General features: G+C 38.5%; 6 protein-coding genes and 1 non-coding gene across 11 annotated transcripts in view; 6 read left to right on the forward strand and 1 right to left on the reverse strand.

The window, feature by feature from the left end:
* The first annotated feature begins 4,744 nt into the window (after positions 1–4,744).
* LOC136244159 (integrator complex subunit 8-like) lies at positions 4,745–21,109 on the forward strand. 2 transcript variants are annotated; one of them, XR_010695060.1, is made up of 30 exons: positions 4,745–4,890; positions 6,726–6,790; positions 6,852–6,955; positions 7,614–7,704; positions 7,810–7,883; positions 8,607–8,660; positions 8,708–8,750; positions 9,221–9,406; positions 9,949–10,047; positions 10,097–10,249; positions 10,487–10,771; positions 10,948–11,015; positions 11,066–11,153; positions 11,335–11,553; positions 11,802–11,912; positions 11,963–12,138; positions 12,883–12,935; positions 13,582–13,688; positions 13,906–14,008; positions 14,314–14,389; positions 14,491–14,524; positions 15,465–15,524; positions 15,574–15,632; positions 15,697–15,818; positions 16,584–16,687; positions 18,040–18,090; positions 19,898–19,971; positions 20,316–20,344; positions 20,421–20,485; positions 20,710–20,753. XR_010695060.1 is itself a non-coding variant. In XM_066035674.1 (30 exons), exons 1-30 carry the CDS (start codon positions 4,755–4,757, stop codon positions 21,010–21,012), a joined length of 3,021 nt encoding a protein of 1,006 aa, XP_065891746.1. In that variant the 5' UTR covers positions 4,745–4,754; the 3' UTR covers positions 21,013–21,109. The 2 variants fall into 2 exon arrangements, 1 of the variants encoding a protein (XP_065891746.1); XM_066035674.1 differs by lacking the exon at positions 20,316–20,344 and adding an exon at positions 20,896–21,109.
* Positions 21,110–21,115: 6 nt separating this feature from the next.
* LOC136244169 (ADP-ribose pyrophosphatase, mitochondrial-like) lies at positions 21,116–24,792 on the forward strand. Its single transcript, XM_066035706.1, has 6 exons — positions 21,116–21,336; positions 22,727–22,831; positions 22,887–22,973; positions 23,965–24,070; positions 24,191–24,334; positions 24,463–24,792. Exons 1-6 carry the CDS (start codon positions 21,167–21,169, stop codon positions 24,691–24,693), a joined length of 843 nt encoding a protein of 280 aa, XP_065891778.1. The 5' UTR covers positions 21,116–21,166; the 3' UTR covers positions 24,694–24,792.
* On the forward strand, positions 24,788–37,682 carry LOC136244168 (ADP-ribose pyrophosphatase, mitochondrial-like). Its single transcript, XM_066035705.1, has 6 exons — positions 24,788–25,047; positions 25,529–25,633; positions 29,036–29,122; positions 29,997–30,102; positions 30,223–30,366; positions 37,420–37,682. The coding sequence occupies exons 1-6, from the start codon at positions 24,848–24,850 to the stop codon at positions 37,648–37,650; spliced, it is 873 nt and encodes a 290-aa protein (XP_065891777.1). The 5' UTR covers positions 24,788–24,847; the 3' UTR covers positions 37,651–37,682.
* Positions 37,683–37,936: 254 nt separating this feature from the next.
* Positions 37,937–39,179, forward strand: LOC136244337 (uncharacterized). Its single transcript, XM_066035915.1, has one exon. The coding sequence runs from the start codon at positions 38,083–38,085 to the stop codon at positions 39,004–39,006; it is 924 nt and encodes a 307-aa protein (XP_065891987.1). The 5' UTR covers positions 37,937–38,082; the 3' UTR covers positions 39,007–39,179.
* A 682-nt stretch (positions 39,180–39,861) lies between these two features.
* LOC136244177 (inversin-B-like) lies at positions 39,862–50,189 on the reverse strand. 2 transcript variants are annotated; one of them, XM_066035709.1, is made up of 17 exons: positions 49,826–50,189; positions 47,805–48,310; positions 44,896–45,160; positions 44,742–44,847; positions 44,123–44,223; positions 43,998–44,072; positions 43,555–43,753; positions 43,370–43,503; positions 43,157–43,317; positions 42,159–42,341; positions 41,349–42,101; positions 41,195–41,290; positions 41,068–41,145; positions 40,642–41,011; positions 40,495–40,578; positions 40,236–40,355; positions 39,862–40,177 (listed from the first exon to the last, which is right to left on the reverse strand). In XM_066035709.1, exons 1-17 carry the CDS (start codon positions 50,139–50,141, stop codon positions 39,930–39,932), a joined length of 3,795 nt encoding a protein of 1,264 aa, XP_065891781.1. In that variant the 5' UTR covers positions 50,142–50,189; the 3' UTR covers positions 39,862–39,929. The 2 variants fall into 2 exon arrangements, with proteins under 2 accessions (XP_065891781.1, XP_065891780.1); XM_066035708.1 differs by having other exon boundaries at positions 41,349–42,341.
* Trnag-ccc (transfer RNA glycine (anticodon CCC)) lies at positions 42,684–42,754 on the forward strand. The gene has a single exon. It is a non-coding gene; the product is annotated as a tRNA-Gly (tRNA).
* Positions 50,190–66,847: 16,658 nt separating the features above from the next.
* LOC136243884 (proline dehydrogenase 1, mitochondrial-like) overlaps positions 66,848–71,394 on the forward strand; it is an 11,249-nt gene continuing 6,702 nt past the window's right edge. Inside the window, exons 1-7 of one of the 3 annotated variants that reach the window (XM_066035440.1) lie at positions 67,137–67,275; positions 67,603–67,702; positions 68,388–68,581; positions 70,602–70,624; positions 70,688–70,750; positions 70,799–70,869; positions 71,178–71,279. In XM_066035440.1, the coding sequence (XP_065891512.1) occupies positions 68,400–68,581; positions 70,602–70,624; positions 70,688–70,750; positions 70,799–70,869; positions 71,178–71,279 (441 nt within the window). In that variant the 5' untranslated portion in view covers positions 67,137–67,275; positions 67,603–67,702; positions 68,388–68,399. Of the gene's footprint in view, positions 67,276–67,602; positions 67,703–68,387; positions 68,582–70,601; positions 70,625–70,687; positions 70,751–70,798; positions 70,870–71,177; positions 71,280–71,394 lie in introns of all 3 variants that reach the window. The other 2 variants (XR_010695007.1, XM_066035439.1) reach the window with 2 other exon arrangements.

The raw sequence follows: 71,394 nt of genomic DNA on the forward strand, positions 1-71,394 counted from the left end.
GAAACCCAGCAACTGACTCTACTTATGGTGGTAAGGTACTACACAAGGCAATGATGATGGAGTGCAGGAGTGAAAGTGGATGTAGTTACTTCAACAGTGATATTACTGATATTAGTTTTGTGACGCAGTTTGTTCTGGTCACCAAGAACAACTAGCTATGGTTTTCCTAACTTATGACATCTTGACTTACAAGGAAATCATCCTTGCTTAAAGCAATTACAAGGTTTACATACAATTTCTGTTCATTGTAAAAATCTTCAAGGTCTAAATATTCTACATAATCTTGGTTGATGTTAAACTAGCCATCGACTTGTGTGTATTAATACCTTGGGAAGAGGATGGGAAAGAAATTATTACCTCATTTGTAAGTTTAAAGGCATTACAATTGAAGATAAAGGTTGCTCTGATTGGAAGCGAAAATAGAGTAGACTATCAATACTGTCCAACTTTCCATCACTCGTTCACTGCTTTGTGGGCTATATTGATATTGAATTCTTTGTCAGTAGTTGTTCAAAGCTCAAACACATTAGGTCCTCTGGCTGTTTTTCAACAAGGCAGTGGTTATCCATCCAAAGTCAGAACTTGGAACAGTTGTGTATTATTTACTCACGTGAGCAGTGCTCATATCAAGATAAGCTTGTCCTAAGATTCATGCAGTCAGTATCAGCTCGTGGTGGACTGGTACATGTAGTTATGTATGGATGTATACTGCATGATGATGGTGTTATTGCTCTGGTAGGAAATTCTCCAAATCTCTTGGCATGCCACATTTCTGCAGGCTGCATCTTGAAAGCCCCAAGCTCTAACAGCTGTAAAACCGTTACATTGGAAGATATGACAATGATGGCAATGAGGAGATTTTCCGATAGGAAGCTATTTACGTGTTGAAGTTTTAACTTGTCCAACTTCTTCAATATTGCTATTGACAGTGTTTCTAAAATTTTGCCAGTTCTTCGCAGTTGAAGATTTCATCTCTCTGTTGTATAACTGACAACGTTTCAAAAATCCATGCAGAGTTCCATCAACCATGGAAATAATTATATGCATCAATAGCAGCATCTTAAGCTACTTGTTGTCCAACATCCCTGTTTCTACATCGATGCATAAACCTTTAAGTGTAGGGGAAATAAATGTATTTGCATGGCCAAGCATCCATTCTGGAGTTCCACTTGGTTCAAATAGGATTCTGGTGGTAACAAGAGTCAGAATTTTTCCTTTTGAATAGTGATGCGCAGAATAAAATGCACTTCTTCATGGCTTGGTCCCTCATCACAAGCACCATCTACATGAATACAATCAATAGATTTAGGAAGATTAATTGAAAGATTGAAGAACACAGGATGTAGGTGGATTCTAACAGTTCAAACTCAGCGGCATGTTGAGCTGGACATTTTTCATGGACCTTAGATGCTTTAACAAATTGTATGACATTGTCTGAAGAAGTGACAAATGTTTGTTAACAAAACCAGTTCTTGTAGTTAAAACATTTTTTCAGGCTGTTTGCAAGTTGTTAGCATGTCAAGTCTAAAGCCAGTGGCTTCATCTCAATTATTGTTTAAAATATCTCTTCCATCCTCATATTGTATTGTGTGCAGACCTTTATAAAAAGTAGCACTCCAAAATGCATCGGGATTGAATTTTAAAATATTCCTTCCTACAACGCCGGCTAGTAACTTTAGCTGCATTCTGGTACCTTTTAGCAGACATTCGCCTCTTATTTCTTGGAACACATAATTGCACAACAGTGCCACAAGAGAGATGACATCTTGAAGGTGAAGACAGATACCTTCATAGGTTGCTTTCTGTTTCAGCTTAATATTGCCATGGAATGTTGACACTCCAATTTGCCTCCGTTCATCAACTCTACCATTTCTATCTTGAGCATGTGCCTCTATGGTTTCCCTATATCAGGGAATTCTTTCAATATCACCCAGCTTCACTGGGTAATAAACAAATGTGATATAGTAATGGTCTTTTTTGAGCCACATATGATCAAGTCATCTGTATAGTAGCACAATAGATGCATATATCTTCATAAATTGCTGAATAATAAAGCTTTTCAATGGCATCTCCACACTGATCTTTTCTTTTACTACTACATTAGCCAGGTTGCATGAAAGATCAAGGTCTTCCAATGAAGCACCACAGGTATACACAACACCTTCCAATATAGACTCTAGTTGAGTATGCTCAGAAAGTGTTAATTTTTGTTTAGACCCCAAAATTGATTGTAAACATGATTGCAAACATGATATGTAGAGTTTACCATGCGATTCACCCCTACCCATCCAAGTCCAACACTTTTTGTCAAAAAAAGGCAACAAGAGCATAATGATTGAAAAGTTTATCTTTTTTTGTTTTCTCAGGAACCAATGAAGGGAGATTCTTCTTATCAATTTGTCTCTGTGATTCCATCACAATGGTAAACACATTCCTTAGAGTGGAGATAGTTGATGTCAATGCTGCTTCCAACTCTTCCCAAAGCCTAACTAATATTTTTATGTGCTGTCCAAATATCACACAAACCTCATCAACAAGAACGTTTTCACCCACAATACTTAGAGAATTCTTGCATGAACCAACAAAGACTTGTTCCAGTTCTGTTCATGGGCAATAAAAGTTTGAAAAAGTAGGCAAATTTTATGTGTCCACATGCCCTATTTTCACAGGCCCAGTCACATAGATTAGTGTGCTCATCATGCAACATTACTGACCTAATGCAGTCAGCTGCAGACATTTTTCAAAGGCGCTTATAATTTCTAATTGATGTAAACATTGTGTGAGGCACTGTGATTGGCCATATATATGATGAATGTTCTATTAGAGTATTTGACTATTTATCTCAATCTTGGTGGTCTCGGGTGGGTAATATGTACATTGCTTTAATGTGTGTGCATAGCTGCTACTATTGCCAAAAGCTTTACTTTAGTGTACATGTGTGTTTGTGTCTTTTAGTATGTGCAAAAGTGTGTTATTGTGTGTATGTACTTCAGTGTGTGCTGCAACAAATTCCTCTTGACGAATATATGTACATAATATGGCTTTTGTCAGCTCCATCAGTAAATAATGTGATGTTTGAATATGCAATTGTATACTGCACAGTATAGTGACACACGTGTATCTAACCTCCTTTGGTGTTAGTCTCACATGCCAGATGGTTTGTTTGGGAACTACAAGTAAATCACCTGGTCACTGTTCTCCACATTCCATGACCACAGCTGGAGTGTTGATGGGTTCAATCAGATCAGTTTGTGCTGTTTGGCAATGCTATAAGTGTTGCTATCATGTTAGAAACTATTATATAACTAAAATAAAAGTTTTAAATATGTCCTGTTCCATGATAGATTCCAGATTCTGAAAACCTGAAGTTTCAATCTCTTAATGTTTCAAGTAGTGTGTAATATCCAAAGGGGTTTCCTGAAACCCCCCCTCGGTATGCCCCTGGTCTGTAACTATAGTAACACTGTTAAAAGATGATTCACTGCACCAATGGTCAGTAATTCTCCACTAAAAATTTCTGTGGCCTAGTAAAAATGTTCCATAATTTTAACCGATTACAGTGGAACCTCTCTTATCCAGGTGGTCTGGTACATACTATGATCCGTATCCCATAACTAAGAATTGATAGATTTTGGTGACCTATGAAAATGGGCCACTGACTCAAGCAAGGGCTGTGTAAAGTTTTGGCACGTCAATGCTGCAAGTTGCATCATACATGGGAAATTGAACAAATCAAGGTTTCTTATGTGTCACTTCCTCAGTGTATTTTGTATACTAAAGAAAGAATTGTATTTTAATTGTTTTGTTTCAGAGCTACAAAAAGAAGTCATCAAAGATAACATTTAGCAATGGTCATCTATACACTGACAAGACTGAATGGATTAATATTGTGACATCATGCAATTTATTATAGTTTTGCATATTCAAATGGCTGTACAGAACAATAATGTGATTGTAACTGGAAAATTTTGAAATTTGCATAATACAAGATTGAATCTGAGAGCATCTTCAGTGGCATGTGTATAAGTATTGGCATACACAATGACTGTACAAGCTAGTAGATGAATCAGTTATTAATGTAGGCCTTTTAAATAGACCAATGCACTCCATTGTAAGTATAGACACATTTTTAAGTGCAGTATCTGCTGAATGTTCTATTAGAGTTAGGTGACTGCTCTATTAGAGTATCTCAATTTGTGAACCTCAATGTGCTGACCTGGGCCCTTGTTGGATAATCTTTACTACAAATCCAGTGATAATGCCTTGAAAAGCTAGATGGTTATAAGGTGGGTTCATACTGTGTGACAAAAGTTCATTCATTATCATGATAATCTTCAGCAACTGATTGATCAAATAAAGTCTAAAAGTGAAGGGGGCTTTAGCCCCTCCCCTAGATCCGCCCTTACATAAGAAGTTGTGAGTTCCAGGTGCTCTAACAATTTTAGTGTCTAATTACTGAAGTCAGGTGTCTGCTGCAGCCAAGCATTCCCAATGGTGCATAGCTAGCCCTAGCTACTTCACTGAGAGATGTTTGACTTGCTGCACAAAATATCTGTTATCACGGAGGGCACCTATTATATAGGTCAGACCATAGATAATAGACACCGTATGGGGTGTCTATTATCATGGTCAGACTGTCAACCATCTGCGAACTCGCGCTTCTAAATAAATTACACGGAAATGTTCTCCGGCGCGCGCCTGCATTATTGGATTTCGGGAAATCCAAGTATCAGTCCATGGTCAAATAACTAATTATGAATACTCTGTTGGAGCGAGGTATGGAGGATCCTCCATTGCCGAAGTACGAGCTAGCAGTGACTTGGTATGAATTAATTCTCAGTCCAGAGAAATTTAATTTACATCTTAAAAAGCTCAGCGAAGATGACAGGGGTGAGAAGTTATATGAATTCATTCTATTTAGTGCGCATGACAAGGTGTGCGTTTTCGCTAGTGTAAGAGCATAGGCTCTTTCATTTTCTACTTTTAGGGGGAATGGGTGAACTGCAGTTGGCATCTCTGCTTGTTGTTCAGAACTATAGCAGTGTGTTGTCCTGGATTATATGCTCCACCAGCTTCTCTTTACTCTGCATATTGAACGAGATATTGAATTTATGTGGTTAAAAATCAATGCATTTATGTAAGGGACACGTCCCCAAAAGTGCGTAAAATGGTGTAAAAACATGGTGATTTTCATGTATTTTCTAAGCGCCCACAGCATTAGGTAGTGGTACCCACAAAAACGGTCTACTAATTACTCACATACCTCTAAGGAATACTCCACCTTATTTTCATAGCTGTAGCTGCAGTGGATACATGGACCCAGCACAGTTTCTGAACCTGGTTCGTCATTTTTCCTAATGCGTAACGTATTGTGGGATTCACCCGTTACAAGACTATGGGAATTCACCTTGAACAAATTAGTTTAAACACAAAATACGGTCTGGGACATTTGTGTACATGAATTATACTTCAGTAATTCGAGAGAATTGTACGAAGAGTTGTTGCCGTAGAGTGGACCATTTAGTTGAAAGACAAAAGTTAAGGAGAGCCGCTTTGAGAATAGTGCCATGTGAGTAACTTGGTTTAGAATGGCTTTGTTCTAGTTTCTGTAGGCCTATATAAACAGACACCATGTTTCCCAAACCAACTTTTAGTGGGTTTCTTGTGTGTTTTTGACCTTACCATGTCTGTAGATATGCAGAATTCTGCTAAATTCAGTAAATTTTATTAGGTTCGCAATCTTAATGACTATTTTCAATATGGTGACCTGTTTACATGCAGCAAGGTTTTATCATGGCAGCTATATGCTGTCACCCCAGGAAAAAAGTAAAACAAAGTTCTTTCGAGGATCCCAGCTTTTTAGTGCTAGACTGTATGCTGATCACCATCTGATCTGGAGTGTAAGGCTTCTACACAGGCTTTCAGTAGTCTTCTCAGTGAGATAGTGATTAAATAATAAATGATAGAACATGATAATGGTGGTTCCAGGATGGGGCATTTGGGACCAATGCCCTTACCACTTTCCAGGGTCGTATCACCTTTCCAAAATCTTATGCATAGGTTTCATGGTTTAGTTTTAACTTAGCTAGATATTATATACTACGTAGTATGTACTTTATACCTCCAAATCAAAACTGTATTGAGAGGTGATTATTTGCTGCTACATGTATACAACAACTAGCAGAACTATGTGCTAGCTACCATTCATGCCTTAGAGTAGTCTCACATAGTCAGATCACTTTTTTTTCTTTTGTGTGAAACCTACCCCCACACAAAACAGAGAAAAAAGCAGTCTGGCTACTCAGCCAAACTAGTAGAGTGAACCCTCCCCCACCTTTTTTAATGGGGTGAATTTTCTCTGCCCCTATGTGTTTATAACTATTGTGTGACAATGTGACTTCACCATCAATGACCAGTATGGTAATTTAGGCAAAAAATCTGCTAACAACTGTTATTGTATCCTGAGACTAAACCACACCACTAAACTGGAAGCTAATTTATTGTAATTGTTAAACCTCTCTCCCTGGTGCCAGGTATTACAACACACTTTAACTTACTGAGGTTGCAAATCTTGTGTAGATTATGCCTGAGTTGAAATAGAGAGAGTTGGCCGGTTAGGTGGTATTTCTGGAGGTGACTGCTAATGCAGGCTCCACTGTACATGGCTTTACTATTAATTCTTGTTTATACTGTATGTAATTATATGTCGTTTTTCCTGCGTTTAGTGGAGCCTACAGTATACCAGCTAATGTCTACATTTTTAGAAAAGGCTGGAGTAGTAGAAGGACAGGTAAACAGTATGTGTAGTACGTGCGTATGCGTGCATGCGTGTGTGTGTGTGGTTTTCATAGGCCCCCAGTACTGATATCACTCCTAATAGAAGAACGATATGCATACAGTATGCACTAATTTTTGGATCCTTTTCTCAATGGAACTTGCAAGGAATACAGCAACGGTAAAAACTTTGTATATTACATGACTAGCAAAGTGTTGTATATACTATTGTATTGTGTTCTAACTTTCACACTTTGTACAGTAGTCACACAAACCATTTAAGGTATATGAATAAGTGATATGTATTTGCTTGGTTACCAGGGAAATGTGTATCATCATCATAGTAGGGACCATGAAGGTTTGCCCTTTCCTGTGAAGAATGCCAGCCACAAACTAGCCTCACAGTACCATCATGATGACTCGGGAGTATTTGATTAGAGCCCAAATGTGCCTTCATACTTCTGATAAGTTATCGTTTAGTTTTACGGAATTTTCTATTGACTGACTGACTGACTGACTTATAAATTAGTGACTGAATTTCAGGCCTACTACTAACCTTTAAAATCCCTAATTACGAAATCCCTAATTACTACTAACACTCGTGCACATTAATTGGCGTGTTTGGTTGCTTTTGTTTATAATTTTGCATCTTTCTTCTTTCCTACTATTCATAGAGAGCTAGGAAAGGCAGGCCCCTTCTTGTACAACTTTTAAATGGTAATGGATACCCCCACTAAGACAGTGAATGTGTATAGTGTGTGTATTCATTTGTGTGTCATACTATGCGTGTGTGTAGTGTGGTGTGTATCATATCATGTCCCTGCCACTGAACAATATAGGCTACTACCAGCCGTGCAGTACTCACTGTTAAGGGAACTAAAGGAATTATATCCACTGACAATCAAGGAGTCGACTAAACAGAATGAATTGGTGAGATAAAATGATGTGGTTGATTTATATTTAATAGATGCAGTTATACCATAATCAAAAAATGTTCACCAAATACGTTATTACTGGAGGTGATTTCTCTTATAGCCAAACATAGAATATGTTACACTAAGAAGTCAAGATGACAGTGCTATTGCCTCCAATATATTATACAGTTTGTGGTAAGTGTTCTGGTACCATGGATGATATGTACTGTAAAAGTTTGTATGGTGTCCGCCCATATGGCCATTTTCTAGTCTTAAACTCCTTGACCACATGTTAAAGTATTCCAGTAGGTCACTTTGCAGAGTATGCAATACCATACAATTTTGTAGCTCTTGTATTACTACTACAGTAGTATTGTGGCTACCTCTATCCCATCATTGCTTTGCTGGGGAAAAATGTTGGGCCAGTAGCTTTCCCGGTGTTATTAGGAATCTTAAACTCTACGTGTGTACATGTTATATGTTTTAGTTGGCTTTGTGGTGCTGTTTGTATACATTTCATGTGACATACTGTATGTATGTGATTAAATTTGTAAGACTAAAACTGACTTGCTGAGGGTTAGGGGAAATATTCAGGTTAACTCGAAGGGATAGGCTACTCCTGGTTGTCTACGAGGCCTGCACTGTTGCTTTTCAGTTGTTAAACACCTGCAATTCACAAAGTCTGAGAAGAGTCACCACGCCTGTTTTTCAGACCGCCAAAACGAAACCATGCACCGCTAAGCAAAGTGTTAACCATGCTTGCTTGCCAGAATTTGTAAAACATTTTTTTGTTGGTCTTACCAATGCCATGTATGATGCTGCTAGTGTGACCAAGTGTGACCAATCATGGTGGCATGGTTACAAGCATAGTATGCTTCATTGTGATGGTCAAACTGATAAATGTGATTGTGTTGTTAGGTTGTTGCAGTTTGTGACATGTTCACAGTCGAATCAAGGTGGAGGACTACCGAGGTATGTACAATTTTGTGATGTAACTGATGTTACCCTTTTGATGATAGTGATAATGCCAGCTTTGCTAGTGCTGAACAAATAATGGCCATCGTAAGTTACACTTGTGTAACTAGTTCTAGTACTAACAGTCTAGGATTGTCACTAGATATATTGAAGAGTATCTAGCTGGAGTAAAATTACTGTGTACATGACACCTCAGTTTACACCTCAGTTTGAGGTACCAAAAGGCTCCATTTCACTTGGCACCTAACAACAGTTGTTTATAACTTGTAAAGGTGTTATTTGATCAAACATCAACTTTGCACACTGATTTTGTACAGGCAGTTAGACACTCTTCCGTCAGGAATGGAATGAAATTGTATGTGCGTTGTAATTGATCCAACCTTTTAAAATATATTAATGATGTTGTAAACAGCTAGATTTTACAGACATTAAAGGAGTTTGTTTGTGATCAGTTACTGCCCAATCATTGTGTACCATGTTTTCCTCTGCCTTGTATACACTATGTCAATGTTGTGCTGAGCATGTGACAATATGGCTATATTTCACTTTGGTATTAGGCTAACTCTGCTGCTTGGGACTGTGTCAATTTTTTACGTGACTTCATCATGTTGGAGCAAGACATGTGTCTGTCACATGTTCCATTGCCCTCCCCTGTTGCTGGTATTTGTTGCAAGGAAGTCAGCGAGATTGATAAGTATATAGTGAAGGACTTGGTGATTCCTAAAGCACAGATACATTGTGAGGTACATTATAATTATGTGTATAGTGTGTGTTCTATGGTGTGGTGTAGTGTAGAGTGACATCACAGCCAAGTGGTAGAGCACCAGCTTGGTAATCACAAGGTTCCAGGTTTGATGCTCACTGTACATGTTGTCATTGTTGTTTCCTTGAGCAAGAACTTCACATTGCTCCAGTTTAGTTGTTTAATGGGACCTGATAATGTAATGTCAACTGGGGAACAACCCACCCAACTGTATCATCAATGGGTACCTGGCCATGTCTGCCATGACAGATGAAGGTCCAGGTGCTTCAGGTACCCACACCTTCATCTGTGAGACATGGTACAGCCTCCTGTGGGTTACTAGTCCTGCCCCAGGAGGATTTGCCTGTGCTGACTCACAGACTGAAGTAGGAATTAATTGTGCATTAGTATGTATGCTACAGGTGTGGGCAGCCTCCCTTATCTCAATTATGTACTTTTTCTTCTGTGAGCCTTTGAAATTTTTGCTTGTACTTATTACAATTGTGAAAGTGTTGACAGTCACTTGTTTCCCTCATCATCTAGGCATGGTACACTGTTGGAGTATATTATTTTCAACAAGAAGAATTTGCTGAAGCAGTATATGCTTTTGAGAAGGCCAAGGATTGCTATGAATTATCCAGTGTAAGACGCACAGTGTAGTAGTATATGATGGCCGACTGTGTAACTGTAGGATCCAAAGTGGTTTTCCAGTGACGAATTGAATGGATTTCTGTTGGCCTGCAATTCTTTGTTGACAGATTCATCTACTAACACCAAAGTAACTATGGCCCATGATAATGTACTATTTCAAATGGAACAGCTCAAGCATAGCAACCAATATCAAGTATGTGTAGACCTGATGTCTCCTGTATATCCTGTAATACCATGAAATCAAAAACTGTTGTTTTTTTGTAATGGATTTGGTATGGGTCTACCTGTGTTCACAACACATTGTGTGTTTAAAAATTCACATTTTAAAATCATCATATACGTAATCCTATACTAACAAATTTGTGAATCTATTACATTGCCTTCTGTGATTGTGTCATGCAATTTGTGAAACGTATCTTGTATATTCTAGGATATTCCTCCCATTTTACTTAAAGACAATGTCAGTAAAGAACTCCCCATCTCTTACCGGCAATCGGTTGAACATGAACTTGAAGAATTGCTAGAGAAACAAAAATGTGATGAGCCCAGTGCCAAGAAGCGGAAATTGGAAAGTGAAGCTAATTTGAACAGTGTTTACTGGCAAGTGTGTGCCTGTAATGCATTACGGACAACTATCAATGCAACTCCTTTACCTCAACACCACTGGAAAATACTACGTCAAGGAAGTAATAAAAACTACCAGTTCTTATGTGAGGTGTGTTTTAATCCTTGAAGAAATGTGTGGTACTGCGAAGGTGATGTGGTTGTTATACTGGCTGTACCAATTGTACTGTGTTCATAGCCATGCCATACCCTAAATATACTTGTAATATAAGTATAAATGCAGTATGTTTCCTTGGCTATAAATACTTAATTCACAACTGCATGTAGGGGTTAGCATACATCTTGAAGCACTCGAATAATGTTGTTGAATGCAAACTATTAAAGCAGTTCGTTCGGTAAGTGTGATGTACACAGTAACACATTTTGTGACAGACATCTTCCACAGGATCTTGTGTACATCAGTTGGTCCTTCCAGTAGTTTACTAAAGCTGCTCCGGAGTTCTACTAGTCCAATTTCTATTACAGGATTAAAGGTGAGCTGTAATTGAAGTGTTATCCCTTAGGAATACTAACACTTTCTTTAATAGATCTGTTAGATATTTAAGTACGTTGCGTACCTGTAGTCATTTTTGTTGTTGTGATATTGTTTGAACTGTATTGTTGTGATTTTAAAAAAGCCACTGGATTGTTTATCTCAAAATTGTTATTTTATAGAAACTACAACCAGATGATCACGTGTTCACTGTGAGCAAAGGTCTGTCATTACCAGATGATATGTTGTCCTATCACACTGCTGATGAGGCAAAGTTGATACAAGCTGCTGAACTGGAGAGGAAGATCAGCTCGGCTGTCACTTACAAAGCTGTCCTGCAAGCAGTGACATCTTATTATGAGTTTGTGCCCGAACAACAACATGATACCCTAGCAGCAAGGGTAAGTTGTATGTGTAACAATTGAAAGGAAGTGCTATTGAAATTTTAACTCTGAGACACAATTTAGTCTGAGTCAAGCATGTAGACTACATCTCTTCATTATAACTACTGTAGGAGTGGTAAACTTTGCCAAACCCAATATGCTACAAATGTGTAGTGATCTAGTGTTCTCCAGTGTTCCTCACATGTGTTCCCGATGTGTGTTTTGTATAGTTCTTGTGTTAGCATTCAATGTCTCCTTGATTGTAGTGGACTGGTGTTGGATTTGGGCTAGCCACAAGTGACCAGATCAACTCTCCAGCTGTACAGACTAAATGTAATGTACTAATACACCGAGCCCTACAGGCTAGAAATGCTGAGGTGAGTGAACTCACGTGTTAGCAGCAATGTTATTCTAACTTATTGCATAGGAATGTAACAAAGCTATGGAGTTCTACACAGCCACGTTGTGGGTGCTGGGACAAAAGTCTAATGCCATCTTGCCCAAGACAAAGGCCATGAAGGAGCCTTACCTTCATGAACAGATACTCACCATGGAGATCAAACATGCGATGCAGCAGTCAAGATCTAGTGCTAATGCAGAAAGGTATTTGTATTAGTGATGACAGATTGGAGTGCTGTAGTAGCTATCTCTTGAGTATTGAAACGTTTTGTAATTATCTGAACGTGACATGCATACCTTACTGAGGAGAGTATCCTACTCTCTTATACCATACCCTGTAGAAAGACGTATTGTGAAGTTATGACATGATGCTTCTGAGTTCACCCATATAATTAATGAGGTCATTAATTGAACGTAATATTGGTTGAATGCATGCCTAACAACATTGCTAGTAACTGAACTAACTCGAGCTCTTAGTATTTTAACCGAAATACAAGAGTTCTTTCGTGGGTATAGACAACTGCATAGGCAAGCCATTTAAATTTCCTGGGCGTCACAAGTGTAGGGCAGTGCTAACGATTCTTGAACTTTTACAGCTGCTTGTCGGTATGTCATAGCACTCTTGGTATCTGAGTAGGATACTCTTCTCAGTATTTATAATGAACTCTTGGTAATAAAATGTTGTTGACAGTAACCCTAATGCTCTAATACAGTGGTCATTATGTATTTGTTTAATTGATAGTTTCTTTTGTGTTTGGACAGTGCTGTAGTGATATTTCTTACTGTCATGTGATCTGTCAAACTGACACATAACACTAGGGATAGTGACTAATGACAGACTAAGTGAAGTTCTTTCTGCTTGTATATTATTAGTGGTTATACAATGCATGAGAACTGCATACACATATTATTGGTGTAAATTGGTATATCCAGTTTTGTTTGCTGTAGACATGCTCGTCTCATTGACAAGACCAAGGCCTATTACACTCAGAGCAAAACAGGTATAGCCTGTACATGTATATCGTAGTGCATGTACAGTGTAAGTAAATGTCCATCCCGTTTATCATGTTAGCAGAAAAAATGATTCACTTTGGATTTAGAACACGCCTTACTGGTCCTTCTAAGTATGGTTCACACCACACGTATCATGTCTAGTATTGTCTGAATGTCTATTATTGTGTGAAAGGCTGTTAGCTCAAGTAGCAATGCAGTGAAGGCTGTACTGAGCAGAGGAGAGCTTGTTTGGCTAATCAAGTTGGCTGTTTTACTTTGTTATGGCTGAGTTATTCACTCCTTAACTCTCTATGTGCAAAGTGGGTGGGAAGATAAATAAGTAACTGTATTGCAGGTTTTCCAAGGCGTAAGTTTTACGATTTTCAAAAAAAAAAAATTGTAGCTCAATCAAAATGGCATTGTTCAAGATTTATAAATGCATACGTAAATGATCCTGAAGTGAAAACTTCCCCCCTCAAAATTATGGATGGTATTAATCTGCAAAAAAAAATTAACCTCAAAAATAACCTGCTATATGGCATCATGTGAGTGGATTAGTGTACTGTGAATGTATCCCAACTTGATCATGAAGTGTATTTCTACTTTGGTTTAAACTTATAACAGTACTTCATGTTTAGTTTTGTTTGTTTGCAGATGAGAAGTTAAACTCATATACAATTCAACTGGCCACAGCATTTTTGCTGAACAACAATGAGTTTTCATTCTTAAAATCCTCTGAACCATCTAGTTCAGTGAGCAAGGTATGTATACCCTATATGGTAATATACCACACCACTGTATAACTGTATGTTGTCTGTGAAACCTGTCTTAGCAACCACCTGTATGGAGAGGCCACCTCTCCAAACCAGGCAACTTTTAAGTTTCCAAATTTATCTGTCTAAACCCTAAGGCTATAAATGACCAGGTTCCATTGTAGTCATACCTGTACAGCATATGTACACATGTGATCCTCCCTAGCCTATTGATATGCCACTGATTGCTTCAAGACTGGCGGATGCTGTGCTGCGCATTAAGGAGAGAGAAGACTTGCGGAAACCAGTTAGAGATTTGTTTGAGACTAGTATGTTGTACTGTATATCGATACTTAGTTGATATGTTCCAATAGTACATAGTGTAGTGTTGTTACTTGACTTGTAAATAACTTACGTAATGTAGATATTAAGTTAGTGAGGGGATTATCCTTACCATAAGTGTGATGGTTGGGATTTTAACGTAATACACAACCCACCTCCATCGGCTGTTTCCAATAACACTCACTGCTGATAATCCTGTGTATAGGAAAATATAACTGCTATCAATTCAGTATCTCTGGTATATTTTCTGATGTATACTTCTCCAATTAGCTTCTTGTTGTGTGTTATATAGTTAGTGGAGTGTTTATTCCATCACCTGGCAACACGGAGTCAAGAACAGATACGTTAGAGAAGCACATTAACCTGAGGTTAGTCTACACACCTACATCGTGGCTACATGTTAGAGCGTGACTATTCTTTATTGTTTATTAAAACTGGATAATATCCCAGCAATTGGTGTGCTTTACAGGTCACACTTTGCTGTGTTCGTGGATGCTCTGAAGGTAAGCAACTCACTCATGCAGTCCAATATGTCATCATACCAAACTTGACACATTTATTACCACAGCATGCAGATTTGTGGTTTATAACTTTTGAATACAAAATTTAAATATTAATATAATATGGTTACAATACAATGGCGGATCTAGGATGGGGCATTTGGGGCAAATGCCCCCCCTCCCCTTCCCTCTGTGGAAGAGCACTGCTTTTGATAGAAATACTATACACTTTGTAAGACCAAAATCAATTATAATTGAAGAAAGCTGCATATCACTTACAAACTCACCTAAAACCATAGTTAAAATAACTGTTGAAGTGTCACCCAGCACCTTCATACATAATAAGTGCCTCTAAAAACAATTATTGTTTTGTTGGTGTTAAGACTTTCATAGTGTTTTAAATACTTCACAACCATCTGCAAAGGCCATAATGAAAAAAAACTGCGTACTATGGAGTGATCATTGCTACTTAAAATTACAAGACAATCTGTTCTCCCCAACCACCTACAACTTTAGTCTGTTTGTGCCCCTCCCCTTGCCAACTCTTGGATCTACCCCTGCAAACATACCCATAGTAACGTGATTCCAATGGGAACTAACAGTTTTGTGCACTAGCAAAATGGCTAGACTAGCAACCATATACTTAACTCTACATTATTTCTCTATGAATTTATCTCATACTGTATTTTTTCCCTTTTTACCATTAAACCGTGACTTATACCACAATGATTAGAGATATACAAAAAGGTTATGTTTGTAGAAGTTGTCAACTGTTGTACTTGTAACCAAAAACAAGTCACACCCATAACAAGCATTGCCCATAGTAACGTCACCACTGCATATCCCCCCCCCCCCCAGCCCCAGTATGTAACTACATTATTTGTGGTAGCTAGTTAACACAAATCATTATCTTTTTAAGTAAAGTTGGTTTACTATTTGTCAGGAATCTACTTGTCTTTCTCTGTTACTGTCTGCCTTTGGAAGGTTATGGAAGTTGATGAGTGTAAGTAGTTGTTTCTATAGTAACATGTGGTTTAGTGTTATCCTAATAGAAGACGCAGGAAGACCTCACCAGTGAATTTCCTAATCATTGGCCGACAGCTATTAGCAGGTAAGTTAACTACAGTGGAAATACTTCTATGTTAGTGAGCTCATATCATATCTCTCTCCTCCAGCAACACACCAGAGAAATACACAGTGTTTGCTAAGAGCTATTTCCAGCGAATCATGCAGCAGTCACTACAGAAACACCCTGGTCAGGCACTGTGGCATGTGACGAGGGGAGATTATTTCTTTGGTAAAGTGATTGCTTCTGTACATGTGTAGAGTAACCGTTTCTTGGTGTATGCTGTTGTTTTCTTTGACAGCATACTTCTGTAATGTGTGAATACTTTGTAAGTCTCTTTGTTTTTTACAATTGCATATTGAAAACACCTAGTATACACAGTATGTACCTTGGGTTAAATGCTGTACCTCAAATAGTTGCTTCGTTTGAATAGTTTGTGGCCACACTGTGGTCCTTAAAGAAGAGCGTCCTTGAGTAAACGTCATGGTTATTATTTGAATCCATACTGTTCTATGGAGTTATCTGCTTATCCTTGGGTTAGGAAAATGGTAGACTATCCTACAGTATTATTCAGTGAGAAAGGAGCAATATAATAGTCACCATACCTGCTGTTTATAAACACTGTCCAGGAATAATAGCTACTCTTGAATGGTGGCTACACCAATTTTGACACTGGATTAATAGTAGTCGTGGTGTTTAGGTATCTTGATATAATTTCTCATGAAAATAACATTGTATGAGTAATCAATACAAATATAGATTGGAACGTCATTTTACAATCACTACCTAATTAAGAACAATTATTAAATTATAATATGTACATTATACTCTTACTGAATCTGTACATTACAGATAAATAAATAAATAGCTTACACAGAACATTTGCTGCTGATGTTTACTAAGTAAAACCTTGTGTCTTTATCATGTTATTGCATGTAATACCAAACATTTATGGGATTCTTGAGTTGACATTTGCTGTCATCTTATTCACCATAGCAACCAGTGACTATGCAACAGCATTGAAATGCTACATATTGGCGGGTGCTGTGGCTTCATTGTTTTTTGAAAAAGATGTTTCAGCCACTGTTTGGAGCCAACAGGTGAGGGGTCCATTTTATGTTTACAACAAACTGCATAGCTCACTGTGAATGTACTATCCAATTCATTTTATCCCCAAGAAAAATAATAAACAAACACCCTGCTTTTTATTTTAGCAGCGGAAAGTACTGCAGTATAGACCATCTCTCTGGGCTATGGTTTGGTTTGGTTCACTTATTAGAACAGTGTTGGTAATAACGCGTTACAAAAGTAACATGGTACATAATAATTATTACATTTTGTGATTTCAAGTAATGTAACGAGCTACTATTCATATTCTAGTAATATAACTTAAGTTACTTTCAAGGAACCGATTGTTCGTTATATTAGTAATGAAAGTAACGTATTACGTTACGTGTTACTATTACAGTTCGTTAGTGACGTGTAATGGTATTCATAACACATTACCAGGTCCATTACTAACCAATTAGTGTTACTCAACAGCTTAGTAGCTGCAATAATCTACTGTTCTGATCCCCTATAATAAAATTATCCATATTAGTTCACACCACAGACAACTGGTCACATGATTTGCTAGCAATGTTTAGGTATGGCTGAAGTGGTAAAAATAATGAACATCTCTACACAGGTGCAAAAAGCCAGTAGCTATATTTACAGGAGTGTTTACTATATGCTAGCTCAGTAACTAACATGCAAGGTGTAAAGGAAAGGCGTATGGTCAGATCAAAAGTAACTTAATGTAATATATTAAGTTACTTTTCATTTGGAGTAATATGTAACTGTAACTTATTACATTGCCCAAAAGTAAAGAGTAATATGTAATATATTACATTGACAATATAACTTTCCCAACACTGATTAGAATAGGCACCATGTACAGGGTCGTATGCAGGAATTTTGAAAAGGGGTTTCCATTGCAGTTAAGTGATTGTTATATTAGAATAGTTTATATTGTCTTTTTGCTTTATTACAGTATCTCGATCTTTCACCAAAATCATAATTCAGAACAATGCTAAAAGTGTTACTATCATGTTAGAAATTATTACAGCTGTATTTAACTAAGATAGTTTACAATTTGAATGTGTCCTGTTCCACAATAGATTTTCAGATTATGGAAACCTGAAGTTTCAATTTCTTAATGTTTCAAGTAGTGTGTAAAATCTGAGTGAAAACCCTAGAATCCCCCTCGGTACACCCCTGATATGCATCTAGGTACTTTAGGTACTTTGGTTGATGATGTTGAAAGTTTTCTCATGAGTTACAGTGACATCCAATACATATTTTTCTTGCATGAATTTCCTGTTAGACTACTAGTCATATACATGACCCCCTACATGTTGTTTACATGTTGTTTACACAAAACAGTGTATTTTATGTCAGTTGTGTTTATTAGACCTACCAGAGAATGATAGAGTGTTGTCAACAACTGTACTATAGGACCTACGTGAGTACATTAGTGATGTGTATGTGTATCCTTGTGTATGTATAGTCAAAGATTGGGTCTGGTGGTACAATTGTGGCCATACCAGTTTTAAGGATCTAGATCTTCACTGCCATTAGATGGAGAGCATTATATAGGGAAGAATATGTATTTTTCTTATAGTGAAATTATAAAAGCTGCTAAAAAGTGATACTGTATACAATGAGAACCAGTTTGATAACAATAGTGTTCATAATATAGGTGGATAAATGAATTTAGTTATATACAGAGGTCACTCTATACCAGTTGACCAAATACTCTAATAGAGCAGTCATGTTTAGCATTCAGATAATAAAATGTACATTTCTGAAGCATGCCATACTCGACCATTAGTTACCATTCGCTTAAGAGTATTTCATTGTTATAGAGTGCATTCTGTTTGGCTAAGTGTTTTTCATATTTGAATTATTATAGTGCTGTATGTAAATCAATTGATGAGTTTCATTTATCCAAACAAATTCACTTGTTTAAGCGCTACCATCTAACTTTAGGAACAAAAGATGTTAAAATTGTTGAGGAGGGTCCACTGTATACATAATCCTCTCAGATGGCCTGACCACTGTTTCTTTGTTAGATCTTAGATATAACCAAATGTTGAAATGTTAGAGAACCTCCTTAAAATATTTTTGTATTTTTTTCTACTTTACTTGTTATTAATTGAAAGCAAGTTGATGTTATGCTACTTCTAAAAACCAGGCGGCCATGCAATTAATACTTTCCCATTCTAACTAAATAGGCAATTAATCAACCATGTATATTTTATTCATGCTATTGCTATTATTGATTCAGCTAGATAATTGGATTTGTAAACACTGTAATTTAGCATATTTCGTAATTCATGAATTATTTTGTAATTCTGTAATTATGTTGCTATGTGCTGCTAATGAAGTGTAACTATAACAAACCACTTTAAACAGCAAATTATGCACAGAAGTATCTTCTCGTTTGTTTTATAGTGTGTCTATTGTGTTTTCTCACACAAATGGTTTAAAGAAAGCCTTGAGGCTGCCCTTCATTTTTGTTCACATAAGTACAGGTAATGCCCCCTTTCAACTCGAAGGATACGCTATCTCTGGTAGCCTAAGAGGCCTTCAACATTGTTTTGAAGTTGTTAAACGTCTATAAAACCAAAAAGGAAGACCATTCACGAAGAGTCGCTATGTCCGTATTCCAGGCCACCGAGAAGAACCACCGCAGAGCTAAGTTTATGTGTATGGAAGTTTAATACAAACTAAATAGCTTTACATCATGACTGCTTTTTAACAATTTTGCTTATGTGGATGCATATGAACTAACATGGATAGGTAGATAGACACATAGGTAGGTACACACACACACACGCACGCACACACACAAACACACACACTTTTACAAAAACAATTTCAGTAAACCAGGCGTGTACCCACATGTGGGCGCGCTACTAGTTTTAAAACTCACAAACCAGATAGGTATAAAATATTATATTAAAGTAGTTGCCACTTAGCTGCACACCTCTATGTGATTTATGCAAATTCCCAATAAAGTATGCATCATCTCGGGCTGGGATTCTTGACAATAACTAAACCTTTTCCGACATTTCCTGACAATCATTTCTACCCCTAGCTGTGAACACTCAGTAATCTGCTGATAGTACAATTGTGTCATTATTAAGTCACATCTGGTATTGTATGTTTGAGATGGAAGCTAGCATCAGTGAATTTGTTAGCTAAAATTGTACGCATGATTTATTATTATTATTATACTATGTCAAACCTTACTGTATTTTTCATAGGCTCTGATTTTAACTCAGTGCCTGCAGCCTGTTGATTATGAGTCAGCATTTAAGATCATGAAGAGCTCTAGCAGGTATTAATTGTTAGTGGGTGATTGAAGTGATTTTGTTTCAGATATTTTGAAGATTTGCCTTCTTATTTTGGCTTTTTCAGTGGTTACAATGGCTGAACTAAACAGTATCACTATTTCAAGCTGGTGGCTCAGTAGCCAGTGAACGGCTGACCTATACATTGTCAGGGTCAATCTATCTGGGAATTTACTCCTTTTAAGGTTCCCTTAACCTAGTGTTCTTTACTGCACTCTTCAAAATTAATAAGAACACCAGCTAAAACTATGTTTAAACATGCACCAACTATTTTGTTTTCCTTCAGTTGTAGTTACATTAAATACTAGTAAGCATTTATTTTCTTCCATAGATCTCCTGATTAGCGCATCACTGTCACAAGTTTGTATGTGTGTGTATTACATTAATGATTGCATTATTTCTATATTATAATGTTGCCATTTATTGCTCCCTCCAGTGATGATGCTACGGAGACTTGTTTCTGTTACATTTGGGACGTGACCATCTTGGAGTATCTCATTCGTATCCTGACCGACACCTTGTTGCTTTTGTTGTTGTTTGTTTTCTGATGTTGTGCTATCACACAAGTGGCCATACTGGTAGTACTGGTTGAAATACTAAGGCTGATGATGTATAGATTAAACCATGGGCTCTTATGAGTTCAGTGTTGGTGTGTTCAGTCACATTTACAATAGTGTTGGCCATGTAGGCTACACTGTTCAATTGATCCTTAACCATCTGAACAGATACATTACATAAGAATGGAGAGTTTCACAAGCGAGCTTTAGCGGTAAATTATTTTGTGTATAGCATTATATTATAGTGATTAGTGGAATCTGGATCTGTTGATCAGGACACTTGGTGATGGTACCCTTAGCATGCACACTGACCTGACCCGTCTACACTACATGTTTCTCTTTTCTCCGGTTTAGGTGAAAGTTGCTGGACAGCCAGATATCAATATTAACAATGACACTGAGTTATTGGAACATGCTATTAAAATACGAAAAAGAAATTTTTTCAGAGTGTTGTTTATGCAGTTCTTATAGTCATTGAATTAGAATTATCATTATCATTATCAATGAAGTGTATGTTGTAGTACATAAAAATGTAGTCATCACAGAAACAGTAATAACATAGATACCACTCTGATTTAGCACGGGGCGCGGTGGGCAAGGATCACGTGGTGCAGATAAACAGAAAATGGCAGCTACTCATACTAAGTGCAGAGGGAAGTATCCGGGTGACGTGGACAGGTTTGCAGTACCAGACGATAAAGTTAGCTGGTCTGTTGAGTGGCCGGAGTATAAGCCCGTAGATTACACTGCTCCCGTAGTTGAAAAAGGACCAGTATGGGCGGACGTGGATTTCAGGTACTTGAAAGCAATTTGAGCGAATACTGTAGCTGAAACACCGCATATATGCACCTTTCCCTGGCCGGGTAGGGCAGAGCTATGACCACAGACCTCTATGCTATGACAAAGCCCCCACGTACCCTTTATGCACTTGTCAATTTCACGCTTCCCCCCCCCCCCCCGGGGATACAGGGGATTTGACAAATCGTGGTGTCAAATTCCCCACTAGTGGGGCAAAATCGGCTGTCAAATCCCCACTATGTCCCCTCCCCCATAGTAGGGGATTTGACAATTACCTCAAGGATGACTAAGCGCATGCATATTTCATGCATGCAACTAGTAATAAACCTGCCCTGTAGCTAGTAAAATTATATCAAGTGTGATTTTATTGTTTAGAAATGCAACTACCGAAAATTGGTCAGTGAATTGGACAACTGTCAATTGCCCCAGGGGTGGGGACAAGAAGCAATGTTGAATCCCCACCTGGGGTGTGGGGACGCCCGGGGGTGGGGCATGAAATTGACAAGTGCATTAATAGTGCACCAATCAACCCCCTCCAGCAGCAAAATTCCTTGGTACTCACATTTCCTATGGATGCTATAGCGGCATAACTATACTACAGTATCTGTGATGGTGGCCAATGACCCACACCTGGGGACCATTTGTTGGTAAATAGATGATATGCACACTATTACTCAAACGAAAAATGATCAATTAAGCGAAGACGCGCAAAACTCGACGGTGACTTACAACTGGAAGTTCCATACAAAAATACAGGGAGCAAATGCGGCTCGAGCAATAACTCACCACTCAAGCTAAGGACAGGCCATCTCGCTTGCCATGCACTTCTTTCCGTGCAAAAGAAGTGTATGGCAAGTGAGATGGCCTGTCCTTAGCTCGAGTGGTGAGTTATTGCTCGAGCCGCATTTGCTTCTCATACTTTTGTATGGGACTTCCGATTGTAAGTCACCATCGAGTTTTGTGCCATCTACGCTTAATTGATCATTCTATTATGGTACGCATATGGTCTATTCCCCTGTTTAGGGTGTTGGACTCTCTCATATCCCTAAATCTGTACCGGCTTATCCAAAGTTGTCCCTGGGTTATTATTTTTAAAACACGGGCATCTTGTCACCATGCAAATACAAGCTTTAACATGTTTACATCGATATCACTGGATATGCCAATGATTATTGCACACACTACATCCCTATCCACACATACTCACTATAACATAGCCTGTACAAATAATATAATAGTGGCCTTTAACTTTGTGGTGAGCACAATCCTGTTATGGATGTGTCAATGATTATTGTACCTACCCTCTCCACTGCTTATTTTCTTGGAAAGGTGGGTACATAATTGTAAGCTTGCTGTGGTAGTTGATAATTATATCCTGATTATGTAGGAAGGTCAAACCAGATGTCCCTCCAAAATACAACGAAGTAGATGGTAAGGTTAACAGAAAGAGTTTCACCGGCAACTACAGTATAGATGAGACCGGAGTACCAAGGTACACAATAGGTGTGTCATCTACACCATGCTGAATGATTTGTGATCTATTCCAGGAACCCTATTGGAAGGACTGGTATGGTTGGTAGAGGGTTACTAGGGAGATGGGGTCCTAACCATGCTGCTGATCCTATTGTCACCAGGTATATAGGGACCATGTGTACAAGTAGTAGTGATACACCGATTATTACTTACCTGATGTTATCGTTTTCATAACAATAAGACAAATATAAAGTTTTAAAATGGCAATTTCATGTGTAAACATAAACATCAGATCAATTATCGGTATCGGCCATTATGTGAATTCAATAGTGGATAATCGGTAAAATTTCTTATCGGTGCATCACTAACATGTAGTGTGTGTATAAGTGGAAATATTGGCAATTAAAAGAATTGGCATTTTGAGACGAAACACTTCAGTTTATTATAGTGTTATTAATTTTGTGAATCCTTTAAGCTAGTGCACACATTTTGCAGCATTGGAGTGCACATGATCCTGGTTTTAGTTGCATGAATAGTGAATACATATACTCAGTTGATCCTGTGTTCAAGATTTCCATCATCCATGTGTAAATGATAGATGATAGAACTACTCATGTTTAGAACAGAGGATGAAAATGCCAGCAACTCCTACATGGTCATGCAGGAATGGAAAGCATGTTCGAGGGCATGTCATTCCACTTTGCAAATGCTTGACACCTCATGCTTCAGATAAATGCTTTGCAGCATTAGTAGTAGCACTATTTTCCAAGCCATACTTGCCTATTTCAGCATGCTGCTCAAGTAACTGTGAGTTGGGTATCATTTTTAAATTCGCTATGATATATGTAGATAATACGGTATAGAAGATTCGGGTTGTGAAATATTCAGTCAGTGGTGTAGCAGGTGTGCACAACAACAGTCCTCTTTCTTGTTAAAGGTAGAGCAAGGTTTCGTGTCAGGCAGCTAGCTTGTATAAGATTCACTGTAACAGATATGGAAATTGTTTTTTCCCAATGCTAAACACACATGCTACATCATACATATGCAGGTACACAGTGCATGGATATTCTCCCAATTTAAAGATATAACATGCGCAATTCTGCTGTTTGTGGACAATAGCACATGACATATTACTTTAATGTTTACTTTTAGATGGAAACGAGATTCATCTGGAGCCATAGTGACCAAAAATGACAAGCCCATTCTAGAGTTTGTGGCCATCAAGAGAAAGGACTGTGGTGAATGGGCTATTCCAGGGGTAATTTTGTTTGTAATTTTTTTTCATTATCAAGTTACAGCTCACTACTTGAGAAAAATAATTTAGTTCCTGTCACTAAGATGTAGCCGTACATATGCTGTTGGTATTCCATTGTTTTAGGGCATGGTTGACCCAGGAGATACTGTATCGGCAACACTGAAAAAGGAGTTTGGAGAGGAAGCCATGAACTCTCTTGAAGCTAGCCCTGAGGAGAAGAAGAAGATTGAGGAGCAAGTTCACCAACTATTTTCACATGGTAAAGAGGTATGTGCACCACTGCTCATCACCAATAATCTAATGACCAAGACTATAGCTGTGACCTTTCAAGTGGTGCATAACATATAACATGATTGTTGTGTAGGTGTAATTGTACGCACTACTGTTTACTGTAGGTGTATGCTGGATATGTGGATGATCCCAGAAACACTGACAATGCATGGATGGAGACAGTGGCAGTGAACTTCCATGATGAGACTGGAGAGGCATTTGGCAAAGTCAAGCTGTGTGCTGGTGATGATGCTGGAGCTGTGGCATGGAAGGAACTGACATCTTCCCTGGCACTTTACGCCAGTCATACAACATTCACTGGCAAAGTTGTAGAGCTCAGGAACGCTACCTTCTAACGTTTATTACTCAATCAGTACGGTGCACGCTAGATTACCATGTATCGTAAATTATTTTCCAATTTTTAAAAAAGAATTCTAAATGCAAGTATCTATTGAGTTGTAGCATATCGGCGGTACTCGTAAATAAGCGCAGGCGTGGGAAGTTCGCTTGATGAAAGCTTCAGGATTACTCCGCATGGCTATTGCTCAAACACACGCTAAGTGCAGAGGAGATTACTCTGGCGGTGTGACTCGCTTTCCAGTACCAGACGATAAAGTCAGCTGGTCCGTTAACTGGCCAGAGTACAAACCAGTGGACTACACTGCTCCTGCAGTAGAGAGAGGGTCAGCACGTACAGACACGGATTTCAGGTGCGTGAAGATATAGCTGACTTAGTCTAAAAATCCAAAGTTCAATGCTCATGCTGCAGTTTCCTTGAACAACTTCGTGGCAAAACTTTTCAAAAAATATAGTCTGGCGGGGAGTTTAGTCCAAGAGGCAAGCCTTAGTCACTTTCTGAAGTTTAGTGTTACACCAACTCTAAGTTTGTACAAATGTTTTTCAGCAGCGAAATCAATAATAATTACTTGATCCCAAGATCAAAAAGTTACATCAAGTACTGGGCAATCAAAGCAATAATATAAAGCTGGTGTAGCTAAAATGTCAATGGATCAAGTATTGTTTTAGCTCAGGTCAAGGTAATATCAGCCAATAAAATGCCTTGGTCCTGGTCACCATGTATGTTATGAAAGTGACTACTCCTTATATGGTCTTACCTCATAAAGATTTAAGGCCTGTAGTACACTACAAGTAGCACGGGTATCCCTGGGAGATATTGTGTTCTTGTTACAGGAAAATCAAACCGGATGTGGCTCCTAGATTCAATGAAATTGATGGCAAAGTTGACAGGAGAAGTTACTGTGGAACATATACCATCGAAACAAATGGAGTACCAAGGTCTGTATGATATTGTAATGGACCTTATTCACTGATATAAAAATGGTCATTATGGTGCTGCATGGAATTTCATTGTTATTACAGGTACACTATAAGGCCTGTTACACCTGATCAACAGGTACAAAATACAACAATAACTAGTCACCAATGTATATATTGTTAATCATATAGTAGTCAATCAATCTCTTGTTGACATGATTGGGAGTAACGCGTTACTTATCGTAATATTCTTACTTTTGTGGTAACAAAGTAATATAACGAAATACGCTATAAAAACAGGTAATGTAACGCAAGCTACTTTACTTACAAATGTAACGCGTTACCTAAGTAATATAGTTACTGTAACGAGTCTAATATTACGTAATATTATTACTACAAGTAACGAAGTTACTAATTTCGTTAGTTATCCTCTGAGTAACGCCTAGCCACAACAAAGTAACGAGGCCTACTGAATGAAGCTTATTCACCAGCTTCTTACTTATAGCCAAAATTTGCATATTGTCCAACAACGCAATCATGTCACGTGATAAAGTGGTAGTTTCACACGTGACAGCTTAAGGCTGTGGACGCAAAGTAATATAATATGTAATATTATTACAGTTACTTTATTTTATGGGTAATATGTATCTGTAACTAAATAATTCAGTTGCAAGTAATATGTAATATGTAACTAGTTACTTTTACAAAGTAACTTGCCCAACACTGGCTTTGGGTAAGGGGTTAATGACTCTTGTAAAAAAAGTTCTTCCTTACATCAGTTCTGGAATAATTCTTTTAAAAAGCTTATATGCATGCCCTCTAGTTTGGTGGGTATTACTTTTAAAAAGTCAGAAAAGTCCATATCGTCAAGAGTTCATGCATTGAAGCCTCAACTATAACAGTCATTGAAACTTAATGGTGAGTACGCTGTACATCCCTAACACATTGAAAGTGACTATACTGTAGGTATTGTATCATAACTTTGAGATTCGTGTTTGTACAGGCTATACTACAGTAGGACACTTTTTATATTATGAACTCTTGATATTGTATTTACTGTGTAAATTTTATATACTGCTAACATGTCATCCCTGTATCTCCCGTATTGTAGTGTTAGTAGGTGAAGTGCTTGTAGCCTCCCCAGATAGTCTAAATGTTTTAAGGAATCAACCATTCTGGTAGCCTCCCGCTGAATATTTTCAAGTTTACACATATCAGTTTTGTAGTGGGGCCCCATGTAAGATAACCATATTCTAAAATGGTAATCTTATGTGGGGCCCCACTATATAAGATAGTGGGGGCCCATATAGTCTCCCCAGATAGTCTAAATGTCATCCCTGTAATTTCATATGGGTAACCACAGGAATATAATTTATCCTGAAGTCTAAACACCAATAAGTGCTTACAAATTTCAAGATACTGGTTAAATTAGTACCTGGTATAAGTACTGTGTCTCCTTTGTTGTTGTGTAGTATTTACAAACTTTCCACGCAATTATGGCCACTTTATGTTTGTGATGCCATTAGATATCAGGTAATACATATAGTATAGTGGGGTGGGGGTCATTCTTTGTTCATTGTGAGTGAGTGTTTGTCTCAGTGGTATAGCCAGACCTTCAAAGATGGATGGGTGTGCATGCACAAGTTTCACTCCTTGCAAGTAACTATCACAAATTGTGAGTCTATCTTTAGTGGATTCTATATGTGCATTTGTTTTAAAAGAAACTCTAGTAATTATAGACGGCCAATGCCCCTCTCGAATTATCCCATCCCTCCAAAATTTTGATCATGTGATGCTATACTCTAAACAGAAAATTAAGGCCATGAAACTGATCTGGATCACGTGATGTACTTGCAAATGCTGATTTGCTGAGTTATCAACCAAAGTATATAGCACAATTCTGTCATTAAAGCAGTGGCAAGTGGGTGCCACCATCCTGACAAAAATTAGGTAGACACATGTCCACCCAGACCCACTGTTGGCTACGCTGCTGGTTTGTCTTCAAACAAACATCAGGGTTCCACACCCTTGACGAAACAAAAGCACACAAAATTGCAAGATGGAAATTACACAAATTGATTATCATACGTACAATAGTAACTGTATAGTAGGGACCACAAAGGAGTAGGTGTGGCCCATGAAATAACATCACCCAAAGACCAGCCTCAATTTTCCCTGACGACAATGAGGCAGTATTGGTTAGGTAAAACTAAGCCCAAACAAGCTTTCAGATCGACCCGAAACAAGTTCGTACGGAATTTTAAAAAAAAATGTTTAATAGAATTTTCTAGTGACTGACTGACTGATGTCTTCAGACAAGCATAACTCAATAATGGCTAAGGCTACAGGCTTGATTTTTTTCACTGTTTGATGTCGCTTTGGCCCAAGAGGTGCCTTTTGGCATACCGCAGTACGTACAATGCATTCTTCATGGACTTGCCAGTGTCCTCCTTTATGTCCCATTCATCTTTGCTGACAGCGAAAAGTGTCGATTTGGCGGTAGCACGTGATGGTTTCCCTTCATAACGGAAATTGTCTGTAGTGGCCATTTTGATTGCAGAGGTGTTTTTCAAACAGTTCTTGATTCGTACTGCTGTTTAATGGGTTGAACATAGCCGAGTAATGGATACTTCACTTTTCAAACGATAATCGATATAACTGGGGCGTGCGGCACCATTTCTTTTTTTTTTCGGTATGCGTGAATTGCAGAGGTGCTTTTCAAACAGTTCTTGATTCAAAATGCTGTGTAACGGGTTGAACATAGCTGACAACGCAGCGTAATGGATACTTCACTTTCAGATACTAATTGATATAGCTGGGGCACACGGTGCCATTTCAGATGCGGTATGCGTGGGTTCACCAGACATATTAATTATTTACATAAAAAATTAACAAACGAGTACACAAAAAAATTGGAGTTTTCAACTAGAGTAGGGACCATAGCACATCGATAAAAAGTACTGAAACAAGCTGGAGTAGTGCATGATATTAAACAATAAGAAGTGTTATATCCCTACTGTGCATTTCCATTATGGTATCTTGAGCACAGTAGGGGTATAACACTTCTTATTAATTTAATATCATGCACTACTCCAGCTTGTTTCAGTACATTTTATCGATGAATGGAAATGCACAGTAGGGATATAACACTTCTTATTGTTTTACTGTGATTTAATATCGTGCACTACTCCAGCTTGTTTCAGTACTTTTTATCGATGAATGGAAATGCACAGTAGGGATACAACACTTCTTATTGTTTTACTGTGATTTAATATCGTCAAAAGTCCTTATTATGGACTCTTGATATCGTGCACTACTCCAACATGTTTCAGTACTTTTTATCGATGTGAAATGAAATGGAGCACATTTACTTGTGTATACAAGATTTTGTATTTGTGTGTGAGTTATTGTGTATTATTTCAGGAATCCTGTTGGAAGGACTGGTATGGTTGGTAGGGGTTTGCTGAGGAGATGGGGTCCTAACCATGCTGCCGATCCTATAGTCACCAGGTATGTGTTGTCGTAACCTCATTAGCAGGACCAGGGGCTTATAACCAGGTGCCTAAGCTCCAGGACCACCTTGAGACCAGCAATTATTATTGCTCAGAGGTGGAGGAAGTACTTGGGGGTAGTGTTACACTGATATGAGATTTTGCTGATAACCGATCTGATTATTGGTGCAACACTACTTGGGGGGGCTCAAGGATAGAACATATTTTGCTGTTAAGCATTATGCCCAACTGCTTTATTAGAATATGTGACTGTTTTATTAGCTCTATTTTGGTTTGGAGAGGGGAGGGGGCACCTTCTGCCTCTGTTGCTTAGTAACAAATTTGCCTTTTGAGCTCATTAACTACATGCTTATAGTACTCCATGCTTGCTTGACTGCTTTAGTAAAGTTCTACTCGGCCAATGGGTCCCATAATTAGGAGGCCTGGGGTGTTGCTACTCTAAGGGGTATGTGAAACTAACCAAAAAGGTGTTTAATAACTTTGAGGCAAATTGGTAACAATGAAAAGTTATATGGCTTTAAGAACTGTTGGTAATAGACCACCAAATTTGTTCTGTGTGAAGTTATGAGTAAGACTGTGAGAATGAAGCTTGTAGCATTGAGAATAAAAATGTGCCAAATCATCAAACTGGTTGATCATCATAGCATCCAATATATTATCAATATGGACACTTGATGGTCAGGACACTTATTTGTATTGGTGTATGCGTATTCAGACTCCTGTATCAGGACACCTCTCTCAGATGGACACTTTATCATGGTCCCAATGTGCCCAAATATAGGGGTTCCACTGCACGTACACTCACTACCCAGGAACCACTTTTGACTTGCCTGTATAATGTACAGTACAATGACAGCCGTTTTTATTTTCAGATGGAAACGAGACTCATCTGGAACTGTTATGAAAATGGCTGATAAACCGATACTGGAGTTTGTAGCTATTAAAAGAAGAGATTGTGGAGAATGGGCTATTCCTGGGGTAATAATGTGTGCTTTAGTGTTAGTAGTGGAGCACTCTTGTGTCTGTACCATATTGGAGGATAACCTTACTGTATTAATTTTCAGTGCTAGTTTAAAGCATGTTGATGCCTTCTTTTAGGGCATGGTTGAACCTGGGGATACTGTATCTGGAACACTAAAGAAAGAATTTGGAGAAGAAGCAATGAATTCTCTTGAAGCTAGCCCCGAACAAAAGAAGAGAATTGAAGAGCAGATTAATCAGCTGTTTTCACAAGGTCAAGAAGTAAGGGACAACTTGTATGTGTGTATGTCCTAATATACTGTGTAGCTGTAGTCTCCATAGCGACCTTGTCACTTTGGTTTTCCTTTTATTTACCAAATGACATAATAAAAATTAGTGCGGTTTGGTATTGCTTACCTGTGGTGTAGTTTTAATTAAACAGTGGTGTAGTGTACTATAGTGGTGTAGTGTACTATAGTGGTGTAGTGTACTATAGTGGTGTAGTGTACTATAGTGGTGTAGTGTACTATAGTGGTGTAGTGTACTATAGTGGTGTAGTGTACTATAGTGGTGTAGTGTACTATAGTGGTGTAGTGTACTATAGTGGTGTAGTGTACTATAGTGGTGTAGTGTACTATAGTGGTGTAGTGTACTATAGTGGTGTAGTGTACTATAGTGGTGTAGTGTACTATAGTGGTGTAGTGTACTATAGTGGTGTAGTTTTAATTAAACAGTGGTGTAGTGTACTATAGTGGTGTAGTGTACTATAGTGGTGTAGTGTACTATAGTGGTGTAGTGTACTATAGTGGTGTAGTGTACTATAGTGGTGTAGTGTACTATAGTGGTGTAGTGTACTATAGTGGTGTAGTTTTAATTAAACAGTGGTGTAGTGTACTATAGTGGTGTAGTGTACTATAGTGGTGTAGTGTACTATAGTGGTGTAGTGTACTATAGTGGTGTAGTGTACTATAGTGGTGTAGTGTACTATAGTGGTGTAGTGTACTATAGTGGTGTAGTGTACTATAGTGGTGTAGTGTACTATAGTGGTGTAGTGTACTATAGTGGTGTAGTGTACTATAGTGGTGTAGTGTACTATAGTGGTGTAGTGTACTATAGTGGTGTAGTGTACTATAGTGGTGTAGTGTACTATAGTGGTGTAGTGTACTATAGTGGTGTAGTGTACTATTAAGAAAGTTAGCACATTGTGACAAATAAGCTAGCACTAGTCTCGCGTGGCCAGACCGCTTTTTTCTATGTGGGGAAAAAGGGTCTGGTGCAACTCTAATAGCTGTTTACTTCTGAGCCATCCCCAGACTCTGGGGACGCTAATTGAATAACATTGGCCGCAAAGGAGGTGCTATGACATCAGTAAAACAATGAAATATTCGTACACTCCTGCTCCAGTTGTGAGTCTTGTTACATGATGAGGATGAACTAACAAGACACTATACAAGAGACATCGAAGCAAATTAAGATTCATTTAAAGGATAAACAGATTGAAGCCATCTCGAGTTTACTTACTGACGTCATTGGCGCCTCCTTTGCGGCCAATATTATTCAATTAGCGTCCCCAGACACGCTCAGAAGTAAACAGCTATTGAAGTTGCACCAGACCCTTTTTCCCCACCCAATACACAGAAAAAAGCGGTCTGGCCACGTGAGACTAAGCTAGCACATTGTGAAAAATGTAGCTCTGTGGTCCCTGCTCGGAGAAGAATAGATTTTTACAGATAATTTGGCTGCCAGGTTATGCAAGTAGCACACCAAGTTCGTGCTAACCACCCCAACCATTCCCTCCAGCAGGGTTTCTTTGCATATTGCAAAGTTTTGTACCAGTAATATCACTTCATGATATGAGCCATTTGAAGCTCCTAAGAGTGACAGTTGCATGGCACTGAAATGAAACCTTTGTCAAGACACATTGTGGTACATAACTCTATAGCCTTGGGGGAACTGTGCCACCAGCCCTGACAGCCCTGGTGAAGTCCTTGTGGTTGTAGGCTCTAGATAGAGACAATGATCACAGCTCAACACATACCAGGTGTATCCAACATGACAGTAGACAGCAAGCAAGTTAATAGCTAAAATGATTGAAACACTTTAATGGAGAGAGCAGTCATCTAATACTTTACTAGAGCAGTCTAGAATTTGTTTTCAGGGACTGCATTGAAAGCCTGTGAATTGATGGACTATCATAGCTGGCATAGACTAGGTAGATAGACTAGCCAATTAGGAACCAAAAACATTTTTTTAGAAGACTCAACCATTAAACATGAATAGGTTTAACAAGTATTCTAATCAACTGACAGTGCCGAGTTGTACCTGCAACCTCAGGGTAAAAATCACATGATGGGTATGTGGTAGCTGCAGTATGTATATGTGACCGGGTCTGCAGAAACCCGACAATGACACAAGCCTAAATTTTCGGTATAGGCTATTGATTGCAATGGGTAAAATATTTGCGTAAATGAAAATAGATTCCTAAAATTTATAAACGCTTTTTTCTTTGTGAAGAAATGGTGTAATGACAAAAACCTGGATATCATCTTATTCAACTACTCAAGGGGAGTTCGAAAATCTTTGTTTCATAGCAGTAGACTAAAGGATACATGAGTTATGGGCATTTGTTTACGTCATATCGAAGCGATCATGCACGATTGATCTTTCTTCACTGATTTCATCTCTGTATGTAGTGAAGAAAGGTGATAGAAGGAAAAACTTACCCAGTAATGGACTCCCATATTCATGGCGAATACGATGGTGTGAGTTGCAAATCTGTACTGCATTGCATTTGTAAGTTACAGTCATTTTGCAAGCACCTGTAATTTATTTTCCCAGTACTTGCTGTACAATTGATCTTTCTGTTGTTGCTACTTTGTAGGGCTGTAACTCCAAAAGTTGTTGGCATACAAGGCTGAAACTTGCCAGAGCATACACTTAGCTAAGTAGATTATAAATGTTCAATAATAAAGAATTTGAAAAATGCACCATTATGTTGGGTTATTTGCAGATCTGGTCACATATATAGGTGGCTCCCAAGAGGAAACTATAGCAATATGACCAGTCATAGGGACTCCTCTTGGAACCGTCTCAGCTTGACAAGCATACTGCTGCATGCATACCCCATTATATGACTTCCTATCTGGAAGCAGCAGGTGCAGTTCCAAAGCCTGTGATAGGCACTGTCCGTTCATTGTGTCATAATTGAATCCTTTAAGATTTTTATGGTTTCTAGGGAGTATCTAACTTTCAGTGTTAATGACTTGGCTAGTAATTTATGCCAGCTATAGTCCATCAATTCACAGTTTCTTGACTGCTCTATTAGAGTGTTTGAAGCATTTTAGCAGAAGAAGCATTGTGTTGTGAAATATAACCAATATATTAACATGGTGGCCTTTATCAAACATTTTCTGTTCATCACGACCTGGAATTCTGCTTACCTGCTTTTTTCAGATCCACTTCACCATCTAGTCCCCATGTTTTCAGGATGTCTGTATGGTTGAAATACCTTCCTGAGGGGTCTCCAACCACTGTTTGAACTGCTTCAGGTTGATGACAGGTCTCATCTGCGCATTGGGCTGTGAGAGACAGCATCCTTCTAAAGGAGAAGGGACTCTATCTCTTCTCTCAACCAAACTACTTGTTTCTGGCCTTTTAGCACTGCACCTCCTTGAAGGATATAACCTACTATGGTATTTAGTATGATCCTCTGTTGTCCCAGTTATCTACAAGAGAAGCCAACCTCCCTGCCATCATCACAAAGACTCCGTTAACTTTGATGGACTTTTGAACCCATCTTTGTGCTTTCAGCATTGACAGTTTGTAAATTGTGACATATTAACTTCAGTCCCTACCCCGTATTCCTTTGGCTGGCAAAGTGCGAGGCTACAGTTGAGCATAGTAACTGAAGTGGTATAAGGGGGTTTTTAAAAACCCTACGAGCTCCAATGCTAGTACCTGGAGCCTTCACCTTCTTTTTAAGTATGTGTGGGTTCACCAGTCATAATAATGTTACAAAAAGGTAAACAAACAAGTATAAGGAAAAATCAGGAATTTTAAGTTCAATTAGGGATCATAGAAATAAAAAGTAGGGAAACAAGGGAGGTAACCTACACCTTCAGATATACTAGTGGACATTTAATCCCTAATTCAGTTTAGGTCTTGGGTATATACTGAAGTAGGGATTAAATGTTCACTAGTATATCTGCAGGTGTAGGCGGGTGTTACTATTCATTGGACTGGAATACTGGACTGGACTACTGGACTGGCATATTTTTAGTATTTGCACATTCTTTAGTTGGATTTACGAAGTCTTGCTAGTAAGTACCCTTAGGGCACCTGCTGTTCACTTCTAAATGCTGCAGATGAACAGTGAAATATGTAAATACTATCTCTTAATAATTTCACTAATTAATGTTCATTATGCCACTATACAGCACTTATTCCTTACCCTGGTGTGTAGTAACACTGCAGGCAGTGCAGCTGGGAATGTGACAGCAATAGTTAACCAGCGATCAACTTGCCAGTAGACAACATATCCTTAGAGCAAGCTTGAGGAGCAAGCTAGTATCGTGCAGCCAGACCTCTAGTTCAGTGTAAGGGTTTATATACTGATTAGAGATTTTTCAGCACAGGCGCTTATAATTTGAGCCCCTGCACTGAAACAGAAGTCTGGAAGCAAGACTAATGAGACTAGCTTGCTCCTCAAGCTTGCTCTAAGGATATCTTGAAGGATATTGTCTACTGGCAAGTTGATCGCTGGTTAACTATTGTTGTCACATTCCCAGCTGCACTGCCTGCAGTGTTACTACACACCAGGGTAAGGAATAAGTGCTGTATAGTAGCATAATGAACAGTAGCAAAATTATTAAGAGACAGTTTTTGGGCGTTACTATTCAGTGGACTGGACTACTGGACTGGAACACTGGACTCAACTACTGGACTGACATATTTTTGGTTTTTGCACATTCTATGGTTGGATTTATGGAGTCTTGCTAGTAAGCTAGCACTCTTAGGGCACCTGCAGCCCACTCAAACACTGTAGACGAGCAGTGGAACATGTAAAAACTGTATTTTACTGTCCATTATGCCACTACACAGCACTTATTCTTTACCCTGTAATGCTGCAGGCAGTGCAGGGAATGTGACAGCAGTAGTTAACCAGCGATCAACTACAATATCCTTCGAGATATATCCTTAGTTTTGAGGAGCAAGCTAGTCTTGCTGCCAGACTTCTGTTTCAATGTAGGGGCTTATCAATTAAAGACTAAAAGCTCCGCCCGTGCTGAAAAATATCTAATTAGTAAGCCCCTGCACTGAACTAGAAGTCTGGCCACACGAGACTAACTTGCTCCTCAAGCTTGCTCTAAAGATATCTCAGAGGATATTGTCTACTGGCAAGTTGATCGCTAGTTAACTATTGCTGTCACATTCCCTGCACTGCCTGCAGCACTACAGGGTAAGCGTAAGGAATAAGTAATAGTGGCATAATGAACGGTGAAATACAGTTTTCACAAGTTCCACTGCTCGTCTTCAGCGTTTGAGTGGGCTCCAGGTGCCCTAAGTGTGTTAACTTACTAGCAAGACTCCATAAATCCAATTATAGAATGTGCAGAAACCAAAACTATGTCAGTCCAGTAGTCCAGTCCACTGAATAGTGACACCTAACAGGTTTTCGCATATTCCACTGCAGCATTTAGAAGTGGGCTGCCAGTCCAGTAGTCCAGTCCAGTGTTCCAGTCCAGTAGTCCAGTCCAGTGTTCCAGTCCAGTCCACTGAATAGTAACGCCCGGTGTAGGCGACCTCCCTTGTTTCCCTACTTTTTCTATGATCCCTAATCAAACTTAAAATTTCTAATTTTTCCTCATACTTGTAGATTTGAGACTGCATATGTGAGTGAAGCCCCATAAAATATTTTTAAAGTTATTAGATTTGATAGATTGGGTTAGCACTTAGCAGTATAAGTGTCAATTCTGTAATGTCATGTCTGAAAGGTTGTATACAATCACTGGACTGGGCTAGTGGACTGGACTGGGCTAGTGGACTGGACTGGGCTAGTGGACTGGACTGGTGGACTGGACTACTGGACTCAAGTTTTTTTTTCTTTCTCCTGTCTTTTAAGCACATATTTGGGCAATTGGTTGTAGCTATTGTTACATTTAATGTAGAACATACAGGTGGACCTGTCTACATTGCACTCCCTGTGTATTTTAGCACAATTAACACAATGAGCAGGTATTATTTGCCAATCAATCTTGAAAGAGACTGCTGTTAACTACATCAATGTGTTTAAATGAAAATATTTACTCATCTGTTTCACAGTTAAACATTTCTTTCATGATATGATCTCCAGAGAGTCATGCATGACTATCATCCTTCTTATCATGGAGTATAAATCGTACAGGACATGTTTAACAATAGCCATGTATCCTAATACAAGTAATGGTCTTCCGAGTCAGCAATTATCCGCAGTGACATCATAATTGACTAAATGGCCGTGTTTCGTACGTAATCACTAAAATGAGCTTTGTTTATGGATTTCACAACATGGAACTATTGTATAATAAAGGTAAAAGGCTAATTAGCATGATGTGGCAATGCGAAATAGTCCCACAAGATGAAACCAGACTTAAGTTTGTCTTGTAATTAAGTATGTATGCCTCACCTTGCCCCTTGCTGCAGTATGTAAACGTTAACATAGCGAACCGCCATCTCTCCCAATACCCTCTGTACAAAAGTGCCCACACTATTGGCCACCATTTTGTGCTTTGACGTCATTGCGGATAATCCATCACTAGGCGATACATACACCCTGTATAGCTGCAGCTGGGAAAAGCTGACATATTCTGGCATGGCTACACTGCTTTCTTTTGTGTGTGGAGGTGGGAGTGGTCTAACTACATAAGATTAGCATATTTTATATAACAAACAATACCAATATTTGGTGAAAAGGGAAAAAAAATTCAGTCCAGTCCAGTGATTGTATATAACCTGTCTGAAAGCAGTTTATAGCTACAAAATTATGCTGATCAACACAAAAACATGTGTACAGGTAGCTAGCTATGTATATATAGTCTCTTTATAGATAATTTTACACTAAATTGTTACCGAATGCAGTCTCTGATCTATATTTCAAAATTTTCCTTGGGGGAGGGGATGCCCCTAGACCCCCTAGAACATGCATGCTCACGTACATGTCAACCTTATGGCTACACCTACAAAAAGGCCTTGATATATATGTAAACCTCTATCCACATTATCCCACTACCCCCATGTATTCAAGGTCATACATTTCAGCTATCATCAGTCAATGTTATGATGCGAAATGACTCTTAGGTGTATGCTGGATATGTGGATGATCCCAGAAACACTGACAATGCATGGATAGAGACAACAGCTGTGAACTTCCATGATGAAACTGGAGAAGCATTTGGCAAGGTCAAGCTGTGTGCTGGTGATGATGCTGGAGCTGTGGCATGGAAGGAACTACATTTTTCTTTGCAACTCTATGCTAATCATATCAATTTTATTAAAAAGGTTATAGAACTGAGAAATGCTGCTTTTTAGTTGTAAATAATAATCATTGTTATCTTAAGCTACATACGGATTTATGCAAGCTGCATGAATGTAAAGCATTATGAAGTGGGTGATACTCAACAAGGGGGTTAGACTAAGTTGATGGTGTAAGTGCTATGAGTATATACATTCCACAAATGGCTCAAGCTATCCAGGGGGGAAAAGCTAGCAAGAGAAGTCTCTAGCAATGCCAAAAGTACTGTATGTAAAAAGTAAGTTAGTATTTATATTATAATTAATACCTAATTAGTCATGTTAATCTAAATACGAAATCCACGTAATTTTTTAAAGGTGGATTTGAATTTATCGCGGATCGTTGGTGATTTCTTTGGCTGAGGGTTTGTTGCTCCGTGCGTCCGTCAGAGGGGGAAGCGACTAATAGTTGGTTGATATCTACCACTCGATCTCACCTCCAAAAACAGAATGAACTATTCGTGGTTAACGTACAAGTGTTGGGATGGTAGTCCGATGGAACCACTGGATAAACTCCACCACGTGCTATTCCCGTATGGACCTCCAGTAGGTGATGAGGTTAACTTGTGTATGGTTCCGCGCTACATCACTGTACCTTGGCTGGAGAAAATGTTACCGACTTCTTCTGGTGTATTCGTCGTGGAAGACTTAATTGACAGCATTGCCTGCTTGTTCATCACGATGGTGTTACTGTCAATTTCGTGGTACGTGGTGTATTATGTGTGGAACAAGGTGGATCACAGATTTGCAGCTGTAACCCCAGCCCACAAGAAATGGTACGTCATAGCCAACCTATCCAAGTCATTCTTGTTAGGGATACAAGCACTAAGCATCAGATACTGGTTGTCAGTGTACACCAGCTATATTGAGGGAAGGTACAAAGTCCGACTGGAGCTTAAAAGGTGTATAGTGCTATACGTCATCACAGATGTAGTGGCTCTTTTCATGGTACCAAAGCTGCCACGTTCAACCGTCACCCACCATGTAACCACCCTGTTGATGGCTATGGTAGTCTGGTCAGTGGATAATACCATCCCAAGCACACAAGGAGCTAATGGTATTGTTAAGATGATTATCATCTATGGTCAATGTAGCACCGTGGCTTATCTGGTAAATGCTTACTTAGCATGGCGTGTTGTCTATCCAAAGGCTGGATGGGTTAAAATTACTTGTCATTTGGCCTTGCTGTCGTATTTGCTATCCTGTTTTATGAACTGGTCGTTTCACCTCTTTTGGCTCTATGGCTGTGTAGTCAACATGGATATCAGTATTCTAACCATACTATACATTATAGGGTTGGCCTTTACTATCAATGATGATATCAAGTTGATTTCATGGCTGATTAAACAGAAGTCACCAATGGCCACTAACTAAATCTATTAGAAGAATTGGTAGGACTAATGAAAAGTATATTATTATATTTATTTAGGAGTTATTATTGTTTGTAGATAACATTAAAATATATATAGCATTATTTTTATATTCTAGTATGTACATTCTACGTATATACATTTCCTATGATATCCTCGTGCAGTTCCATACTGCATTAGCTATATAATTATGTAAAGGTATATCTATACATTTCTATGATAGCATGAGGGTTGTGTCAGATCCTTCTCTATGTGCTCATGATGGCTTATCAGCATGTAGAAGACTTGGTGATTAAAGTTACAACGGTGTTAACATTTTGGCCAGAGTTAAAGCAAAAAAATCTGCTACATTAGACAGAAATAGTAATTTTTTTTCTAATAAAATTGGCTGGTTGACTTGTAGAGTTTATAATTTTTATTGTTCATTTCCCTGCAACACATCAGAAACCTCCCCATAACATAACTCTTATGGTAAGTCTCATGTACCACTTATAGTTAGTGATGCACCGATTACTTGATGAAATAAGTTTATTAGATAAATACCGGAATCAGAAATTGGTATACATTGACTCTGGCACAAAATTAAGATTTATACAAATACTGTGTGATTATCATAAGCTCATTGGGTTGGTTTATCAGCTGCTTTGAATATCAGCTCAAAGCCTTATTGGTGCATTGCTCACCAAGACTACTAACAGCATACAGTGTGCGGAACAGCAATGGGCTACCCTGCATGCCCATGCAGTGATACTGATGCATGATTAAACAAACGTAACTAAGTATAGGAAACACGTACAAAGAGCTTCTTTGCTAGTGAAGCTCCATGCACATTCATGCCTCTGTAACACATGACAAACCCTTATAGCTAGCTATACAATTCTTAAAAAGAATAAAACACATGGAAATATTTGCAGCAATAGCTAATTGTTATGTGATATAAATATTACCAGTGTGTGTGTGGTATTGTACAGTGTGTTCATTTTGCAGACTCGAGTTTTGTTCAAATGATTTACTTCTTAGCAAAGGATGCTTCTTCTTTGAGCCATTGTACTCCTCAGGTGGGACAAACACCAATGATCGACTCATATGGTAAGTCTTTGGACCTGTAGCACGAACTCTCACTGACAGTGGGACCTCATCAAGTAATACTCTAGTACTGGACACATTTCCTTTGGCTGAAACAGAGTACAATATAATGAACTATACAGCTAAAACTGTCCATTATACACTTACCTACAGTGTCGCCCAATTTCCAAAGTTGGTCCAGTTTGTGAGGTGTTGATGTTCTAGAGGTGGTGTCATCTAGAGCTACTTGTGTAAATCCTTTTGGTGTGAACTGAACACTATAGCTACCTACAAATGGACACACATACATCATGTATTGTGAGTGGTTGCACGAAGGAAAAAGCCAAAACGTGTTGATTCATAGAAACTTCTTCAAGAGCCAGTACAGTATGTTACTCATAAACATGTTATCATTAACGACACATACGTTTTATACTGTGAGGAGTTGGCGTTCTTCTTTCCATCTTATGAGGAGTAGTAAGCCTTCTAACACGACGACGCTGTAAGTGATCTACATGGAAAAAAGCATATATACACACTTCTTAGAGTATATTATATGTGAGTACAACGGAACCTGTAGTTGGGGAAGAAGAATGGCGAGCAGAAGAGTAACTGAGATATGGATTTCTGATTACTTTATCAGTATTTTTTAGTAGCTTGATTTTATGTTGAATGTTTTTCTCAGTTTCCCAGGCAGCATGTCTTGTGGCTCTTTCTAACGTAGCAGTTTGTTTCATCTTAATTGTCTGATCTCTTCGAGGCTTGTGGATATCCCAAGATATAAGGTTAGTCTGTAACTGCGCCCTTTTCTGCTCTTGCTTCTTTTTTAACCATTCTGACACTGACGGCTTTGGAGATATGCCAAGTGATTGTAGAGTAGTACCAAAAACAGCATTCTCAGTTGCTGCAGTTTCTAATACTTCATCTATTTTCGAATGTACGGTCTACAAATCAGATATAATATTTGCATGCAAAACAATATGGTTATTGATATCAGTACCTCTGATGTGGCTTGTATCTTTCTTAATCTACTGTTGTACTTGTCCACCAATTCTTTAGATTCCTCTTTGGCTTTACTCTACACACAAGTGTGGTATAACATGCATAAAGCCATAACAATGTTTAACCTCTTTCATTTTGTGCTCCATTCTCATTTTTTCAAGATGTTCTTCTAGCCTCGCAAATTCAAACTGCTTTGTTAACTTGACATGTGTTGCTTCTGCCTACAAAATCAGAACACAATGTACTGTATAATTATAGAGTATACACTATTGTGCATACCTTTAGCAATTCTTGAATGGCAAGAAAAGCTGGAGTCTTCTTTGTATCTAACTGAGCCCTTGCTTTCCTGATACGTCTTTCAAGAGGATCGATATCAATGACTACTGGAGATGGAGCTTTAACTGGTTCAGGACTAGGGGTAGCTGGGGGTGTGGGTGTTGGCAGAGGTGTAGGTGTTCTGGACTCTTCCCAGAGTAGCACTGGTAAAGTTTTTCGTAGTTGAGATGCCTCATCTATCAAATCATCAGCAGCATTCTTTGCTACCTTCTCACCAACCTCCATAGCTTTTCTACCAAGAGGTGATCCCATTATGGCCCCAGCTAGGAAAGTAGCCTGAGCACCATACAGTGCCACAGCACTAGCTATCATTGTGGTCGGCTTTTGCTCCTGCCCACGCAAGAAACTAATGGCCCTAGAAAACAAACTGCTATCTGATTTGAACCTTTCTGGTCTCTCAAGTGACTTTTGCTTGCCAATAGTCTCTCCTCCTGGTGACTGCATTGCTGCAGACTGGTGAGTATCTTGATCTTTAGGTAACGTTGTAGCTGTTTCCTCCTCTGTGCTAACCTTTTCACTGTCTAATGGATGCTGTATATGTTCAGTCACTTGATCTTCCTTAGCAGCATCTACACTAGCCTTAACTTGACCACTTTGAACAGCATCGTCATCAAGGCTTTGCTCTGTAATTTTGTTTTCAGCATCAAATGCAGCTTGTTTTTCAGGCAATGACTTTTTCTCATCATCAAATGCAACCTGTTTTTCAAGTAATGGTTTTTTATTTTCAACACTGGATACAGTGACTTCATGTACCATGATTGCTGACTCATTTGTTTTCTCAACAGCTCCTGGAATGTCTTCCTCAGGTGGTATATCCTTTGTTTCACTAACAGGAGAAAAGTAGCTATATGGCTGTCCTCCAGCACCTTGTATCAATGCTGCAGCTTCTGCATGCCCATAAGCTTGAGCACAATCTAGTGGGGTTAGCTTATCATTCTGTAGTAAATAGTAAATAACATATGAATGTACAGAATATATGGGCTTAAGGTGCAATATTGACTTTTTAAAAAATATTAAAGTCCCTAAAGACTGACTTGAGCTCTTATGCGATTAATTTTTCGTTGAGTTTGTAAGTTTGTTTCATCATTACACTAGATCAATTTTTTCAGCAGTTTACTTTTGCAAATGCACTGCCTAATTGTGACCCGTACACTAATCACTATAGCAACAATGTATACATGCATGCAACCTGTTTAAGTGGCCCAAGCAATTCAATTACATTTTTTCATTAGATAACATTCTCTCAAGTAGTGCAAAGCATACTACTTGAATGTATCTGCTCTGCTGGTGTAGTGGTATCATACAAGTTTCCCATTCTTGTGACCTGGGTTCAATTCCCAAGCAGTGCAACCTTTTTTGTTTTGTGTTTTTAGTATAAGCGATATCCACAATGACATTTTTTGACAATTTGACATAACAAAATGTTTCTAAATTCGAAAAAAAAGGTGAAGTTGAAGCATATAGTATATAAGGCAATACAAATGTATTATTTGTGTGTGCAATTAAGATTTTGGTCTGTTTTCCTCGTTGGATCTCATTTGCATTGTCACAATACGTTTATCTATAATTATCTCCTGAATAAAAATACAAACAATATTTTTTCAATTACTACATGCTAAAGTCTGTGAAACCCCCACAATAACACACCCCATCACATTCTGTCATTGTGGATATTGTCTATTGTTACGTCCTCAGTAGTCCAACAGGGACACGCAGTTACTTTACTTATCAGCTGACACATATAAACTGACCTCTTCAGTAGTAAGTACCACATTAGGGTCAAAGTTAGCATCCAGTATCATCTTCACACACAATGATTGACCCTGCACTGCACTATAGTGTAGTATAGTGCTTCCATCTGATGTTTGGGCATAAATGTCGCATCCAATTGAAGCAAGATATTCCAAAGTGTCTATATACGTACAACATAACACAGTACATCAGCCATCAACCTATCAACATACCAGCTTGTCCATTGGCTGCTGCATCATGAATGGGTCTTACTCCCTTTGAACTTTGCAATTCAAAATCTGCTCCATACTGTGCTAGCAGTTGAAGAGCCTCCAGGAAACCTAGACTAGCTGCCAGATGAGTCAAACTGTGGCAAATATCATACCATGTGACATTGCGATGTAGCTAATATCTATACCTTCTTCCGTCTCTATTTTGATGGTTACAGTTAGAGCCTCTGCTTAACAAAAACTCCATGCAACCAAGACTACCTCCTTCAAGTGCATGGAACAGTGAAGTCTGGCCTTCAGCATCTTCAGCATTGCCATTACACCTGGCTGTCTCGATCAGGTACTGACAAGCTAGTAGGTTGTCATTTCTTGATGCCATGTGAAGAGCTACAAAGTCACAATGAAACAAAAGTATAGTGCATGTTTGCATGACTATTTGTAAAGAAATAACTGTTGTCCTATACCACTGGAACACAAAAGAGCCTTGTTAAACATTTACTGTATATCCCTTCATATATAGGAATTTCTATAATATGCATGCATAACATAATAACTCATACAGTTGAGCGTTATTTGGCTCTCTTTATCTCAACATTCTTTAATGCTTCCCTACCATTTAATGCTTCCCTACCATTCAATCCTTCCCCATCAATTTTATTGCAGTCAGCTCCAAACATAACAAGTAACTGAAGACAGTTGATACTACCTATATGCACACGTAAGGAATGTTTTATTAATGTGGATCACATAGCTCACCAGCATTCTGTGCTGCCCAGTGCAGTGGCGTTCTCTTATTGCCATCTTCACTTTCCATATCACATCCTGCTTCTAGCAGATACTTCAAACATGCTTCGTTCCTGGAGTACAAGACAAAGTACATGTCATAAAGTGATACCAAAACATTTCCTTGTTGCATTTTAATACTCCATGTATTACACATACTGCCAATTGTTGGTGCAGCTAAGGAGCTGGAATGTTTGAATAGTTTTGGTGTACACAAGCTATATGTAAAAATTAATTATGAAACTTCAGTGCCAGTGAATTATGTTGATCATGTGTCGCAATTGATGATGATGTAGCACTTGTTTTTGACTATGAAAGTCACACAATGTGCTATTATATTTTGGGGGTTCTGGGGGGCTTCGAATAGAATACCTAGTAATGGTACTGAGGTTTTGTGGGTACACAAGTTGGAAATTTCATTGAGATAAAAGATGCTTGATGATCAACTTTCTCTGAAATTTTGCATAAAGCAGTTTACAGCTGGTATGAAAGGTATGAAAAGTCACAAAGAGTCAACAGTCATGTCATACTAGTCAGAGATGTTACACAAATACCTGTACAACTAGAAGTTTATGAAGTACATTTTACTTACCCAGAATTAGCAGCATAGTGTACAGGTAAGTTTCCCTGCTTAGTAGGGACATTAACTGCTAGTCCCAGCTGTGCCAAAGCAACAAGACAGTCAAGCTGGCCACTACCTGTAAGGAAAGAAACTTTATAAACTAGTACCACTTTTTTACTAGTACCTGCTGCCCAATGCAGGGCCGTGCAATCCTCAGCATCACGTGTTTGTATGTTACAGCCAAGATTAATTAATGTCTCAATGTTCTTACTGTTTCCACCCATGGCAGCACTATGCAGAGGGGTTCTACCCTGTTTGTCACACAGCTCCAACAAGGAAGGCAGGGCTTTACACAGTATTTGTATACATTTATGAGCTTTGTCTGCATGGCTCTCACAAGCCCAGTGTATGCATCCCTTTCCGTCACTGTCAACTGCATCCAGGGATACCTATAACACACACATACTCTGATCATGCACATGCTGATGTTTAAAGTTAAGACACATGCAGGGAGTTTCAGAAGCTTTAGAAAATCCCTTTCAATTTTACACGATACTTAACTACAGTGGAACCTCAGTTATCCAGACCCCACTTATCCGGATTCTCAGTTAACCAAATTACGGAAATGACTGCTCTATTTAGAGTAGTGATTGTTCTATTAAGGTAGTTGAAAATACTGATATTTAAAAAAAAATTTGATTATGCTATTTAATGTTATTTATACACAGTTTCAGAGATACGGACTTTTCAGACTTATGGACCACCACTGGTCCCAAGGGGTTCAGATAACTGAGGTTCCACTGTATCCCAAATTAAAGGATATATTGCATCACAAACCACTTGTAGAGCAATAATTTCACAAGTTTTATCTGAGCAATATTTCAGATCAAAAATATACATTATCCTATTAGAATAGTGAGGGGCCTATATTGTACCGAGTAACTGAGTGACTCAGGTCACTCGTTTGTATTGTGACAGCATCACCCATTCAAAATATTCTAATAGAACAGTCATAGATTAAAGTGTTGTCTGATCTGCATATATATGAATGTATACTAACCTCACTTAGTGGCTATCTCAATAATGAGGCCACCTTGTTATGCAGGCCAGGTCCAGCAAGTCCAAATGTATTTTACATTCTATTGCTTTTCATTCATAAACCACACCTCATCAATATGGCCAAACTGGTAAAACTTATACAATATTCCCTCAATAAACAGGTCAGCTGAGCAGGTAGACAAGGTAGATATCACTGCTGCTCTTAACTGCACAATTTAACTATAAGAAGCCATACTTGGCAATAAACTTCATGCTTTTTCTTGCCATTATACCTCAATTATGCTAGGGAATTCTACTAAACAGTCATAGTTTTAACATATCAACCAACGAGATGATTACTGGTGACAGTAAAAGTGTCAACAACAGATACAGCATGTGTGGATTGGCTCCATTACAAGTTCGGGAAAGTGTTGTAATGGATGCTGGCTTCCCCATAGGAAATGTACGGTGAAAGTTTTGATTGATTATAAATATTGTGTCAGGCGTTTGAACAAAAAGATCAGGTCAAGCAAGGCTACGAATGAGCCAAATTTCAAGATCGTGCCATAAGTTATTAAATGTTTTGAGGATCCAGCTCAATGCGTACATGCTATAGCGAGTTGCTGGATTGTTGAAAGTCTCAATAATAAGACCACTTTATTTTTGGCCACATTCCAGAGGTTTTTGGTAATAGGGCCACCTCACTAATAGAGCCATTTATCATGGGTCCCATAGATGGCTCTATTAACGAAATCTACTTTTGCCTGTCTTACCTAACTAGTCACCCATGGACCACTGCCTCTGACTCGCTACTAGTACTGACCACATTGAAGTAGAAACTAACTCTAACATTTTCAGTAGGTGACCCAATGTTGTTCCACTTGTTTGTTTACTTTTAGCAACGTAACTATGACTGGTTAACCAACACATACTGTATCAAAGGAAAGAATGGTGCCAGACTTAATGTTTTCATCTTAACATGCACCCCAACTATCAACTACTGAAAAGTGAAGTGGCCATTATACTTCTATGCTCAGCCCATTACAAATGAAGAGCAGTATAAAAGGTACCTCTGCAATCAATCCAGTTACTATGGAATATGGTTGATTCCTGTTGCAAATGTAGGGAAGCCATAATGTGCTACCGCGAATTGACACCTTGCACTGGGAAACAATTAAAGATAAGTCCATGATGCGTGCATCGTCTGTAGTGCGGTATGCCAAAAGGCACCTATCGGGCAGAGGCAACATCCAACGGTGAAAGAATCAAACCTGTAGTCCTAGCTGTTACACTTGTCTTAGACAGGCAGCTACTTAGGATTATTAAATTCCACTGAATAATAAAAGAATTTTGTAGCAACCTATTGAAAGCATTTCGGGTTGCACTGAAGGCACTTTTGGGCTTGGTTATACTTAACCAATACTGCCAAGGTGCCATGAAGGTAATGTGCTGGGTTCTGGTCAACATTTTTCATGTGAGAAAGTGCAAACCTCCATGATCCCTAATATACAGTACTACTACTACTGTTTTTGTAATATCTAGTTGAAATAAAGTGATTGTAGATAACCATCGAGTCCACATTATTGACCTTTAATCATGCAGTAACAGTACAGTAGACTATGCAGTGGCGGATCTAGAAATTTTCAGAGGGGGTTTCAGATTCCACTCAACTTCAGCCTAGCTGAAAGATGAAGACCAAAAAAAAGGAGAAAAGGTTACAACCTGCTATTGAACACCACAATTGTGATTTCAAAGGCAAAAGTATGGAGTTTTGCCAGTAGAAAGTCCTTCTATAACACACAATGTATGACTCGTGGCGATTTTACCACCCACACGATGACTCGTCAATAAAGTTGGGGCGTGCACTATTTTCAGAAGGGGTTTCAGCTGAAACCATTGCAACCCCCCTGTATCCGCCACTGCTATGTAAGTATGATATTCAGTGGTGGTGATTCTAGATCTGACATACAGGGAAGTGAATGATGTAGTGTGCATGGATGTAGTAGTTAAGTTCCCATATTTCTACACAACACATGATTAAATTAAAATATGTACCTTCTTCTTAATTAAAAACTTAACACTTGCATCTATTCCATAGCCGCAGGCATACATAAGTGGAGTGATGCCTCTGCTGTCTGAAGACTGGAGTAGCTGTGCACAATTACGAGTGACTGCTTGGAGCATATCAGGAGAGTTTTGAGAAGCAGCAACGTGAGCCACCGTCTGCCCTTCACTGTTGCACTGCTCAACATTAACATTATTTGACCTCAGTAGTAGTTCTAGCATTTCTGTTTGTCCACATTGTGCAGCATACAGTAAGGGAGGATTGTCACTACTAGTCACATCAGCTCCTGCGTTTAATAGTAGCACAAAAGGCTCAAGAGTTCCAGTTGTGATGCTGAGAGTGAGAGGTGTTTGTCCTTGTGTATCTGGGTACTCCACAATATCTGGTGGTAGGTGGGCAAGAAGAAGCTCCAAGCATTTAATAGAGTTGACTTGTATTGCTAAGTGAAATGGTGACATCCCTGAAAAATCTGGAATTTTACAAATGTCTTCAGAGTCTACAAAAAGCAAAAATAAATAACAGGTGCAATGCTAATAAAATTATGCAACTGCAACATGCAAAATAAACATATTTTAGTTTGCTGAAGATGTTATGTGGATCATTTACATTAGACAAACAACTCAATCAAGTACATAAAAGCTAGGATCTCAGCTCTATCATGCATTGTGTTGCAAATTTATTATTAAAAAATTGTACTACACAACTATGGAAGATGCATGCATGACAAGGATACATTGTGTTGACACTACACTACTCACACTTAAGCAATGATGCATGAGTTGACTGCTCAATTAGAGTGTGTTACCTGAATGACTATAAATATAGCATGTTAATTTATTATAAATTGAATGACTGCTTGAATAGCCACCAGATCCAGTATGCGTTCTGTCAGCAAAATAAAGCAATGTGGGCTTTTATGAAGAGAAACATAATCAAAAATCTCTAAAGCCAACATTTTCAATGTGTGGACTGTGGCTGTGGAGAATAGGTCACTGTATCTGATTGATTATGATTGATTACTGGTATTTAAACTCACAGTACTTGCGGCAAAGCCGTTTTTCCGTACTGGAGTACACATAACATTACAAACACATACACAGCTACACTATCTATATGTAAAAAACTACGCACAACACAAAAACTATTACAACCATATATAGTAAAAATAACAGTCCAGGATGAGTCATGTAAGTGTGGCTCCTCTGGTACAAGCCTAGACTTCATGTTGCGGGGGATCAAGTCACTACTGGGTCTGGGAATTTTTTCTGCATTCTTCAACGTTTCAGTTACATGTTTCTGACTTTCTGTATTCACAGGCTTTAGCCTTCTCATGGGTCCATAGTGGGATAGCATTTAATAAGGTACTTGAGCAGACCATTACGAAAATTTGTAACATCAAATAAACTAGATGTTTGACTAATTTATGGCAATGAATTCCACCATATACTGTAGCCTGGTGCCGAAAGAAGCGCTGACTGCACACACAGAGCCTTATAAAAGTTCATGCAACATAGCCAGTAGCTGGGAAGTTTAAGGATCTGTGAGAAGCTTGAACTCCTAATGCCAGCCGATCTATAGCTACTTGGCAATCTACATCTGGAGGGAGCCATTACCAACTTTGTCTGTAGAAGAAGGGACATGGTGTTATGATCAAAAAAAAGGAAAGATAGCTAATGTATTGCAAACATATCGGAATGTAAATTTAAGGTAACATGAAATGTATTAGAAATGCAATACTAATTATAAAGTACTGAAATTGCCAGGTGACAACACCAATATTTTCCTGATTTTCTGATGCTAAATCATATATTAATAGATGGCTGACAACTTTCACTGCTGCACCATGTTGCCTTAAATTTGCATTCCCATACTAGTAGTGTTTGCGATACATTATCTTTCCTTTTTCAATCATAACCTTATGTCCATCCAAACTTAGATGTGACACAAACCACGGACGGTAGTTTCTTCAGCAAACCTGCAAACAATAACTCTTGTAACATTAAAAGCTCACCAGCAATGAGAAGTTCTGTTAAAATATCATCCAGGTCGTACTGTACTGCCCAATGTAGCGCCGTTCTGCCATAGCTAACATCCGCCACGGCAAGCGAAATTCCGACACGAACTAGCACCTTCACAACGTCCAAGTATCGTCCTTTAGGATTGATGTTGCTGCCTGCACTAATCACGGTGTGTATCAGTAGGTTCAGCCCTCCCTCTGTCTGGAAGTTGATGTCGATATCGTTTGCATATTTCGTAAGCACAGAATCTAGCTGAGCGACATCCCCCTGGCTGGCGCAGTGAATTAGCAACTCGTAGACGTCAGCCATTGCTCAGAGAAATTGTTTCCGTGGCCAGTAACTATGCAACAGCAGACACGCCCATTAACAGCAACATCCGGGGTCAGCGGGCGGGCGCTGATTAGTAGCGTAAGTGTCCGTTTATGGCCGGAGATTCTTTGCACATGCAGGTACCACGTGACCTAGAAGCAGACAAACAGTTCGCCAAGTAATTGATTAGAATTCTAATCAGAGGGGCATTAGAATTCTAATCAGAGGGGCACCAGGGGCGTATTTAGGGTTTCCTGAGGCTCAGGAACCCATGTAACTTACAGGCTTGCAGCAGGAACACCAGACTATCCAGCATAGTTTGGCAGGGAACACGGAACGTGGCAGGACAATGTGGGTATGTATAAAACCTAAGACTGTGACCACAAGTTTGCATATCAGGCATGCTTAACCCGCAGTCATGCTTAACCCGCAGTCATGCATGATTTCCATTCAGGGAACCAACCATGCATATATAAATTCATAATGAAGCATTTTAATGTACATAATCTGTCAGCAGCTGGGGGCCAGCTGGGACCCCAGACCCCTGCACCTATAACTCACTACCAAATCTGGTCTTCTGGATATACCCCTTCTAGCTACATAGCTATCATCAAGCCTAGAGAGTTTGTAGCTGAACATGTTACTACCAACTGTTATATAGCTACTTGTATATGTACAACAATGCTCTGAGAGAGTATGTACATTATCAAATAAATAGATCCTTTCATGTGGTAGTGATATTAAATGAACATTTGCATATATAGCTAGCTACAAAATTTCTACATAAAAACAGAAAGTAACTCAGTCTAGATCATTTGTTGCTGCATTCTTTCAATGGTTAATTGACCAAAGCTGGACCACAGAAGTGAAAAAGATAAGCAGCATCTTACCCAACCCATTTGCTATGATGTATACAGCTGCGAGTCCCACTATATGTGTTAGGAGGGAGTTGGGAATTGAATTGTTACTTTGTTATAGCCATTCGAGAGAATTAGAGGAGTAATGGAATTTGCAGCTCAACTTCACTTCATATGACTTAGTTTTTATAAACAGCTGGTGGAACAATTCAGTAGCTACCAACTCGCGATCGAGCATGCATGCATGTGGATTTAAAATTTCATGCCAGTATATATAGCTAGCTAGGTCTTTTTACAACAACCTCCATTTGCAGGAATGTCTCATCAGTAAGTAAACATCTTCATGATTATGCAGTGCCTGAGTAAGGACCAGTAAATTGCTTGCCTGTTCCACCAAGTTGTAGCTAAATGGGCTATTGGGCTCATGCAACTTTAATCTCATGTAGGCTGAGGGGTAAGGAGGGTAGCTAGTAAGTATAGTTGATGGAATTTGTGCAGTGCATAAACCATACAGCATGTGAAACATGCATGGTAGGGGGCCTGGGGGCATGCTTTTAATTTTGAATTGGTCTGAAATTAAATTTGGTAACCATTTTGACTGAAGTTATTTGAAAATACACTGATCTGAATAAGTTATTTCATTTAAGTGCATGACTACCTCAATGACTGCTCTATTAGAGTATCTTGATCTTTAAAGATGAATGGGGCTAAGCCCCCTCTAGTAAAGAGGCATGCAGCCCCTTATTGCTACACTGCATGTATTCCTTAATTGGTTAGCCTATAGCCCTTATTCAACTACAATGTGCATGCACGCATATATAGTGTTCATGGCATAAACACACTTATAAACTGCATACAACAAAATCATTTACTATATTATATATTCCAGTAAATTTGTTTAGCTACAAGAATAAATGAAATCTATAAAATATCTTCACTATAAAAGAAGGCACATCCAAGTAACTGTACTAAAATATCTGATATCTGGTGTGGTCAAGAAAACAATGTAAATGTCACCAAGTGTGCTGATTGGAGAATTTTGCACTGACTGCATGATGTTCTGCATTCTGTCTTGCTGCTTTCCCTTTAACTCTAATTTACAAGTCACTATCAAAAAAAGGCAGCCAAAAATTAGAATTAGAGGTGATAATTAAGGAAGCAGCAAGACTGAATGCAGAACATCAGTCTGTCAATGCAAAATTTTCCAATCTTTGTTAATTATACTTAGTGGCATTTTCATTCTTTCTTGGCCACACCAGATAGCAGTTATTTTAGATGCAGTTATTACAGTTACTTGTAGTTTATTTTTTTTATTTATTTATTACAGCACCAGTGATGAGGGTCTGCATATAGGACACCTGGTCCTACAGCCTGTTTAAAGTTGTTACATAAATTGTGTTAGAAAAGGTGGAGAAAGGAGAAAAAATCCATAACTAAACCTGTGCAGCCTCAAACCTGTAGCTATCTGATAAACGCTTGAATGCTTACAGGAGTCTGCCAGGTGGTCAGAATATTTTCTCCTTGTCAATTTCATGTATATGTATCCATATAGGAACTTACAGAGTGACTTATTATCTCAAAGTACCTCATGTGCATGGAGTCAAGTTGGATATTATTTTATTAAGGCTTTACAGCACAAGTGCTGAAGGTCTGTAGAACACCTGGTCCTACAGCCTGTTTAAAGTTTCTTGGACATGCCTTTTTTACAGTGAAGATGTTTTTGCGTGGATAATAGGGCATGTCTATAGCTACATGCATAACTGAAGAATGAAATATAAAATTAGCTGGTTACACTGTACATATGACATGGTTACACTGTACATATGACATGGCTACACTGTACATATGTAGGTATCATGTGACATAGAAGCAGACATCAGTCAAATTCAGGGGGGGTAGGCCAAGACCACGTGCACTACAAAGCGCTAACAAAAACAATTTTATTAAATACAGTTATACTAATTGTTGAAAGTAATAAATCACACAACAATGATTGTAATATAACCACTGATGATAACTACTACTGTTGAAGCGTAAGTCGTGACCACCACACATCGTCATCACTTTAAGTCCAATAACTCCGTAACGGAAGTGTTTTTAGGATCGTGACTCACACCATTGTAAACAGTAAACTGAGTAGAATCAAAACAGACCATGCGCCCCGACGCGCCCTTACCTCTACTTTTTGTACAGGGACTATTCAGCTCACGTGAATTTTTTTAGAACTTGCGCAATATTCATACGTCATGCATGCGTCATGACCTACCCCCCTGAGTCAAATTAACAGTCTGCCAATGTGAAAGGTTTCATAAACATTTTTACTATACAACCATTATCAATATATTGGATTATATGCCAACAACACCATACTATATGCACTGTTATTCACTCTATATCTGACTGTCTGACTGTTTATCATTCCAAAATGACCTCAACTTGGGGCATGTATGTGTTTTAATCCCGATAAAAGCGTAGCTATTCACCCATAAACATAATCCCACCTACAACTACACCGTTAATAGTGTCTCTATCAAAATCCACCGACTAAGTATTTAATAGAGTAACAATCAGCAATGATTACATTAACAGCATCACATCATAGTCTAAGGCTCTGTCAGTGAAAGCATTCCTACAGAGAAATATGAAGTCCTGCCTAACCTGAAATGCTACAATGCCATAAGACCAATTTTAATCCATCTGGTCACTCTCATCGGAAGAGACATCGATAAGCTCAAACGAGTACAGGGGCAATCAGCTAGATTCATCATGCTTTTTGTGTGTCCAACATGCATGCTTACTGATCTAGTCTAAAACATCAAAGACAAATATCCAGCATCACCCTATTCCACAAAATTTCATTAATATATTAATTTAATCCCTGACACCAGAGGCCACAACCAAAGATTTCATCACACCTGTGTGACAAACCCATGCATGCAGCAACTCATTATTTCCAAGGATTGACCAAAGTTGGACTGCAGAAGTGAAAAAGATAAACAACAAATATTATCTTATCTTATATCCTACTTGTTGGAATTAGTCCAACTAACAAATCAAACTACCTCCAACATGTCGGAGGTAGTTTGAATTTGTTTGGATAAGTGAAGGCCATTCATTCATGTGTAGAGCTCTGATCAACTACTCTAATAGAACATACACTTAGATTGAGATTCGAATAATCGAGGTCCTACTGTACATCAATTCTTACAAATACAGCTCTTATCTCACATGTTACAATCAGCCCTACTACCCATTTCTGACATGTCAGGCAAATACTAGAAAAATAACTAAAACAGTAAGGCTTCTCCCATACCACATACTTATATCATATCACATGTTTTGCCATTTGTAGTTTACAAGCAACAATTAAACAACTAGTGTCACAGTACAAAGAAATACAGGTGCTTAAGAAGTTTTTAAATAATCTACCCAAAAGTTACACACAAAAGTTTTCTATCGATCTCCAATCACTTTGTCTATACTACTACTTCCCATTTGGATGATTGATCCGGCCAAGAGACTTTGATTAAAGTGATTTTCTGCAAGCTGTTTAATGAATCCATTATCAGATCCCACTGGAAACAATCTCAATAGTTCAGAAGCAAATTTTACAATATCTTTTTGTTTATTAGCTGAAAATTCGCAAAAGTCAAAATCTATTAATATTGGAGTGTAAGTATCATTGAAACAAATGTTGGGCAGACGCACATCAGAGTGGCAAATACCTTCACTTTCAAGGCTATTAAAAACATTATCCATTTTTGTCACAAGTTCAGCACAACAGGATTTTTCCTCCTCGTCCGTTAATGGTCCATAAGGTATTTTTTCATATGAAAAAAGCCCAACTCTTTTCTGGTATAATGAATGAAGGATGAACTTGTTATCCTGCATAAAACAAGCAGTGATGTTACTGATGTCTGATACAGTGGCTTTTTCAAACAATAATGATCATTCATTATCAAAATTCCATTATTGTATTTGGCTAGTCGACAATTTGTGTATTCATAATCTTGATTTGCTGCTGCAATGGCATTTACTTCTAACTGGGTAAGATAAACAGCATAGTGATTGCAGTTGTCAGAAATATTTCTAGCAGTACTTAAGATTGTTCCTTCGTTTTGATGATAGGCATGTTGTAATGCTGATCTTATTTCTGATAGTCGTAGGCACTTAACAGAATAACAAAATTCTACCTTGCTAGAGTCATACTGCATTGTTACCTGGACAGCACATTGCTCGACTTCTCTGCGAGGGAACACAAAGGCATACACTTTTGGGTATATAACACCAAAACATTTAAGCAAGCGTAAATATCGAAAAAGTAAAAGAACTGTCTTCCTCACGGTGAGAACAAAAGTATCAGAATGGACTTCTACATATACAACATCTGAATCATTTTGATCAGTGACTGAAGCATCTCCCTTGTTTTCATATGGATCACAGTAACATTGCTGGAGTTCACCAATTGACCTTCCTTTGATCTTCAAAGTAGAGCCTGTTTTGTAGCCATGCCCACGAATACATTTCCGTAAAATTTCTTCTGCTGCCTTATTATTATTATCATCTGAGGGATTGTCAATACCTACTTCCATTGCCATTTGTATAAGATATTCCTTTATATGATCTAAAGTTTCCAAGCTTACTGAAGTCTTATATTTACCTATCAATTCCGAATGGAACGGATACTCCATTATCAGCTCTTCTACCAGTTACTCAGAGGGATCTGTGATGAATTGCCTGATGGTAAAAAACTCATATAGATTCAGCCATGTCGTCAGTAATGAACTACTCGAACACCAGCCACATGAAAATCCCGACCACACAACGACCATTTGCACTTTGACTCACAAAAACACCGAGACACACATACACTCTGCCTAATTTGCTCCCAACACCATGAGGCTGGCTCGCTTCTGATATTTTGGTGCAATTAATTCTATTTATAGGGATGTGATTTCCATGGTAACGAACATTCAATGTTACCCATTTTTCAAGATCCTTACATGGAGGATACTATAATTAGACTGACTACCGGTAATGTCCCATGTCACAGGTGTGGTGTTCAACCGAAACAGAGACGCTACCCATAGAAACTCACAATCACTCGTATTTCAAGTAATTGTGAGTTTCCATGGCGCTGGTAGCACCTGTGATATTCGGGCTATTTTTAGTTGGACTGATTCCAACATGTCGGACAAGAGTTCTACCCTCTTTGAGTATCTGTGGTACCCTCTGTCAGAGTATCCGCGGTATCCATGGATACTATGACAATCCATACTATGAAATTTAAATACTGTTCATGTTGTCGGTACACTTCTACAATGGGGGGTTACAGTCCAGCTTCCCGGTTCAAGAAGTTTTTTCCTTACTTTGGCAGCCCCTTTTCTGTTATACCTTATCAGTCAGTAAGTCAAGTCATTAGGTCTAAGCATAGTACGTAGAATATATTATCTTTGGTCTAAGCATAAATAGTATATTCTACGTACCGTAGAATATATTATCTATGGTCTAAGTCCCTGAAATTATGTTAGGTAATCCTAAGACTGCAGCACATGTTGCTGTCAGACCTTCAGTGCTGGTCACTGTAAAGTGCTAATAATAAATACTTTAGGTTTAAGGAAGAAAATCCATCCCTCCTGGAGGAAGACTGAGTGTGGCCCCAACTAGACATTGGGTGACCTGCAGTTCAAATCCTGGGGTTGGAGGGATTTTTTTTCTTTACTTTGGCCCCTTTTCTGTTACACCTAATCAGTCAGTAAGTCAAGTCATTAGGTCTAAGTCCCTGAAATTAGGTTAGGTAATCCTAAGGCTGCAGCACATGTTGCTGTCAGACCTTCAGTGCTGGTCACTGTAAAGTGCTAATAATAAGAGCTGTACCCTCTCTGAACATCCATGGTACCTCTCTGTCAGAGTAACCGCAGTATCCATGGATACTATGACAATCCATAGTATGAAATTTAAATACTGTTTATGTTGTTATCTGTACAATTCTGCAAAGGGAGATTACAGTCCAGCTTCCCGGTTCAAGAGGTTTTTTGGTTACAGGACGACAACTTCCACACGCTGGCATTATCTTTGTCAATCTTATCCTGACTTCATCTTTTGATACTGGCCAGATCTCCATGGCATACATCTGAATGGTCCACGATTCCTTCCTAGATATAGTCAACAGCAGATAAGAATACACATACACAATCACAACAACAGGATGTATTATAATGTTATCTTTTTGTGGTCACTGATCATGATTATGTGTGGCAGTAAAGCATATTTCAAGCTGGCATCATTTTTATATACGAGTTGATCATTCAGCTGTACAAAGCCCAGGGGTATATAAACCCTCAGATCAATTTCAAGCCCTCCAGTTCATAACTATAACTACAGACATGCACCATAAACACAGGGTGATCTGTGGATACAATGTATCTGTACTTATCTCACAATTTTTACCTTGTGTTTTTTCATTATCGCTATACAAAAGAATTAAATAGTTAACAGCAGATGTCTCCCAAACACATTAACGTACCGTTTCTCGTTCTTCTTGCCACTGGTGTCACCACTGTAACAAAGAAAGAGACATATAACCAAGAGTACATAATAATAGAAGAGGGAGGCTTCTTCTATTATTATGTAATTGATATAACTATTGAATGACATGTTGGAAATGGTTCATTTTACTGAAATGATTGTCAAAAAATTATTGGAAATTGTTTGTTATCTACTTGACAGCTAAATTTAGCAGACACCTCAACTCTCATGTATTATGCGTGAGACACACTCATTGGATTGTTGTCTCACGCATGTTTTACCATCTCACGCATTGTAATTCCTGGAAAATTAAGCTCTAATGTATTTAATTTCACTTCAAACCTCTTGGCAAAGCACTAAACAGTGTTCTAAAGGCTAAAAATGGAGGTTATAACTGAAAATAGCCAAAGGAAGTTGCAAATTTTGCAATTTAACAGGAACTTTTCCTACTAAGACAATTAAGACCTCATGCATAAGTAAGCAAATCTCACTCATTTTAACCTCAAGTCTCACTCCAAGTGCACTTTCCAGGTTGAGATAGGCACCCACCTATTGTGCTCAAAATTTTACCTATTATGCTATGCTGCACTGCTCAAAATTTTTATCTATTGTGCCCAAATTATGCTCAAGCTTTATGCCTCATTTCCCATGTTTTGCTAATAAATTTGCAGTTATGGGCACATAATAAGTGGCTGGAGCACATCTTTGCTCTTCAAAACTGCATGTGACAGAAAAGATCGATATACTCTAATAGAACAGTCAGGTGCCTGTTTGTTCTATTGACTGTTCTATTAGAGTATATCGATCTTTTTCTGTGATATGTAGTTTGACCAAGGATTTGTACATGTAGTATGGCAGCAACCATGCTTTTTTTTTTTTTTTTTAATTCCGGGCTTGGTGGACTGCCCTTGCCTACCACCCCCAGCACATAAATGGCCTGTGCTGGACAAACCGGGACTTTCATAGTCCACGGCAAACTGAGACTCTGCCCGTCCCCCCGGACTACTTGCAGCACTGCAACTTGTCCCCCCCCGGACAACTTACGCCGCCACAGTTGGTCCCCCTCTGCCATAAGTGGTCCCCCACTGGCTTTATCATAGACTCAATCATAGAGATCTTTGAGAAGGCGTAGGGCTAGGCACAAAGTGCCCCACTGCCGACATAGCTTCCCGTTCTCCGAGGTGGCCTTATAATTACTAGTATGCGTACGTGTTATACAAGATCGAGATACTCTAATAGAGCAGTCAGTCAATACTCTAATAGAACAGTCACCTAAAATCTACAGTTGCATTGGTACATTTAGCTTGCTAAGGATATCTTGCAAATGAAATACATGCGATCTTGTGTATGCCATTCTTTAGGCCTATAATAATAATAATAATAATCTGCTGGCATGATTGTCACTCTATACAACTCTTGATCAATGTAGTCCACATAAAAGCAGTATGATCTAAACCATTCAAGATGTTTTGTCCTGCATAAAGCTTTAGCTTCTGGGGGGCACAGATCCCTACTCCATATACTGGTTCACCCCTTTTGATAAACCCTGGATCAGCTGCTGTAAACATTAGGGGTAAAAACACTATAGCTAGCTAGTACATACAGTGGAGCCTACCTTAACAAACTCCCCAAATTAAGGACGCAATAGAATAAACGTCCATAATAAGCACAAAAATTTTGGTCTCAACTGGTCTGGTCAATACATTTTACCTCTGAGAAAGGAAATATATTACCGCAAAAAGTGGCCAAAAATTCTGGGTCTCACAATGTCCATAACAGAGAGGTTCCACTGTACAATTAAACTTGCAGCTTAATGCTGACAAGATAAAATGACATAGCACCAAAACGTTAGCTGATACTATATTATTAGTGTTACTATTATTAGTAGCTAACTATTAGTGTTCATATAGTATTGAAGTTGACTGGCACAATCCACTGGCAGAGCAAGAGGCTACTGGAGGTTATCGGCTGTGATGCCTGAGCATATAATGTACCCACATCAACGCATTATAGCTATAGTGCTATCTAAATGATGATGAAAAGTATAATCCACATCACGTAAACGCAATTTTAATAGGTTCTTGGAAAGGTAATCTTATATCGTTGACAAGAGGCATGATTAAATTAGGAGCTGGATTTTCATACAAGTACAGTAATATATGCCTTCACTGATCTCATGCACAACACTATAATGCAGTCCACGATGAGCTTATATTAGTGCCATCTGAATCAATAGCTATGTAGCAGTTGTAAACTGAAACTGCAATTTCACCATCTATAATTAAAGTATTTGAGCTCTTTACAGCTATTGACCATATCCTGCACAGTCAAGGAGCATAATGCACAAGAAGAGAATGTCATAATATTAAGTAATAGATCATACAGAGATACCAGATATCATTGTCAACAATAATTGTCTGTAAAGATCATGTGATCAATAACTAACTTACTCAAACTTATAATTATTTTTATATTGCATGTATATATTTTTTTAGAGTCCTGCAGCATTGAGTGGCCTGTACAATCTTTGCGATGAATTGTGTATCAGTGCTTTTGTGAAGTGTTGTTGTGAACATGGTGAAACCTTTTCTATATAACCATGTGACACCCGTGACCCTGTGTAAAATGGTGAAAAATACAGTAACTTAAATAGTTGCATGGACATCAAGTGAATCTTTCAGATTTGGCAATTATTTAACTTGACTGGTAGTAATTCTAACCTATATCATAGCACTGGCCAACAGTGAGGGTGGTCTGGTCATATAACACTGATGCTTCAAGTTTACACACACACACACACACATATATATGGGTAAATTTTCACACAATTATGCTTTGAAAATAGCCTATCATGCTTTTGAGCAGTGCTCAAAAATCCAGCCCATGGTGCTCAAAATTTAAACATTGTTTTTGAACATCAAGAGGTGGTCAAGTTTGAATAGCCACTACACTGATTTTTGAAACTGAGGTAATAAATGTTGCAGTGTTTAACCAAGTAAATAAGGTATATGATATGGCCATGCAGTATAGAACAATAAAACCATTGTGTGCAGTGATTCAATTAAACTATTACATGTTACTAACTTAATGGCTTGAAAGAACCACTTAAGGTCGCCAAACTGCATTAGTTCTAGTATCATTAATGGAGAGTGTAAAGTTTACACACTAAGACTAGAATAGAACTCTTCAGCTATAGCCTGTCTGTATATAGCATTTTTGACGAAACTGACATTTTAGTACATGCATGCTGACATGTTCAAAACATTATGGTCTATAACTATTGAAGCTGCGTATGAGGCGTGAAACATGCAGCTTGATTGATTGATTATTACTTTACAGTACTGCATACAAGTATATAGAATAAGAAATGTACAATTAATAAAATCTTCAGGGTACAGTACTGATGGTCCGCTAGCTCAAGGCTACCGGCCATTAAAAATCAAAAATTTATACTTACCGTATTAGCTACATTACTTATAAAAATTACATTACTTATACTTAAAGAGTTACATTAAAGGGGGCAGGATGTGTTGGAACATCTACTCCACATGATGGGCATAAAAAAATGAAATGTACAAGGGTTGTCAGCTAGTAGTTCCCGGTCACTGTCCAAGACTATATCCAAGTAAATTAATGATTTTCACCATTGGTAGAACAGCTGTCTAACCCATACTCCAGCCTAAATTACAGTATAGAGATTAAATCATGTTTCATTATAGAACTGAGAAAACTATAGCCAACTGTTCAGGTGGTGTGTCATGGCCTCTGGAAAGTGGAGATGGTAAATTGAGCATTGCAAGTTACTCTGAAGTGGTGAAGATTCCCAAAAGCTTTATTTGTATAGCCTCTTCTGGATATGCATCTTAGTGTTATCCTGTCACATACTGCTGACAACTGCATGTGGATGACTACATGACACTAAGCTATATCATAGTGGTGACTGCTCTATTTGACCATGATTTGACTGACTGCTCTATTAGAGTATGCTTTGTTGGTATTTTTGAAAGGGGATCGAAAGGGACACTGGTGCCCACAAGGCGTTACACAAATTAAGAACCACGTGCAAATGCAATGTTCAGAATTATATGTTTAAGAATAGGTCATGCATTACTCAAATTTCGCTTCCGCACTGCTTCAGGACTCATATTCCGTGGAGGGCAGTGCGTTTTGATCAATACGTTGAGCTAGCACTGACTGGGAAGCTGATAGTGAAGATTTCTTTGGGGGGGACCATCTGCAGCAGGCCGGACCATCTGCAGCAACTTTACATGGTCCGGCCGGACTACTTGAGGCGCGGTAGTTGGTCCTGCCGGACCACTTGGGGCGGGGGACCACTTGCAGCGTGACAGGTCTCTGGATTTAGATTTTCGACTCATTTTCATAATTTTTCGACTGATTCCAACATGTCGGACATCTCTCCGACTTGTTGGAAACATTTTGTTTTACTAGTTTGGATTTTCATAACTTTTGAACCAATTCCAAGGTGGAAATGTCTAAACTCAGTTCAAGTGTTGGACATACAGTAGCTAGCTATTATAAAGTACAGTTCCAACATGTCAGAGAGGAATAAATAGTAGCCAACTGTTTCCAACATATAGGAAACATGAAATTTAACACTTTAGGATGTACAAATCAGTAATCATTTTGCAGTTCAGTTAGCAGATTCCTTTCTCTGTTGACAGTAAACCACCAGCTCTATTTTCAAACATAAACACATGCACCTCAGACATGAAAAATTCATTCCAAGCTGGCAATTGTTCCACAACTGAAGTTGTTTCCAATTAAGAATTGGCCAAGAAGCATTTGCTTCTCAGTGTGAAGTTGAGCAAAGTTCCTCTATACTTCCCTAGCAAACTGAGGAACAATTTCAAGTGTCTTATTTCCTCCCCCCTAAGGTTATGCAACTGTAGCTAATGGGTTAGGTAAGACAATATACATAGGATACCTCAACTTTAATCTCATGTCAGTATTATGATTATTATGATTATTATTATGATTATGATTACTGAAAACACAGTTACAAACTGATATGTTCAGGTAAGGAAAAAACATTACAAATCACATAGATAAGAGTCAGTTATAATTTATCTAAAAATACTTGTAGAGATTGGGATTCTATTGTGTCAGTTGGTAAATTGTTCCAATCGCGGATAGATTTGGGGTAATAGCTGAATTTATAATGATCTGTTCTAGCAAACGGAATCTCAAAATGGAAGGGGTGGTGGTGGCGGGTGGGATATGTGGTGTTAGTGAAATAATTTGGGACTGTTAAGACTGATGAGGAGTAAACAATGTTGTAGAATACTTTTAATCTAGTCGCATATCGTCGGTGTTGAAGTGATGGCCATTGTAGATCTGCTAACATAGATGTAACACTACTGTTATATCGGTAGTCTGACTTGACCCAACGAGCAGCACGTCGTTGTACCATTTCTATACTTTGTATCTCCTTCTGCAAGTAGGGGTCCCATACTGCCGATCCATACTCCAACAGTGGTCTCACTATACTGGTGTAGGCTAAACATTTAGTTTCTGCAGAACATCTATAAAGGTTACGTTTAACAAAGTTTAGCATCCTTGTTGCTTTAGAGATAACTTGATTGATATGAGGTGTAAATGACATTTTTGAGTCTAAGAGAATTCCTAAATAAGGGTGTTGGGTAACTCGCTGCAAAAAGTAATTTCTGATAGTATAGTTGAAAGTAGAGGAGGATGTTAGTCTACTACAGGTGAGTACCACACACTTGGAAGTGTTTAATTCCAATAACCAAGTTTCAGTCCACTTTAATATAATGTTGAGGTCATGTTGTAATAATAATTTATCTTGCTGACTATTGATAGTTCGATATAATATGCAATCATCTGCAAAAAGTTTCAAATGGGATGAGATGCCACACTTAATGTCATTAATGTAGAGCAAAAACATCAATGGGCCAAGAACAGTAGTTAGCTAGACAGCTGTCAAATCGTGGCAGCCATACATGCATGTAGAAGGGACATAAAACTGAATGTTCAACATAATATAACATTTAACTATGCACGACATAATGACGAGGGAGCCTAGTCCTGCAAGATCTCATCTACTGATATCCAATTAGGAGTAGCTAATGGCATCATTTGTGCAGTTGTGTTTCTGCAAGCTAGGGAAGAGTAGCTAGATGAAGTTCCAAATTTCTCTACTGGTATATACTAGCTAAAGTGGCTCATTCAAGCGGTAAGGATCTGTAATAGACTTTGCCTATAGCTCACAGTACTGAGCAGTATAAAAGAAAGAATTGTAATCAGGACTTGGTTTGGTAATGGCATGCAGAAAATTCAATATACTGCCACACCACTAGCTGAAACAAGATGAGGCCTTCCGTTTGCAGTTACACAAGTGTTAGCAAACAATCTGCAGGCATTCAGAGAAGTAGACTGGACGACTATACATGATCCCACCACTGACACAAATGCAGTAAGAAACTTTCCACGACTAGTCATTTGCATACTGCCAAACATCCATAACTATACTATAGTATAGGTTAGGCCATACCTATTTGAAAAATTGTTGCTCGGATTTTTAAAGGAAAAGTTAGGGTCAGTAGGTCGAAAAAAAAAAAAACCATCATATTTTAAAAAAAAACCATTCCAAACGTGTCATTCCATTGTTGGCAACGAATTGTACAAGGGTACACAACAACAGCTCCTTTCTTCGCTATAACAGATAACCACGCATTAGCCGCCATTTCGGCTACAAGTACAGAATTAAAAATCCCGGATCATTATGATCCAGAAACTTTAGTGCAATCAACTAGATCTTATCATCATTTACACTTCTCAATACCATTTATAAACACTAATCCGTACAAATTTAGTTATTTCCCAAGAACAATTGATGAATGGAATCATTTACCCCACCATTTACTTGAGTTGGAATCAGTCGATTTATTTGTAGTGAATGTAATTGCATGTATGTAAGTAGTTAGCTAATCATGTACGTGTGTATTTGATTTTTCTTGGGGCTGGTCCCCCTGGACACATCAGTAATTACTGGCTGTCCAGCATAATTAAAATAAAATAAAAAAAGTACGCCAACATAACAATCACGTGAGTTTTTTTTGGTCTTTTATAAAAAGAGGGTCGGTCGGGTCTGAGCAACAACTTTTCAAATAGGTATGGCCTTATGCCAGGTAGTTTAATAAGGTCAGTCCAGCCATAGATATGCTAATTCCAGGTACTGGGGTTAGCATTACAAAAAATGGAGGTCATTATTGAATGCTCTATTATATAGAGAGTTTAAAACTATTTCAACCTGCATCAGAGCTGGCATGCAAAGCCAAGTGTCTTTGATCTCTGCTATTTAGTCTTATAGTGTAATGTAAGCTGACATTTAATAGTTATACCATGGCCACAAGGGATTTGCCTGATATATATGCCCAAGCCCTAGGGCATATATATCAGGCAAATCCCCGAGTGGCCATGGTATAAATAATATATACCACTCTGGCATGCTCACCTAATAGGTGAAGGAAGACAAACCTGCATTCACCACATTACTTTTCTACAGAGGTTTGCAAAAATCGATTGTGGGTTTAAATTGTGGGTACAAAAAGAAATGATTGTGGGTTTCACTGGTTGTAGTGATACCATTTTAAACCAAATAACCACTTTGTGGATGAATAAAGTTACCTAAGGTGCTAAAATAAACACTTAGACATATAGGTTGTGAATGTTTGAGGCATCTTTTCATGCAGTTAAAATGTACTCTGTAGAAAACAATCCCCACATTGCAAAAATGATTATTTAGTGATGCTTAGTAACTGAACTATGCAATGCTGACTCGCTCAATTCTTTTTACTTCACAACAATGCCCCTAACTAAATCAACATGTTTAACTCAAATCCACAATGAAAACTTTAAGCAGCTCTAATTCAAACCCACAATGCAAACTTTAAGCATCTCTATATAAACAATCAAAGGGAACTGATGTTTTGTAGCTGCCTCAGCATCAAAGGCAGTTGTGGTCAGGGCTATATCATGATATTGCCCTAACCACAGGGCGATATCTAGATATCGCCTTGTGGTCAGGGCAATATGTGATATATAACCCTGTGATTTCCTTTTGATCTGAGGTGTCAAAGTGGTATATACTGTTGTAGATAAATTATTCATTACAATAATGAATTACATTAACAAAATGTCTTGCGAAGAACTGAATTCAATGTGCATTCGCAAGCTCATAGATAGTATCTATGGCAAGCTGAAGGCCTCTTATGAATATAGGGAAATTTGAGATTTGCGCATACTCGAAGTATACGGAACATAAATAAAACTGGACGTATAAATTTACGGCCATAAATTTATGAGGCAACTGGACAAAACGTAAAAAAAAGCAGCCCTACGAGGTACTCTTGTGTATTAACGAAGGTTTAGAATTGGTTGCTAATGTTTTTCAAAGCTTTCTAGCGATATATTTAGAGAGAAACTTCGCTAAGAGGGTGGTTTTGTTTGTACCCATGCCTGATACGGACGGCATAACAGCCTTACTGTTAAAGCTTCGGAGCTCAAGCCCCCGACGCAACATTGCTGTGAGCTGCTTAACAACAAGACGTGTTCAGTCATAGATACTATAGGGTACGGCTATAGTATCTAGGGTTCAGTAGAAATCTCGACTTCAATATCACCGTACATTTCCAATGGCGAAATTGAAGTCGAGGTTTCTGCTGAACAAGCAGCCCGATTTTGTAATTGAACGCGTCTTGTTGTTAACCAGTTCACACCAATGTTGTGTCGGGAGTTTGAGCTCCGAAACTTTAACAGTGAGGCTGTTATGCCAATGTCCGTATCAGGCATGAGTACGAGCAAAACCACCCTCTTATCGAATTTTCTCGCTAAATATGTCGCTAGAAAGCTTTTAAAAACATTAGCAACCAATCTTAAACCTTCTTTAATATATAAGAGTACCTGACAGAGCTGCTTTTTCACATTCTGTCTATTGACCGCCAAGCTTATACGTCCAGTCATGGTCCAGTTTCGTAAATTTTCGTGACGCATGAAAAATCCGTAAATATGCCCAATTCACAAATTCCTCTATAGCTAGCTATTCAAGTTGGCCGGCACTATACGGCTAGTGACTTTCATTATCAGTCCGGTAGCTAAGCTCCTAGCTGACCACCTGTCAGGAAATTGCAAGTATAAGGATGTAACCAGCACTGAGTGCTGTCTTTCCAGTATCTAATCATAATCATAATCATAATCATAATCATAAGGTTTCCGGTGAATTAATCATTAAAACTCGCTAATAGTCTAAAGCAGTCTCGAATTTCTTGTAATGAGTATATGATAGTCCAGCCGGTGGGCAAGGTAGTTTAGCTACATGTTACCTTACCCACTGGAAACTACCTGGCATAAAAATAGGGATGCTTGGTGTGCAAATGATGTTATTACCACAGTTATAGCTATGATGCAATATTTTATAGCTAGGGTAGCCGGGTCAGGTGCTAACCAGTTTTACCTGTTTTGCCGCCAGTTCCGAGATGGCGTTTCATCGTTCACTGCTTTCGCCTCGTTGTCTCCCTTCTCATTCTCTACTACTTTCTCAAGTACGCCTCTTTCCGAACTTCTACCAGCGAAGCACGGGAGCGATCGATACCAACCAAACACGACTAAAAGCCGATTTGTATCCTGGGACACCATTATTAGAGCTGACACGAGCCTGGATGGTGTACAACATGTTGAGGAATGATTACTTGGTGGAGAACAGCCTACAAGTGAGTGAAATAATATACCGGTAGTCAGCGAGACTGAGGATAATATTATAAATGTGTGCCGGCAGAAGCTGTGGGTCTCACTGGTTGTACGGCACAAGACTTACTAGGATTTATTTTAGGGGTGGGCGATGCAAGTAATAAAATATCGATGCCAATATCAGAATGTCTGATACTTTGGTATCGAGTGCTTTTTATGAAGAATCGGAAATTTCGATACTTGGTGGTCACGTGATATTTTGCCTACATTGTGCATGTGTTACGGATGCAAACACTAAAAAAGTTCCGGCCATTACTGTACTATAATGCAAGCTTTATTCAACCCACCAGTCATCACTGAGAAATTTTCAACACTGTGAGATGCGAAAATCACAAGTAGCTACTCAGTATCGGTATCGATACTCACCGATACTATGACAAAAGTAAAAAGGTAAACTTTAAGTACTACATATATATATATATATAGATGTATTGTAATTTAATTTTAGTTAATGTAAGTCTTGCCAGGGCTCCTGTACTGATCCATCAGCACATGGTACCCCTGTGTCTAGGCCCCTGTATGCTTGTAATGTATATTTTGTCTTAATCATTAAGACGTTTATTCTCTTGGAATCGCATCGAAGCAAAATTTTCTGGTATTACCCACACCTAAAATTTATTTGTGATGCACAGGACTCAGAGTTGAGCATAACATACATGTACATTAAACATATACTGAGGTAATTTAAGTGAAGTCTGGTGAGGTAACAAGTTCTTCTGGGAGGGAGTTCCATAGTCAGATGGTGGATGGGAAGAAGGAGTGCAGATATGTGTTTGTTCTGGCTGCTAGATTCTAAGAAACTCTTCAAAGTAAACTCTGCTTATCATTGTCAACAGTTTACTCACATTTCCTAAGGGCTAGTTTTCATTTACTGCTCTATTAAAGTATTTAGTGGAAAAATCTAGCAATGTGCAAAAAAACAACAAAAAAACTTGTTACTGATATGGTGGCCTTTATCAGTGGTCTTCCCATTCCCACTTTTCCTTCCCATTTCATTCTTGTTTCCTGGAATTCTACTTACCCCAGTTAGCAAAGTAGTATTTTTTATGTCAATTTATGGTTTATTTCTGTGCAGATATTTAACTACATGGAGTCAGTATTGGGTCAGTCACTGACCCAGGCAATTCTCAGGGCAAGTGTGTTTGGTCAGTTTGGAGGGAAAGACACAGACAAGGAGCTGAGAGACAAAGTAGAGTTATTTGCACGACGGAAAGTGGGAGTGGCATTTGCCTACACTTCAGAGCCTTTTAAGGACACTGAATTGCTCAAGTATGTGTAACAATATGAACTAGGGAGAGGGGAGGGAGGTTGCCAAGAGAAATAAGCATTTTAAAGATGATACAAAGGGACAGATTTTATTGGGTAGACTTTCATGTGTTAGCAAAACGTGATGTGCATGATTGTCATCAGCAGTTGGTTTGCTACTTCCTTGCCTTTCCATGCATGCACTACATTTTGTAGTATAGTTGTTCTTTAATAAAGGTGATAAAATAGCATTAGCAATAAATTATTAGCAATCTTTCGTTATCTGTGTTAACCTCCAGGATTCACTGTCTGTCTGCCTTGGGCCACCATTTAAGTGTACCATAGTCCACTAACCATGATAAATACTCAGTTCCTATTAGCCATGGCAATTTATTACATCAATCGTTATGCTATAACACTCTGCCTGACAACCCTAACTACTACAATACAGCAATCATTCCCACAGTTAGTTTTAAGGAAGTTTTTGTTGTTGTAATAACTGTGGTTCCTATTTAGTGGCTCAAAATAGTTGAATATGATATGTCATGAGTCAGTGACTACTGAAACTATAACAAAAAGGGCACAATATTGTAACAACGATAACAAATGATGATGGATTTTATTTGTGACTGGATTTTGGAAAAACGATCCAAATCGCACATTAGAAGTTTCGAGATAAACGGTTTTAAAGAATTGAAGCCAGCATAACTCTCCAAGGATAGCAAGCACGCGTATGAAGTTTACACAAAAGATGCATCAATCTGTTACCTTTCAAGCCACTTCCAGTACTTGTAGCTGCTTGTACAGTTTCCCACCAAATAAGATAGAAAATCTGAGCAGTTGGACGAGCGAAGTAGTATCACGAGTGCTCACAAAGGGGTGGAGGCTGGGGGGTGGCGGGGAGGGCAAAAGATAGGCCTCAAAATGGAGGCAGACCACGATTGGAGTCCAGACACGAGATTACAGGGCTGTGCTGGCTCCTTAGTGGCTGATATGTAGCAAAATCTACAGAGAACACGTCTGGCCAACATTATAAGGCTGTCCACCAGTAAACCACTGATTCTTGCCAAGCCAGGTCCTTCACAAGGCCTGAAACCGCCATTTGGGCACTCCACACCACCCAGAAAAGACGTCTATTAAAACCAGCCTCGTGTAGTTTGAGTAGTGCTGAGGGTCAAAACTTGTAGTACGGTAGTGTAGCTATCCACTGGTGGTGTTAGTTTGATTTTGCCTGATGTGCGATTTGGTTCGGTTCTGTAAAATCTGGTCACATTTTAAGATTATCTCCATGTCAGTGTAATTGTGAGTATCTGATTTATGATTTCTATGAGATTTTCTACAAGAACAATTGAATTTGGAACAAGTAACAACCCTGCTGTAATAAAAGCCACAGCCTGAAAATAATGCTGTTTAAAAATAATATTGTATAATGTCAATTATTTATGTTATTGCCTTGGATTTGCAGTAAAGCTTCAACCAGGTAAGCTTAAGCTTGTGGTGGGATCAACACAGTGGTTGTGTTGCAGTCCATGATTAGCAATTAATGATGTATTTTGTATCCATAGTTTTTCAAAAGCAAATGTGTAATAAGGAGTCTGCAGAGATGGGCTCGCATTCTTGATAGATAGCTTGCATATAGTATAGGGTCAGTCCGACCTTATACCCAGGCATTTCTGAAAGCTAACTACACCCATGGGCATATCCATTGATATTCTTCATATTAATAGCATTTCTTCCACCCCTGGATGTTCAACATTCCTCTCAAAGGCACACACTTCCTTCCTGTCTTACTGTAATGTATGTCCTTCCAACTTTTAGTCCATTGCAACACTGTTATGTGATATAAGTTTCTTTCATTAGCAGTGTACACAAATATTTAGCTTTGCTCTCTAGTATAGCATCTTTTGGTTTTGTGTGGTGATGGTTTTTTACCCTTGAAGGCTTGAGAATCACTTCCATTTAGCACCCGTCTTGGTACCTGTAGCTTTACACGCTTAATAAACAAGTACACTACATGTGCTATATGTACATTTATTTTTTGCAGGTTGAGTCCTGAACAACAGAAAGGTATTCACTATATAAAGTAATTTAAAATGATGTGATATTAAAGTCTCTATTATACACTACCAGAACTGATGGAAGCTAAATGTGCGAAGGTATTTGATCACTGCCTGATGACCATTGACAATGCTGGTTAGTAATGATTGAGATGACTCGTAGTTTATATTGTGTGCTCTTCAGCTAGATATGTTAATGATGGATCACGATTTGTTTCTATGAAGGTGGCAAGCATAGTTGACGGCAAACTTTTAGTAGGTTTTGTAATGTCATATTTTTATAGTCTCTATATGTATATATCTGCAGGGTTCTTTTTCTTATGATTAACGGAATAGAAATTATAGTTCAACCATACTATTTCACATGCTCCGCTATCATCACATGTTACTGCTTAAATTTTTGTCTTTTCAGCATCCAATTCATGTAGTACACATACTTTGTACATGTGATAGAAATAGGAGACTACTAATTATTACAATAATAAATTAATATTCCTATGTAGTATATAGAGCTGTATGAGATAGTTGCTTTACAATTTTAATGTCACATTTGCTATCCACAGAGACGTCTCACTACACTACTGAACTATTCTGATGAAGTGTTCAAATCATACTCCACTACCTCAACATCTAATGGTATCCCCAACATCTCATCTTCTAACATGGTAACTTCTCCCCTTGTGTACACACAGGAATGTTTCCCAGGTTTAGAGTAGTGGTGGCTACAAGAGACAGTGCTGAGTCAACAAATGTAGGATGAAATGTGTTGGGCCGTAAGAG

This window comes from Dysidea avara, chromosome 14 (assembly GCF_963678975.1).
Source record: "Dysidea avara chromosome 14, odDysAvar1.4, whole genome shotgun sequence".
Lineage (NCBI taxonomy): Eukaryota > Metazoa > Porifera > Demospongiae > Dictyoceratida > Dysideidae > Dysidea > Dysidea avara.

Coding starts and splice junctions, on each gene's coding strand:
- LOC136244159 (XM_066035674.1), top strand. CDS start 4,755: ATGAATACTCTGTTGGAGCGAGGTATGGAGGATCCTCCATTGCCGAAG. Junction 11,554..11,801: donor ATGATACCCTAGCAGCAAGG/GTAAGTTGTATG, acceptor CCTTGATTGTAG/TGGACTGGTGTTGGATTTGG. Junction 12,139..12,882: donor TCTAGTGCTAATGCAGAAAG/GTATTTGTATTA, acceptor TGTTTGCTGTAG/ACATGCTCGTCTCATTGACA.
- LOC136244169 (XM_066035706.1), top strand. CDS start 21,167: ATGGCAGCTACTCATACTAAGTGCAGAGGGAAGTATCCGGGTGACGTG. Junction 22,832..22,886: donor GATGAGACCGGAGTACCAAG/GTACACAATAGG, acceptor GATCTATTCCAG/GAACCCTATTGGAAGGACTG. Junction 24,071..24,190: donor GTGAATGGGCTATTCCAGGG/GTAATTTTGTTT, acceptor CCATTGTTTTAG/GGCATGGTTGACCCAGGAGA.
- LOC136244177 (XM_066035708.1), bottom strand. CDS start 50,141: ATGGCTGACGTCTACGAGTTGCTAATTCACTGCGCCAGCCAGGGGGAT. Junction 48,311..49,825: donor AACAGAACTTCTCATTGCTG/GTGAGCTTTTAA, acceptor TGCTTTTTGTAG/ACTCTGAAGACATTTGTAAA. Junction 43,754..43,997: donor TGATGGGGAAGGATTGAATG/GTAGGGAAGCAT, acceptor GTGACTTTGTAG/CTCTTCACATGGCATCAAGA.
- LOC136244168 (XM_066035705.1), top strand. CDS start 24,848: ATGAAAGCTTCAGGATTACTCCGCATGGCTATTGCTCAAACACACGCT. Junction 25,048..25,528: donor CGTACAGACACGGATTTCAG/GTGCGTGAAGAT, acceptor TTCTTGTTACAG/GAAAATCAAACCGGATGTGG. Junction 30,103..30,222: donor GAGAATGGGCTATTCCTGGG/GTAATAATGTGT, acceptor GCCTTCTTTTAG/GGCATGGTTGAACCTGGGGA.
- LOC136244337 (XM_066035915.1), top strand. CDS start 38,083: ATGAACTATTCGTGGTTAACGTACAAGTGTTGGGATGGTAGTCCGATG.